The 51,799-nt window shown below is 47.3% G+C and overlaps 2 protein-coding genes across 2 annotated transcripts in view; both read left to right on the forward strand.

The window, feature by feature from the left end:
- Positions 1 to 1,298: 1,298 nt before the first annotated feature.
- On the forward strand, positions 1,299 to 17,648 carry GLOD5 (glyoxalase domain containing 5). The gene is given in 4 exon segments (XM_020976503.2): positions 1,299 to 11,130; positions 11,578 to 11,718; positions 13,716 to 13,871; positions 17,505 to 17,648. Coding segments are annotated over 4 exon segments (444 nt in total). The 5' UTR covers positions 1,299 to 11,127.
- A 26,893-nt stretch (positions 17,649 to 44,541) lies between these two features.
- The window catches only part of LOC144455000 (uncharacterized), a 16,261-nt gene continuing 9,003 nt past the window's right edge, over positions 44,542 to 51,799 (forward strand). Inside the window, exons 1-2 of the mRNA XM_078147851.1 lie at positions 44,542 to 44,695; positions 45,160 to 48,163. Of these exons, the coding sequence (XP_078003977.1) occupies positions 46,940 to 47,956 (1,017 nt within the window). The 5' untranslated portion in view covers positions 44,542 to 44,695; positions 45,160 to 46,939 and the 3' untranslated portion in view covers positions 47,957 to 48,163. The remainder of the gene's footprint in view (positions 44,696 to 45,159; positions 48,164 to 51,799) is intronic.

The following is a 51,799-nucleotide window of genomic DNA, read 5'->3' on the forward strand; positions in this document are numbered from 1 at the left end:
AATTTTATTTTTTTAAAAAGATAATTATCCCATCATATTCAATTCACACATGTGCCCCCTATGTATACTCCTTCTAATTGCCCTAATAATGTGAAAGTTTTTAGGACTTACAAGTATCATTTTCCCATGTAGGAATGTAAACAATTTCACCTTATTGAATCCCTTATGATTTCTCTTTCCTGTTTACCTTTTTATGCTTCTCTTGAGTCTTGTATTTGAAAGTCAAATTTTCTATTCAGCTCTGGTCTTCTCATCAGGAATGCTTGAAAGTCCTCTATCTCATTGAATATCTATTTTTCCCCCTGGAAGATTATACTCAGTTTTGCTGGGTAGATGATTCTTGGTTGTAATCCTAGCTCTTTTGCCCTCTAGAATATCATATTCCAAGCCCTGTGATCCTTTAATGTAGAAACTGCTAAATCCTGTGTTATCCTGACTGTTGCTTGATATCTGAATTTCTTCTTTTTGGCTGCTCACAATATTTTCTCCTTGACCTGGGAGCTCTGAAATTTGACTACAATATTCTTGGGAGTTTTCATTTTGGGATCTTTTTTCAGGAAGTGATTTAATAATTCTTTCAATTTCTATTTTACCCTCTGGTTCTAGAATATTAGGACAGTTTCCCTTGATAATTTCTTGAAAGATGATGTAGAGGCTCTTTTTTTGATCATGGTTTTCAAGTAGTCCAGTCATTCTTAAATTATCTCTCCTGGATCTGTTTTCCAGGTCAGTTGTTTTTCCGATGAGATATTTCACATTTTCTTCTATTTTTTCATTCTTTTGGTTTTGTTTTATTGTTTCTTGATGTCTCATAAAGCCATTAGCTTCCACTTGCTGAATTCTAATTTTTAAGGAATTATTTTCTTCGGTGAGCTTTTGTCCTCCTTTTCCATTTGGCCAATTCTACTTTTTTAAGGAGTTTTTCTCTTCAGTGAATTTTTGTATATCTTTTTCCATTTGGCCAATTCTGCTTTTCAAGGTATTCCTCTCTTCATTGGATTTTTGCATGTCTTTTACCATTTGGCCTATTCTGTTTTTTAAGGTGTTGTTTTCTTCATTTTTTTTTTAATGTTTCCTTTACCAAGCTGTTGACTCTTTTTTCATGATTTTCTTGTATCACTCTCATTTCTCTTTCCCATTTTTCTTCTACCTCTCTTACTTGATTTTAAAAATCCTTTTTTACCTCTTCCGTGGCCTGAGGCCAATTATTATTGTTCTTGGAGGCTTTGGATGTAGGAGTTTTGACTTTGTTGTCTTCTGAGTTTGTGCTCTGATCTTCCTTGTAACCATAGTGACTTTCTATAGTCAGTATCTTTTTCTGCTGTTTGATCATTTTCCAGCCTATTTCTTGACTTTTAACTCTGTGATAAAATGGGGCTCTGCTTCTGGAGTGCAGGGGGCACTGTCCCAAGATTCAGGTTTTTTGTGTAGCTGTAATTCTGGGAACCTGTAAATGTGGTATGATTGTGGACTGAGAGGTCTGGAAACCACCACTGCTGCCACTGATTCAGTCACCCCCGAGGCCTGCTTCTGATTTACTGGGGCTCTGGTCTGCACTGGTGTTGCCTGCACTGGACTGCACTTCACTCTTACCCTGGTGCAAGAGACCTTTCCTGCTGACCTTCTAAGTTGTTTTGGAATGCGAAATTGTTTTACCCCATCCTTTTGTGTGTTCTACTGCTCTAGGATTTGTTTTGGGGCATTATTTAAATGTGTTTAGAAGGGTTTGGGGGAGAACTGACCTCCTTTCCATCCTTATCTCATAGGGATCCTTTTGGCCATCTACTGGGTCTCAGAATTTTAGGGCATATTTACCCACTATTCCAAGGTTTGTAAAACTCTTCCCTTCTAATAGTTCTGTGGGGTGATTGAACAAAATCAAAGTGTGAGAGGCTAAGGGACTTGGCTGTGGTCACACAACACAGGATTCAAAGACAGGGCTGCCTTTCAAGATGGAGTGCAAGGGACTTTGCTGAGGTCATTCCACAGGCCAGGGGTAGGGATGGAGACTGGATCTGATCCATCAGCTACCTTGGCTGTGAGATGATTGATTCAGACTGCAGGGAACAGGATCCCTAAAGAGATGGCAAAGTTTTGCTTCACTATTGGTTCTGAGGTCTGGCGAATAGGGAGTGGATGGGGAGGCTCTACCTTGGGAATAGAGCTCTTGGCTAATCATCCTTGTGAGCCTTGACTAATGGGCTCTGCCTAACAAGTCCCTAGGTGGCATTAAGGACTCTCCTCTGGGATTCTTGGGTAATGAGGCCAAGCAGAAGAGGTGGGCTTTCCATAAGGAGGTGCTGGGAGAACTCATTAATGAAGGTGCTAGCTTCAGCTGGTAGGAGAAGAGCTCCCAGGGGCAAGCCCAGAGCCTGGGCCTCTGTTTCACTCCCATTTCTGAGCACTTTGCTTGAGTTATGGTGATCCACATGTACCTCAGGGTGTGTCCTTCAATGTGCAGGTCCCTGCCAGTCTCTCACTATGTTCTGAGAGATCCTAGTAGCAGGCATTTAGCCCCTATCTTCCTCTTCTCTCTGCTCTCCCTTCAGTTAGTCTTCCTTTCATTGACTGATTCACTTACTCATTCCTTCCTTTATTTATTCATTCACAGTCATTTATTCATTCCTTTATTCATGGTTTACATGGGCTAATATGGAATGGACACTCAAGATGTCATTTCTACAAACATATTAGCAAAATGGAAAAAGAGAACATTAATGGACTGAGTATGCATTAAAAAAATAAGAAAGCCAACAAATAAACTAACCGAAAATAAGCACAAAAGAAGACAGACTAAAAATTAGAAGAGAAATAGATAAACTGGAAATCACAAAACCTATAGAAAACTAAAAGCTTGTTCTTTGAAAATACTAATAAAATTGATAAGCCTTTAGTGGATCTGATTAAAAAGAAGAGGGCAGTTAAATCAACACAATCACAAAAGAATTAAATGAAATTCAATAAATATTTGTTAAGTACCTATCATAATAAAGCCAGGAGAAATTAAAAAGAATAATTAGAACCTATTACATACAGTTATATGTCACCAAAACTGAGAATACAAAAGACATAGAGAAATACCTTAAAAATACAAAATACCCAAACTAACCAGACCAAATAGAAACCTTAAATAACCAAATCTCAGAAAAGGAAATAGAAAAGATAACACCAAAGGCCATTATTTCTCTCTCTACAGGTGGAGAGCATTTTTCATCATGAATCTTTGAGCATTGTGGCTAATTTTGTGTGCCAAGTCTTTCATGGTAGGTCAGCATACAATATTGCTGTTACTGTGTACAGTGTTCTCCTGCTTTTGCTCACTTTTACTTCGTTTATAAAAGTCTTCTCAGGTTTTTTTGAAGCCATCCCCTTCATTATTTTTTTGTAATTTATAAATTAATAATTAATTCAATTATTATACATTAATTTCTATTTATTAAGCAGGACAGTAGCTACACAGATTTGAAAAGCAGATGTGTGAGACATTCATTTAGCCTACAGGCCAGCTTCCTTAATTACCAAGTGCAGTCTTTTACCCCTTCCAATAACGTGGCAGCACTTGGGGTGAGCTCAGTTTCCAGTCTTAGAACAGCTGCTCTAAGCCTTTTCACATTTTCTGGATACAAGTGCCCATCTTTTACTCCTTGTATATTTCTGGAGGATAGCTGTCACGCTATTTCCTATGTAAGACAAGGGTAATACTTTGCAAACAGGAAACACTTCACAGATTTTTATTGGGTTGGATTGGATTCATTGTCTTAAATATCTCAAGAACTACTCCCCCCTCCTCCTTCATTTGGTCTGTTTTAGTACTGTGGTAAAAGAATCCATTTCAAAAGACCAAAGCTTTCATTTCATTCCATTGGTTCTGTTCTTGCTCAGCAAATCTACAAACTGACAATCTTGCATTTGACTTTTTAAAAAATCACTAATAACTTAGCATGGAGCATTCCAGTGAGCGCCCTCAGTCGGTGCTGGAGGCCAGAAAGCCTACTTAATGGATGGCTGTGCAGAATGATTAATCACTTTCTCTGGAGGTAGGAACATTGTTCATATGAGTTCTTTGGATTTGTCCCATATCGTTGCATTTTCACAGTTGATCATCATTACAATATTGTTATTACTGTGTACGATGTTCTCCTGGTTTTGCTCACTTCACTTTGCATCTGTTCGTACAAGTCTTCCCAGATTTTTCTGAAACCATCCCCTTCATAATTTCTTATAGCACAATGATATTCCATCACAATTATATGCCTACAACTTGTTCAGCCATTTCCTAACTGATGGGCATCCCTTCATTTTACAATTCTTTGCCAGCACAAAAAGAGCTGCTATAAATATTTGTATGAATAGGTCCTTTTCTTTTGATCTCTTTGGGAAGCAGACCTAGTAGTAACAATCCTTGGATCAAATGGTATGCACAGTTTTTTTTTTGTTTGTTTTGTTTTTTTGCTAGGCAGTGGGGTTAGGTGATTTGCCCAGGGTCACACAGCTAGTAAGTGTCAAGTGTCTGAGGCTGGATTTGAACTCGGGTTCTGCTGACTCCAGGGCCAGTACTCTATCCACTTCACCACCTATCTGCCCCATGGTATGCACAGTTTTATAGCTTTTTGGGCATAGCTCCAAATTGTTCTCCACAATGGTTGGACCAATTCACAACCTTGCCAATAGTGCATTAGTGTATATGGAGAATGTACTGCCAAGGTAAGTGTATTCAAAATTTCTCCATTTGTTGTAACTTAACGATTCCATATAAGGATGGTGTGGTGCTGGCTGGTGGAGAACATCTGTTTTCTTGGTGCTAAATTGTCAGGCCAAAATGAACCCAAGTGGCAGAGAATTGATCCATACTCTCAGCCTCAGTGGCTGCACTGAGTGCACAATTATCTGTGAACAAAAAGTCATGTACCAACTCTTCCTTCATTTTGGCTTGTAGCCTTTTCAAGTTCAACAATTTACTAGCAGTGATTTTTTGATTGCAAAAACCTTTTAAAATTTAATGTAGTCAAAATGGTCATATATGCTTAAGCTGAAGCAAAAAAAGCAGGGCTAGCAATCATGATCTCTGTAAAGGCAACAAGATTGTATAATTTTCTATCATTTCTTTTTTTTTCTATCAATGGCTAATGGTTTATTGGTTTTGTTTGTCTTTTCCAAAAAAGCTCCTCATAGTCTTTTTATTTTGTTTACAATTTTATCTATTTCTCCTCTGATTTTCAAAATTTCTTGTTTGAGTGTTGTTGGTTTTCTAGGTTTTTAATTGTATTCTCAGTTCATTAATCTTCCTTATTTCTACCTTATTATTTCTATTTTTTCTGTGATCCACTCATAGCTAGGATGTTATTCCCTAGTTTTCGTTTATGCCTGTATCTTTTTGTTTATGCTTCCTTTATAGGTGACTATTTTGATTGCATTGTGGTCCATAAAGCAAGCCTCAATAATATTTCTTTTTTATATTTACCCAGAAATTTTTTATGTCTTTGTACATGAAGAATTTTTGTGTAATGTCTTAAATATTTATATACTTTAACCCCATTCTTGAGAAATTATTGAGAAATCACCATAATTTTTAAAAAAAGAGCTGGCCAGATGTACCATAGATCTGTGAAGTCTATTTTTTCCAATAATCTGTCAGCCGTATCTATGTTTCCCTTCTTGTTCATTATTCCGCTCAGTTTATCCAGCTCTGAAAGAGGAATATTCAAGTGTCCTTTCATTAGTGCTGTCAATCCTGTTTGGCAATTCAGACCATAATGCAATAAAAATAGAAATTGGTTCATGGACCACAAACAAAAGACAAAGACCCAAAGGGAGACTTAATAATGAAAAGCTAAATAAAGAGCAAGTAACAGAACAATCATAGAAACAATTAATAACGTGTAAAATACAATGATACTGATGAAACATTACCAAAATTACCAAAACTTCTGTGATGAGGCTAAAGCAGTCCTCAGGGGAAAAATCATATCCTTATACTCATACATTATCCAAACAGAAAAAGAAAGAATTAATGAACTGACTGTGGTTTTTAAAAAATTAGAAAAGGAGCAAAGAAACAAACTGAAATAAGCACAAAAGAGGAGATATTGAAGATTAGAGGGAAAATAGACAAATTGGAAACAAAAACCCCATAGAAATGACAAATAAAACTAAAGGATGATTTTTTGAAATGGCTGATAAAATTGATAAACCCTTAGCTAATCTGATGAAAGAGGGCAAAAAAGTCAAATCAACAAAATAGGAAACAAGCAAGTTGAAATTATAGTAAAACCAGAGGAAATAAAAAGAACAATAAGAACATATTATGTGCAGTTATATGCTAACAAAACTGAGAACATAAAAGAAATAGAGAAATACCTCCAAAAATATAAATGGTTGTATTGATCAGTTCTGTTGACTTTTTTTCCTCCCTAAAAAATATACTATTTGTCATATGGGATGGCTCTCTGGGAGATGGAAAGAATACATGGGATATATGGTGATGTAAAAACCCCCCTGAAAATATCAATTAAAACTATTTTTAAAAACCAAATGAAAGTAGTAGAGGAAAAAATGGAAAACAAATGAGATCTATAGAAGAAAAAATTGGGAAGAGAATGAACAGCTTGGAACAAGAGGTATGAAACCTTACCCAAGAGCAAAAAACTCCCCTAAAATTAGAATTGATTAAATAGAAGCTAATTACTCTATAGACAGCAAGAAATATTAAAACAAAGTCAAAAGATTGAAAAAAATAGAAGAAAATGTAAGGTGTCTTGTAGCAAAAGCAACTGACCTGGAAAACAGATTGAGGGCAGATAATTTAAGAATCACTGGACTACCTGAAAGCCAGGATGAAAAAAAAAAAGATCCTAAATACTGCATTTCTTTTTTTTTTTTAAAATAAATTGCATTTTTAAAAAATCAGCAAAAATCTTATCTCCCTCCCTTTCCCCCTTTCATCACTGTCCCTGCCATTGAAAAAGAAAGAAAAATAAAATTCTTGTTATAAACAGTCAAGCAGAACAAATTTTTGCATTGACTGTGTTCAAAATTTTTTTTGTCTCATTCTGTATTGCGACTCCTTTCCATCTCTAGCATGTTTCACCATTTACTAGGGCACAGAGATACTGCAAACAACATAAGAAGACAGAATTAATTTATGAACTAATGTCTGTATTCTCTGGAATTATGGTTGGTTGGTCATTATACTCATCAGAGGCCCCAAGTCTTTCAAAGTTGCTTGATTTTAAAATATTGTTGTTTTTGTATAAATTGTTCTCCTGGTTTTGCTTACTTCATCAGTTCATACAAATCTCCCCAGGCTTCTCTGAAACCATCCATGTCATCATTTCTTAGGGCACAATTGTATTCCATCATATTCGTAGCCCATAATTTGTTCAGTCATTCCCTAACCGATGGGCACCCTTTCAGTTTCCAAATCTTTGCCACTGCAAAAAGAGCTATGTCATTTTGTACATCCTTAGTTAGTTTTATTTTGGACTAATCCCTCCATTAATCTACTTTCCCTTTAATCCTCTCTTCTCCATTATCCCATTTCCCTAATATTTCCCCATTTAAATGAAATATATTTCTGTACCCAAGGAATGCAACCATTACATACTGAAAGAAATCTCAAAATGAAAACTCCCAGAAATATTATAGCCAAAATCCAGAACTTCCAGGTCAAAGAAAAAATGCTGCAGTCATTGAGAAAGAATTTAAGTATGGAGTATCCACAGTAGTGATCACATATGATTTAGCAGCCACTACTACAAAGGAGTAGAAAGCCTGGAATATGATATTCCAGAAAGCTAAAGATATAGGTTTACAACCATAAGTAATTTACCCAGCAAAAGTGAATATGATCCACAGGGAGGGAAATGGATCTTTAACGAAATAGAGCACTTCCAAACATTCTTGATAAAAGACCAGAGCTGAGTAGAAACTTGGAAGTACATAGAATCAAGAGAAACGAAAAGGCAAACTTAAGTGAGCAATCATAAGGGACTAAACAAAGAGAACATGTTTACATTCTAACACAGGGAGATGGCACATTTGTCCCCTCAGAAGTCTGTCATCACAGAGTTAGTTTATAATTTAGTCCTAGAGGTAGTTTAATTAGACAGAGTGCCTGGGAGTGTTTCTGTTATGTTTTGATTGTTTTAGAAGAAGAATGGAAAGGAAGAGGAAGAGGAATACATTGGTTGGGGGGAGAGGAAGGATAGGCAAACTTATCTCACATAACTAGGGTTCACTAGTAGGAGTCTATACAAACAAGAGGGAAGGGATGAGAGGAGTGGCTGACACTTGAACCTCACTTTCATCTGAACTTGCCAAAGAAGATAAGGTCAGAATAACATAGTTAAAGAAATCCATTTCACTCATTGGGGAAATAGGAGGAAAATAGGTTAAGGGAAAGGGAGGGAATAAGAGGGAGAGCAGATTGAAGGATGGATTAGTTTTAAGTAAAACACATTTTTTTTTTTTGCTAGGCAATTGGGGTTAAGTGACTTGCCTAGGGTCACACAGCTAGTAAGTGTTGTGTGTTTTGTGTCTGAGACCACATTTGAACTCAGGTCCTCCTGACTCCAAGGCTGGAGATCTATCTACTGTGCCACCTTGCTGCCCCAAAACAAATTCTTAAAGAGAGAACCAGAAACAAGGAGAAGAAAAAGTATAAGAGAATAAGATGGAAGAGAATTTAAAAAAAAAATTAGCAACCATAACTGTGAATATGAATGGGAAGAACTCACCCATAAAACAGAAGAAGACAGAGCAGAATGGACCAGAAAGATCGGAATCCAACAATATGTTGAAACATGCTTAAAAAAGAAAGACATATACAGAATTAAAATAAGGGTCTGGAGCAAAATATATTATGCTTTGATGAAGTGAAAAAGGCAGGGTTGCAATCATGATCTCAGACAAAGCAATAGCAAAAATAGACTTAATGAAAAGAAATAGGAAAACTACATTTTCCCCCCTGAAAGCAAATAAATGTAATGCTGAAATACAATGAACTAATATCAGTAACAAATATATATGCACCAAATAGCACGGAATCTAAATTCTTAAAGGAAAAGTTAAGTGAGTTATAAGAGGAAATAGATGGTAAAACTATAACAGAGAGAAACTCAACTTACCACTCTCAGACCATGACAAGTATTACCAAAAAATACACAAAAAGAAGTGAAGGACGAGAATAGAATTTTAGAAAAGTTAGATATGATAGATCTCTGAAGAATATTGAATGGGAATAAAAACAAGTATATTATTGCTTATGTATGGCACCTTCATAAAAATTGATCAAATGTTAGGGCAGGGCTTGGCAACTTATGGCTCACAGGTCAAATATGGCCCACCACCTGTTTTTGTATAGTCCATTAGTTACGAGTGGTTTTTTACATTTTAGAACAAAGTTTTATTGTATTTTAAAATGTAAAAAACCATTGTTAGCTTGTGGACTGTACAGAAATAGGCAGGCAGGCTGGACTTGGCCTTTAGGTAATAGTTTGTTGGCCCCTGTATTAGGGCATAAAACATAAAAAATATAGAAAACAACCTTTTATGGACCACAGTGCAATAAACATTTATAAAGGGACACTGATGAAATGATTAAGAATTAACTAATGACCAAATAATCCTTTAAAATGAGTGGGTCAAAGAACAAATCACAGAAACAGTCAATAATTTCATGAAAGATGATGACAACAATGAGACAACATGCCAAAATGTTCTGGGACATAACAAAAGCAATACTTAGTGGAAAAAATTTCTCTCTCAATACTTTCATCAATATAAAAGAGAAAGAGCAAACCAATGCATTGGACATCCAACTAAAAACAGCCTGGAGAACCAACAGATTAAAAACCTTCCAAAATAGAAATCCTAAAAATCAAAGAAGACATGAACAAAATGGAAATAAAAAACCATTGAATTAGTAAATAATTTTTTTTTCAAAATGGTAACATTTATCGATTTCCATTCCTGTGATACCTCATATCTCTTCTTTTCCTTGATTTTCAGAGATCACTGACAACAATCGAATGCATAAGTCCTTTTAGAGTCCAATTTATTAAGAGCAACTAGGTGTTCTCTTACTGTCTCCTCAACTACTTTTGCCTTCTGTTCTCTCGTTATGTAGTTGTTACCATTTATAACCCAAAGATTATTTTCTTTCCATCCATTAACATTGTGCCACCTTCTTCATGCTGATGTAGATTTTTTTTTTACTATTCCTTCCTCTGATGGAGTTTTGTAGGACTTAGTACCTGAAGCTTTTTCCAGAAGCCTTAACTCATGCTGGGCCCAGCCTTTCTTATAGTCTTCTTCCAGAACTGCATGACTTCTTGGTATTTGTCCTTGACTATGTGTGTTTCCTTCCATTTTCATGTGTAGCATTTTCAAGTTTGAGCTTCCTGGGCATCCACATTAGTCTGCCACCACTTTTTTTCCTCACTGGAATAGTTCTCTTCTGTGTGATCAGAGTCACATATCTACAAAAGTAGATTTTACATGCATTTTTGGCTACTCTACCTTTTAGAGTTTCTATGCATTTGGGGGAACATGCTCAGGTTTACAATCTCAGGGGATTCTTGGCTCTTCCTTTTTCTTCCCCTCTCAAATACAATCAGTGTTCAAGTGTTACAAGTTCCACATCCTTTCCTTATTAAGTTACCGCCCTCTCAGTCTTTGAATCAGAAGAAGGAGGTGGGAGCTGGTGGCCTGAGATTCCTCCTTACCTGGACTCTGACCTCTGGAACTGACTTGGCTGAGCTAGGCCTGAGTAGAGCCTCAGGGCTGTGCCTGCTGAAAGCCTGTACCCTGATGGAATTGCGGTGAAAAGCTAGTAGTACAAAAGGCTCCTCCTCCTACCTGTGGACTCTAGCCCCTGCAGGCAGGGGCTGGCTTGACCAGAGCCAGAGCTAGCATTGGACAGAGCTACTCCTCAGTAATCCTGGCTGGGAGAAAGGTCATTGCCTAGCTGGGGCAGAAAGAGGCCAAGCTGAGACTCCTCTCTCCAGGGAGCACAACAGCAGGGCAGAAGGGACAGATCCACTTCGCTTTTGCCTTCACCAGAAAGTCACAAGCAAGAGACAACAGAACCATCTGTTGGCAGGGCACGAGACAGCCTTTGGGAAGGAAATGGTCTGGAAAACATTGACATTTAAATAACCTTTTCCCTCCTGTGGCTTTCTGGCATTTTTGTAATCTATGCACTTAGCCCTTTGATCTTCCCTTGTTCTCTTTCTTTGAATTCCTCAGGGACCCTGGTGCTTTCCTGTTTCTATCTTGGCATTTTCCCTCACCTTCATTGCTCAGGAGATTGAAATGGAGGGAGAGAGTCAAGAGATGGGGGGGGCAGAGAAGAAGGGAAGAGAACAAAGAAGGAGGAGAGAAATGGAAGAACTGAGAGAAAGCCGGGCTAGTAAGAAAGAGAAAAGAAGCCCAGGAGTGACTATGTTGTTTACTTCCTGAGAATTAAAATGTTTAGAAAGACCATATATAGAACACGTGAACAGGGGTGGGGAAGGAGAGTGGGAGCAGGATAGAGAGTCAACAAAGATGGATGGAATCTCTTTCCTCTTTTTTCAGTCTCGAAGTGGTTGTAGTAAGGTGCTGTCCTCCTGTCTCATCCATGGAATAGACCACCTGGTAATGACCATGAAGAGTATTGAAGAAACTACATCCTTTTATGCAAAATCACCCTCATTCCACGTGTTCATTGGCTGTTCAGTACCGCAGGAGGCTGTGGTATTTCACTGGGGGCCTTAGTACTTCATCAGTTACTGAATGGAGGCCAGCTCTTTGTCGATGAGCCTCGAAACCTGGCACGGCCTATAATGTGAGCGCTATGCCTGGCATGTAGTAGGTGCTACATAAATATTTGCTGTTATGACTGTTATTAGTGAGAAAGCACGGAGTGTCCACGTGAGCTACCAGGCTTTCTGAATAGGCTACATCATCTCCATTGGTCACAAGAGGGCGCTCGGTTTACCACAGCTGACACTGTGGCTTTGGCACTGGCCAGGTTTGGAATTTAATCAAGGGGGTGAAATAGAAATAAAAGTACGATGGCTGGTCCATGCAGAGTTCTTGGGCTTTTGTGTCTGTACCGTCCTCTCTCAGGTCACAACACTTCTGACTACTTACCCGAACCCTAACCCTAAATGCGCGTGTTACACGGGAAAGGAAATGGGTCTCGTGCTCCTATACGGAGCCATCCACCTATAGTTATCTCATAAACCTCCTCCCATTTAACATACCAGATCTTTGGCCTGTGGCAAGAAAGAAGCGTGTGTGTGTGTGTGTGTGTGTGTGTGTGTGTGTGTGTGTGTGTGTGCGTGCGTATCCAGGACTCCTCTCAGGATCGTAGAGTGGGTGCCAGGCTAGCCCTCCTTAGTCTCAGCCCTCGAGATGCTCTCTGGATGCATTTCCCAACTTCAGGATCTCAGTCTCCTCTGTCACTGGGCAACAGTCTCAGCCATTCTAGTCTACTCCAGATTCAATGACAGCTGCTCTTTGCCCCACACATGGAGGCCAGCAGATCTAGTCCCTCCTACAGGGGACAATAATACTCATTATCTACTGTGTAGGTTTGGTGGGAGGAATGTGGCATGGCAAAACTACTTTGTTAATCAGGCAGTGTGTACGTGCAACTTGGCAAATGCTGAAGGACTGAGCCCCTACAACTTTTACAAACATGACCAACAGCTCAAGTGAGAGTGAAGCTGCTGCCTTTACTCATCAAATCCCAAATGCTCAAATAAATGTTCAAATAATAGATGATATTCAACAGGGATAGATGTAACATTTTACACTTGGGCTAAAAAGTCAACTTCCTAAGTATAAGACGGGGGGGGCAGGGTTAGATGGCAGTTTGTCTGAAAAAGCTCTGGGGGTCTGACTCAATGGGACTTCCCCGTCAGTTTTGTAACCTGGATAGTTTAGGCCTGAACAGTTCTGAGGTCCCTCTCTTAATGCCGTGCTGGAGGGCGTTTGCAGGTGGGTGAATTGGAGACCCTCTAACTTCCCATCATTGCCACGACATTCTTCTGTGCCCCACCTCAGCCCCTCACAAAGATGGGCAGACCCTTGGCCTCCCCATCACCCACTTCTCTCTCTGCCCTGTTCTTCACCCTCATTCTTAGTACTGTCTTGGGCAATCACGCCCACACTGACCCTTCTCTAGGAAGTTCTGTCTTTTGTCTTTAGCTGAAGGATTGGGACTCACAGCATTTGACACCTGGCTGGGGAATGAATGAGAGGTGATATAAGAGACCCTGTCACCCTCTGCTGAGGTGAGGCAAGGACTACTGGAAATTCTCTTGCTCCGCTTGGGCCTGGCTACTCTGGGAGGGCTGGCAGCATCTTTCAGGGTTTCACCCTGATCAGTGGAGGGTCAGGGGAGGAGGGAGCCTAAGCACTCTTGCCTGGGACACGGGGAGTCAGTGTCTCTATACCCTTCTGGCTGAGACTGCCCAGAGACCTCTGGGTCTGAAGAAGATGGACCCTGGTGAACTAGAGTCTACAGAAGGAGTGGGCCTGGAAAATGTCCCAAAAGGCAGGGAGATGGGAGTGGAGAGCTGGTGATAGGTACCATGGAGGGAAAGTGTGGCAGGCCTGTGTAGCACCTGGGCCTGGAGAGACCTTTGCTGTTTTGCCCCCGGGGATCTTTCCTCTTGCATTATCGCTTTTTCTTCCATCCTTATTCTTGACTCTGACACAGACAGGGAAACCGGAAAGCCTTGTGCTTTGGGAATCAGAAATTTAATCTTCACGAGGTTGGGAAGGAATTTGAACCCAAAGCCCACAACCCTGTGCCAGGATCCATAGATGTCTTCCTGATTACGGACCGCCCTCTCCAAGAGGTGGTGGAACATCTAAAGGTAGGTGAGATAGCAGAGATGGCCAGAGGAATGTCCATCTGGATTAAGACCTAGATTTAGGGCATTGTTACCTCATCTCTGACAAACTGGTTTGTATAAAAGAGAAGAAGGGACTCCAACCAGATACGGGGGTAAAGACAGAGAAGGGAGTAGGGAAAGGAGGAATCCAGGCTGGGAATGGTCCCAGAAGGGACCCAGGGCCCTTATCTCTCTATATAGATCACCTTTTAATCTAATCCCTGTGCTCCATCTTGCTTTGAAAAGATTCAGAAGAGCTGAAGAACAATTCTGGCTTTTTTTTTTTGGTGAGGCAATTGCGGTTAAGTGACTTCCCCAGGGTCACACAGCTAGTGAGTGTTATGTGTCTGAGGCCAGATTTGAACTCAGGTCCTCCCGACTCCAGGGCTGGTGCTCTATGCACTGCAACACCTAGTTGCCCCTAAAGAACAATTCTGAATGCTAACTTTACCTTGCTTTGTACTCTTAGCTTTTAGCATAGTGCCTGTCATATGCTAAATGCTTAATAAATGCTTGTTGCTTGATTAATTTCCAAAAGAAGCCCTGGTTATTCAACAACATTAAAATTACTCAAATACTTTATGCATTATTGAGGAGAGCCTTGAATGACAGGCTAAGTAAGTAGTGACTGACATATTGAAGATTCTAAAGGAAAGAATATGAAATAGCATACTTAGGATCAACATGATTCCTCCTAATTGATTTGGAATACAAAAGTGCAGTGGACTGTCTCCAGAGGTAATGGGTTCCTCATCACTGAAAAAGCCTTGAATAAAATATAACATTCCATTATGTGAAAAGCTCTACAAAGTGTAAGCATAGAGCGACCTCTTTGATATCATGAAAAGTAGCTATCTAAAACCAACAGCAAAGACCATACTAGAAGCGTTCTTAATAAATGCAGGCGCAAGCAAGGAGACCCGCCTTCCTCACTATTACTGGATACATTTCTAGAAACGCTATTAATAGAAATAAGACAAGAGAAATAGATTAAAGGCATAAAGAGGAAATTAACAAAAATCCCTGTTTGCTGATGACATAATGGTTTACTTAGAAAATCCCAAGGAATGAACAAAATACCAATTGAAACAATTAGTAGCTGCAACAAAGTCATCAGTTTCAAATCAGCCCTCAAAAATCAACTGCATTTCTATATGATACTAATAAAATGCAAGTGGCAATGGTAGAAAGGGAAATAACATTCCAAATAACTATAGAATGGATAAGATATTTGGACACAAATATACAAAATACTTATATAGATTTAATTATAAAATGCTCCCTGAAAAAATAAAGAATAATTTAAATAGTTGGTGGAATATTCAGTGCTCATAGCTGGGCTGTGCCAAAATAATAAAAATGACACCACCATCAGTTAATTTACAGTTTTAATGTTATGCCAATGAAATTATCAAAGGGATACTTTGTAGCACTTGGTAATGAAAAAGAAAAATAAGGTGAAGAACAAAAGATCTCGAATATCAAAGGAAATAATGAAAAGAGGTAGGAATAAAAGAGGAATACCACTTGTAGACATCAGACTGTGTTAAAAACAGAACATCAAAAACATTTGGTATTGGTTAAAAATAGAGACTAGATCAATGGAACAGACTAGACAATGGAGAATAAGAAACAATGGAACTCAATAACCTAGTGTTTGATAAATCGGAAAACATAAATTATCTAGGAAAGAACTCCTTATTTGATAAAAGAAAAAAAAAACTATTGGGAAAACTGGAAATCAGTCTGGCATAAATTAGGCTTAGACCAGCATCTTACACCACAGTCCACAATAAGTTATAAATGGATACATGAACTTAGTCTTAACCATCATACCACAAAAAAATTAGAAGAGAAACAGGTCATTTGCCTTATACAGCCATTGGTGGGAAATGTTTTCTTGGCCAAACTAGAAGTAATTACAAAAGATAAAATAGATAAATGATTATGTGAAACTGAAAAGCTTCTGCACAGACAACGTTAATGCATCCAGGACACGAAAGAAAGTAGTCAAACGGGAAAAAAATCTTTGTGTCAAATTTCTCTGATGAAGGTTTGGTATCCAACACACACACACATACACACACACACACACACACACACACACACACACACACACACACACCCCTCTTTGTTGTTGTTCAGTCGTTCAGTCATGTCTGACTTGTTGGGACCTCATGGACTATATACAGTACTGTCCATAGGGCTTTCTTGGTGAAGATGCTAGAGAGGTTTGGCATTTCTTTCTCTAGTGGAGAGTAACAGAAGTTAAGTGACTTGCCCAGGGTTACACAACTAGTAAGTGTCTGAGGTTGGATCTGAACTCAGGTATACACATGTATATAATCAAAATCCACTTGCCAGTAGATAAATTATCAAAGGATAGGAATCTTTTTTTAAAAGAAGAATTGCCATCTATTAACAACCATATAAAAGAATGCTCCAAAGTATAAACACAAAGAACAATACAAATCAAAACAGCCCTAAAACACTCTATTTGAGGCATTGTGGAATGAAGAGACACTAATACGCTGTCGGTGAAGCAATAAAGTGGCTAAAATGTCCACAATCTTTGATCCAGAGATTCCACTCCTGCCACTGCTACTAGCTAGCATTTATATAGATTTGTATAAAACTATCTATAGCTAGCATTTATATAAAATTTGCAAAGTGCTTTATAAATGTCATCTCATTTGATCCTCATAACAATCCTGGGAGGTAGGTGCTGTTATCCCCATTTTACAGATGAAGAAACTGAGGCTGAGAGGTTAAATGATTTGCCCAGGGCCACACAGCTAATGTCTAAGGCATGATTTGAACTCAGGTCTTCTTTACTCCAAGGCTAGCACTCTACCATGACACCACCCAGCTGCCCTAAGTTTATAACCCTAAAGAGGCCATTGATAAGAAGAAAGTCCCTAATTACACCAAAATATTGATAGCAACACTTTTTGTGAGAGTCTAGAACTAGAAACAAAGTTGATGCCCATCAACTGGGGAATGGCTAAACAAATGGGGGTGATGTCATGGAAGAAGACTATGCTATAAGAAATGATGTGGGTGAGGAACACAGAGAAGCATGAGGAGACTTACATGAACTGATGCAGAGGGAAAGAAGCAGAGCCCAGAAAATAACATACACAGTAAGTACAACAATGTGGATGAGAAGAACCGCACACACAAAATTACAAAGAACAATCTTGGCTTGAAAGGAGAGATCTGAGATGACACTTTTACCCACCCTTGTGCAGAGTTGGGAGGTCCTCAGGTGGGGTACAGACCTACGTATGATATGATCAGTTTTTTCTTTTTCTTTTTCTCTTTGTTCTATGGGATGGCTCTTTGGGAGGGGAAAGGAGGGCTATTTGGAGACATTCTGGGGGCATATTGCAGTGTAGGCAAGATTCTTGTTCCACTTAGAGCTAGATCCGATGGATGGTATTTGAGGTCCTTTTAGAAATTCTGTAACATGAAGGTGTGAAACTAATTGACTTTGAGGGACTTTTGAGAAACTGTCTGTGCTTCTAAATGTATTCCCTGAGATACAACTCTTTCTGATGTTATCTAGTTTGGAACTGATCCATGAGAATGACTCACCTCCTCTCCTTGTAATAGAACTGCAGCATCCCTATTGAAGAAGGCCCAGTGACCAGAACTGGAGCTCTGGGGCCAATCGAATCAGTGTACTTCTGAGACCCTGACAAGAATCTGATTGAAGTTTCCAGGTATATAACAGAACATGTTGGATACAAGGTGTGATTATCTAGCATTATTCTTTGCAAAGTGTCTCTTTTTCACTTCATCTTCCTCCTTCTTGTAGCATCCCCCCCCAATATTTCATAATTCAATATATCAGATATTCACATGACATGCTGGATATACCATACCATGCATTGTACACATTACATCTGTAGGGCACATTATACATACGTACGACACCTGAGAGCTACTTCCCTAAACCTCCAGAAAGACAGTGGGTATCCACGTGTATTAATCACTCCAAGAGGGAGTACAATGTCTGTACAAGGCCTTCTACTGGAGACACCATGAAATCCCTCTCTCTTAAAGGCTGAATCTGAAATTAGTCCAAGCGAGGGCCCGCAATATTCTCCAAATATCTGAACATGAAATCTGCTATCTGTCTGCCCAGCTAGTCCTCTCTGAACATCCCATGTATTGTGGTGGCAAGGAATTGGAAATTGAGGGGATGCTCATCTATTGGGGAATGACTGAACAAGCTGTGGTTTATCATTGTAATGGAATACTACTGTACTATAATAAATGATGAAGGGATGGTTTCAGAAAAGATATGGGGAGGCCTTTATGAACTGATGCTCCGTGACCTGGGAGATCATATGTGTACAGTAACAGCAATGTTGTAATCATGATCACCTGTGAAAGATGGCTACTCTGATCACCACAATGATCCAAGACAGTTCCAAAGGACTCATGATGAAAAAAGAGAGAACAAAAAAGAGTGCAAATCACAATATAATTTTTTTACTTTATTTTCCTTGCTTTTTAGAAAAAATATGGCTAATATGGAAAGATGTTTTGCATGATTTCACACGTATAATTGATGTATTGCTTGTCTTCTCAGTAGGTGGGAGGGGAGGGAGGGAATTTGGAACTGAAAATTTAAAAAGAAAGTGTTAAAAATAATTTAAAATGTTTAAACAATAACACATTGAAAAAACAATGCTTCTAAAGCATTTCTCAGGGGAACATCATATTCCTGAAAACATATATTAACAAAATAGAAAAAAAAAGGATTAATAAACTGAATATGGAATTAACAAATTGTAAAGCAAACAAATAAACCTAAAATGAGTGCAAAAGAGGAGATACTCTTAAACAGCAGTTTGTACCCATACCGAATGAATTGTTCTCAAAAACTGAGAAAGAAAGCAACACAGTGCTTTGGATGAGACAGAGTCTTTTAATACGTAAAACAGGAATGAGAAAACACAGAACTATAGACCAATATCATTAATGAACGTTGATTCAAAAATTTTAAACAAAATTATGTCAAACTATAGAGATTTATCCAAGAAATCATTCATTATTTATACTAGCCATGAAAGGATGGTTCATATTAGGGGAAAAAAATCAATATAATTCATCCTGTTACAAAGTAAAAAAAAAAAATCTCAGATCCCATGCTTGTCCCAACAGATGCAGGAAAAGTCTTTGACAAAGAACAACACTCATTTTTGCTAAAAACAAAACAAAACAAAACAAAAGAAAGAAGCTTCTAAAAACGAGGTGGGGAGGTGGGGGGAGGGGAGGATGAAGAAGGGCGGTGCCCCGTCCGGCGTGGGCCTTGTCGGCTCATTTTCCTTTCTCTCCTCCGGGGGGCGCTCAGAGCTCACGCTGGCCGCCGGGCCTGACACTCTGGCATCGTTTAGTCAGGTCTGAGGGCTTTTCACTTCAGCCACCATTGTGCGCGTGCGCGGGTACGGGCGCATGCGCGCTGCACGAGGAGCGGGGCCCGAAGCGCCGGGGGCGGGGGCGGGGGCGGGACCCGTTGGTCCTCAGGGTTTGCGATGTTTAACGCGCGGCTCCCCAGAGGACCCGTCTGCCTGACTTTGAGGTCCGATCCGCTGCCGATCTCCCCCCATACATCACAAAAAGTGCTGCTATAAATATTTTGGGGGTGTATGAGGACTTTCTTGTAAGCAGTGGCTTCCTCCATGTACCAGCCCTGTGATGGAGTCTGGGTCAAAGGGGACGGGCGTTTTAGTCACCTCATTTGCATAATTCCACGTGGCTTTCCGAAGTGGTTTACTGAATCACCGTTCCACCAACAATGCACCAATGTGTCTAGCCTTCCCCATCCCCTCCAGCATTTGTTCCCTTTGCTGAAAGCTCAGAGCCGCCATGATGTGCCCTTCCCTTGTTGTTAGTGTTTCCTGAGGTGGTGAAGACTTGACAATTCCTTCTTTTCTTCCTATCCTTTTTTTTTTTTTGAGGCAATCAAGGATGAAGTGACTTGGCCAGGGTCACACAACTAGTAAGTGTATGAGGCTGGATTGCTTCCTATCCTTTTTCAAATTACCTTCTTACCAACACTACAAAGTACTTTCCCCAATGATTAGACCAGTTTGCAGCCCCACCATGGGCATCCTGCAACCCTCTCAACATTGACCACTCCCATCGCTTGTCATCTTTATCTATTTCCTGGATGTGTAGCCAAAGCTCAGGGTTGTTTTGCTTTGTATTTCTCTTACTGCTTGTGAGCAGAGCTTATTCTGGGTTGGGTAGCTACTCTTGATTTTATAGATTTTTTAAGTCTACTAGCCACTCAAAGATTCCCGCCAATGGACAGCTCTCCTTTTTATCCTTGGAGTCATTTTCAGTCCTGACTCTTCATGACCCCATTGGGGGTTTTCTGGGCAGAGACATTTTGCCATTTCCTTCTCCAGCTCATTTTACAAATGAGGAAACTGAGGCAACCAGAGTGATGTGACTTGCCCAGGGTTATACAGCAAATATGTATGGGAGACTGGATTTGAACTTGGGTTATCCTGACTCCTGGCTGCAGTGCCCTGTAGCTGCTCCCTTTTTGTCCCAGTTGCACTGATTTTCTTCATGCCAAAGTTTTAACCCTTGGATCCTTCTTCTCCAGCCCCTCCCCTGCCATCATCCTCCAGGCTTCACTCTTCATGGGAATGACCTCTCTTTAGAAACCAGGCCATATAAGTCTTCAACCTTTTCTACTCCAGCAGCCTACTGTAGCTCGCCTGCTATGATTACACCTGAGATGTGGAAGCATCACCTCAGAGATCCCACCTGTGCTCTCGAACCCTTCCCTGTTCTGTGACATTGTTCTCTCAGCCTCACAAAAATCGTAAATTATACACTGGGAAGGGAGCAAATCTGATCTCCAAGGCCAGGGAAGCCATCAGCTCCCAGGCAGCCCAAGGCTGCTCATAAAAGGCTGGAGTTGTCAGGGAGGTCACGTGTCTAACCCCTCCTCTCAGTGACGCTCCTTCAAAGACATGGAGACCACCACGAGGGCGGCTAATGGGCCTCAAGTTCTTCTGTCTCCCTTCTAGTGCCATAGTCTCAAGGTTCTTCCACCTCCTGCTTGCTTTGCTCTAGAGGACCTCCCGCTTAGCAGTGTCCTCTCAAAGAGTCGGCTAGCCAGGCCTGAACGTGATGCTTCCAGTGTGCTGTGACCGAGGCAGAGGGCCAAGGGACCATCACCCCCTTAGGTCAGGAAGCTCTGCCACATCCTCATGCTGATTCCCATCAAGGCTGCCTCACTGGCTTCTTCCATCTTGTGTTTGTGGAGGTGATTTCCTGAACCCAAGTGTAAGACTTTACATTTATACTAATTGAATTGAGTCTTATTCTGTTCAACCTGTGCTCTGTCCTGTTGAGATGTTTCTAGATCTTGGCTTTGTCCTCTTGTGTGTCAGCTATTTCTTCTGGCTGGGTGCCCTTTGCACATTTGGTGAGCAGACCATCAGTGACTTTATCCAAGTCGTGGAGACAAATACAAAACAGCCCAGAGCCTGGTCCAGCTCCACAGGAGACCTCTGGGCCATTTACTGCCTCCTTCTAGTTCATATCATTCCATCTCATCCACAAGAATACTGAGAGACACAGCATCAAAAGCTTTGCTGAAATCTAGGTCAACTGTATCCATGGCATTCGTCTCATCTGCTGGGCTCACAACCCTGTCCAAAATGGAAGTGAGGATAGCTTGACCTGATCTGTTCTTTTTACAAATTCTTTTAAAATTTTCCCCACTTAATAGTATTTTATTTTTTCCAATTACATGTAAAAATGGTTTTCAGCATTCACTTTTATAAGATTTTGAGTTTCAATTTTTTCTTCCTCCCTTCCCTTTCCTCTCCCCAAGATGGCAAGCAGTCTGAGATAGGTACGATAATCTGACAATACTTACAATCATATTAAACGTATTTCCACATTAGTCATGTTGTGAAAGAAGAATGAGAACAAAAGGGAAGAAACATGAAAAAGGGAAAAAAAGAGAAAATACTGTGCTTCGATCTGTGTTCAGACTCCATAGTTCTTTCTCTGGATGTAGATAGCATTTTCCATCACGAGTCTTTTGGAGTTGTCTTAGATCCTTGCATTGCTAAGAAGAAATAAGTCTATCAAGGTCACTCATCACACAATGTGGCTGTTACTGTGTACAACGTTCTCCTGGTTCTGCTCACTTCACTCAGCATCAGTCCATACAAGTCTTTCCAGGTTTTTCTGAAGTCCGCCTGCTCATCATTTCTTATAGCACCATAGTATTCCATTACATTCATATACCACAACTTGTTTGGCCATTCCCCCAATGGATGGCATCCTCTCAATTTCCAATTCTTGGCCACCACAAAAAGAGCTGCTATAAATATTTTTGTATGTGTGGGTCCTTTTCTCTTTTTTATAATCTCGTCGGGATACAGACCTAGTAGTGGTATTCCCTGGATTAAAGGGTATGCGCAGTTTTATAGCCCTTTGGGCATAGCTCCAAATTGCTCTCCAGAATGGTTGGATCAGTTCGCAACTCCACCAACAATGCATTAGTGTTCCAATTTTCCCACATCTTCTCCAACATTTATCATTTTCCTGTTTTGTCATATTAGCCAATCTGATATGTGTGATGTGGTACCTCAGAGTTGTTTTAATTTGCATTTCTCTAATCAATAGTGATTTAGAGCACTTTTTCATATGACTATAGATAGCTTTAATTTCTTCATCTGAAAACTGCCTGTTCATATCCTTTGACCATTTATCAATTGGGAAATGACTTGTAGTCTTATAAATTTGACTCAGCTCTCTATATATTTGAGAAATGAGGCTTTTGTCAGAGACACTGACTTTAAAAATTGTTTCCCAGCTTTCTGCTTCCCTTCTAATCTTGGTTGCATTGGCTTTGTTTGTGCAAAACCTTTTTAATATAATCAAAATTATTCATTTTGCATTTTGTAATGCTCTCTATCTCTTGTTTGGTCATAAATTCTTCTGTTCTCCATAGATCTGACAGGTAAACTATTCCTTGCTCTGCCAGTTTGCTTACAATATCATCCTTTATATCTAAGTCATGAACCCATTTTGACTTTATTTTGATATACAGCATGAGATGTTGATCTATGCCTAGTTTCTGCCATACTTTTTTCCAGCAGTTTTTGGACCTGACTTGTTATTGAGGAATCCAGAGTGGCCCTTTGGGATCCCTGCTTCCTTTTCTAGAGGGTTCCCAATGTATTCTAGAACCATCTATTCTAGAATATTCTTAGGAATTCAAGTCAGGCTCCCTGGCCTCAAGTCCACAGACTCGATTTTCTTTCCTTTGATGACAAGTTGAATCATGCTGGTCCTCCTTCAGGCCTCTGGAGGCCCTTCTATCATCCGGTGACAAAGATGTGGTTCCTTTGGGCGTTGAGGGCAGCGAGAGGTTCTTGGAACTTTCTCCTCAATTACCTTGGCCATTAGTTCTTTAGTCGTGATTTTTGTTCAGTTCTTTCCTGTCCAAAGGTCATTCTCCTTGACTGAGAAAACAGAGGATGTGACAGTGTGCATAGAAAAAAGGGAGGAAGACTGTGCAGTTTTGGACAAGAGAGAATATGACAGGCGGGATAGTGGAAAGCCCAGAAGACCTGGCTCCGCATCCTGCTCTGGGACCTGAAGAAGTCACGGAACCTCTCTGTGACTCAGTTTCCTCATTGATAAAAAGAGGGAGGACTTGAGAGTCCCTATGGTCCCTTCTAGCTGTGAATCTGTGGTCCCATGACTATTCCTTTTCTGTTCCATTAGATTTTATATGTTTTTCTGGTTGATTATTAGGAAATTTATTATAGATTAGCTAAGTTCCTTCCCCATAGAGAGGTCTATCTTTTCGATGTGGATGATGTTTTCTGTTCCCTTCTCTCTCCCCCAACAGGTCATTGCCAGCAGCCCAGCAGTCGTTGGGGGCTGCTGGGTGGGGCTCTTCTCTTGGCACTAATCTGGTTTTGTTCTGTCCTTTCCAAGCAAAGCTCACAGTGTGGTTTGGTCAGAGTGCTGTGAAATCTCCATCAACTTTCCCTTCCCTTCATCCCTGCCTTTCCTTGGTCTTCCTGAGCAAACTGACCCTTTTTTGTTGTCCATAATTCCTCAACACATTTCAGCCTGTTCTGAACATCAGCCCCCTGACACTGTCCTAGCCACAGGGGAGACCTCGAATGTGGGATAGCAGAAAGAAGACCGGCTTTGGAGTCGGAGGACTTGGATTTGAATTCTGGTTCTGCTCCTTACTATCTGTGTGGCCTTGGCCCCTCCAGCTGTAATCCTGTGACCACTGGGCAAGCCTCAGTTTCCTCATCTGTCACAGGGTGTTAAGAGGAAAGGACTTTGTAAAATCTGACCAGTTTCTGCTCTTCTCTGTGAGGCCCTTAGTGACACATGGGACCTGCCCTCTCAGAAAGGCCTCAGTATTCCCACCAGTAAGATGAGGAGGTTCAAACTTTCATTGCTCATTGGGGAGGTGAGTGATTAACACTTTTGAAATCTCTTGAGATTGAAAGGCTCAATACCTATGGCAGCTGTGCCTGGACAATGGCAGTCAGATATGATTTCCCGAAGGCTCATGGGACCAGCTGGCATTCCCTTGCCAGCTTTGCCCCTGTGTAAGGGTTTGGAGCCCTGCTCTGGCCCCTTCACTTCTGGCGGGACCCTGTCAGCCAGAATTTGATATGAAACCCCACCCATTAGGGAGAAGCAGGGCTCAGCCGGACCAGTTGGCCTCCACCAAGTTATTCCTGGCAGGGAAGCTGGAGTGGGGGTCTAAGTGAAGTTTTTCAGTGGGAAGAACAGTCCTGGTATGCAAATGCTATTGGCCTTCAAAGATGCCTTCACACTGGACAGTGAGAATATATTTCAGTTGCAAGTGACCCTGCAAATAGCTGTGAGCATCTGGTGGAGCCCTGCAATGCTGTAAGATCCCACTTTTTTCATCCTCCCCCCTCCCCTTCCCTTCCTTCTCCTCCTCTCCTCTTTCCTCTCTTCCCCTCCACTCCCCACATCCCTCCCTTCTCCTCCCTTCTCCTCCCCTCCCCATCCCTCCCCTCCCCTTCCCTCCCCATCCCTCCCCTCCCTAGATACATGAAGGAGGATAAAGGTTAGGGATCCAATTTCATAAGAGCTTTATAAGGAGGCTATTGGGAGATATTTTTATCTCCAACACTAAGGGGAACAGAAGGCAAAATGTCAGAGGGCTCTAACCAAGCCCACATGGAAAGAGCTGTACCTTGGGCTTCCTCAGTTAGGTTTGCTATGCATGTGAGGAGCGGCTTCAGGTACGGGAAGGGCAGAACCAGGAGCCAGGACAGGCGGATTGAGTCTGGAGGTTAGGACAGATATGCCAGCCAGGCATAAGGCAGGGCGCCTAGGAAGGTGGGAGACACCGGACAGCCACTTGTCCGGGATGTCCTGATGGGGATCCCTTTGGTGTCTGCTGAGGTCCTGGCTAGCTCTTACATTCAGAGAGTCTTATGAGAGGATGATGTTATAATGACCCTCTACTCTGAGGATCCTCTGGGCCTTAGATGAGGGGGCACAAAGAAGGAAGCGTTTCCTTAGGAGCTGGCGCCAATCTGGGGGACTCCTGACACATGGCACGTAGGGTGTGGTCCAGGAAGACAGCCCCTTAGCAGATAGCAGTGACCAGAATGAAGGCAGAGGCTGCCTGAGGTCAGAGCTTTCAGAGGCCTCAGAGGCCTGCTCCCCCAGCTACCCAGGCCCCATGTGAGAATCCCCATGTTGACACAGTGGATCTCAAGCCTTCTCTCCTCCACCCCCTCCCCACCCCCACCCCCAGCACACGTGACCTGGCCCCTTCCACTCTGGCATGGGGGTCCCTGAGAGCAGCTTGCCCCAACATACCCCCTAAGTCTGCCCTCTGGTCGCTTCACCTCCTTGGCTGCCCCTGATTCTGCCCTCTGGTGCCTAAGCCCTCAACCACAGGACTGCCCTTTGGGGTACTTGGAGCTAGCCATCAGGGCCCCCAGCTGAGCCTGCTCTTCTCCAGGCTAAAGGCCCCCAGGTCCTCTGAACAATCCTAATTTTCAACATTTAACAAACATTTATCTGGCTCCACATGTGAGGCAGTGTGATGCGGCAGAGACACTGTTGGATTGAGAGTGGCAGGGCCTGGGTTCAGGTCTTCAGTTGCGGACACTGGGTGTAGAAATCTGGTCAAGCCCCTTTTTCTCTAGGCTGCCTCAGTTTCTTCCCCTGTCAAATGTGTGTATGTGTGTGTGTGTGTGTGTGTATGTGTGTGTGTATGGGGATTTGATGGCCTTCGAGGTCCCTTCCAGTTCTATAGCCTCCTGTGACATGGATTCCAGGGCCTTCACCCTCCTGGCTGCCTCCTCTAGATACTCTCCTGCCACCAGTGTCCCTCTTAAGGTCCAGAAGTGAACCCAAGCCTCGGGCTGGGGGATGAGCAGTCTCGAGGACATGGAGTGATTCTTCAGGATCCTTTCACATCAGCCTTGTCTTAGAAGTTCAGTGTATGATGTGACGGTGGGCTTTGCTGTGGGCAGGACTGACTTCAGACAAGTGCAAGTTGGCCAGGCCTCACAGGGCTTATGTGGCCAGCCTGGGGCTCAGTGTGTTAGCAGGGACATGATGCAGAAACTGGAAGGGCCTGTGAAGCCATCTGGATGAGGGCCGGCAGCATCCGGAAGGTTGTACAAGCAGGACAACATTCAAGGACACAGAACCCCCCCCAACCCCGGCCGCCTTAGTGTGTCATAGCAGATACAGGGCTGGGTTTCAAGTCACAAAGACCTGTGTTCAAATCCCACTTCCGACCCTTCCTAGCTGTGTCGCCAGAGTGAGGCACTCACCATTTTCCAGTCTCTGCAAAATGGGGATAATAATAATACCCGTGGAAGCTACTTCCCAGGTTTATTGTGAAGCTCTCAGTAGCCAGGCCTGGAAAGTATCTCCTGGAGCAACGTCAGTTCTGATGCTAGTTCATCCCGTTGGCTTTGAGGAGACATTCTTTGCTTTTGTCCTAACCAAATGCTATGAGGTTGAAACATTTTCCTTAAGGACAATTTTAATTAGCATTCTTTTTTATTACTTGATTAACAAATGGAGGCCATGGTGGCCCTTTGAGACTTATGCCAATCTGCTCATGTTTATAATGTCCTCACTCATCTGTGATGTTTAAAACATCTTTTTAGCATTAAGGGGGATTTTGGCTGGGACCTTAAGCTGGGAAGAACACATTTGCCAGGTACCTTGCAAATCTAATCAAAATAGATTTAAACTGAAAAAGGATGACACCATACAGTGTAGGAGAAGGCCCAGCAGATGCTGTGAGCAGGACAAGTGGGACAATAACATTAATATTCTAAAAAAAGAGCTTATAGCTATAGGGGGCCAAATGAGGCATCTGTGTGCACACATGTGCATGTGTACATGCATGCCTGCATGCGCATGTGTGTACTGTGTGCATTCATGTATGTCTCCCGCACATGCATGTGCCACAGTGCACACACGTGTCATGTATGCACATGTGTGTCATGTATCACATGTATGTATGTGCACATGTGTATGCTGTGTGTGTGTGGTGTGTGTGTGAATCTATATAGCCACTGAGGGAATTTGGTTTGCTAGACTCTCCATATTTCTTATGACATTTCTTTTTCCTTTTTCCTTTTTTTTTTTCCCCAAGAGGGTGGGGGGTGGGTGGGAGGGAAAGAAAACTGATTTCTGATCATTTAGCAAACCGAGAGGTGGGAAATTCTGCAGATGTGGGACGTTGCCTGAGCTTGCACATGAGGTCGCTATTAGTAGTTTCACTTGTTTTCTTAGTTATCAGAGAGCTCACACATAGTGGGAGTGATCTGGAAATGTTCACAATCCCAAAGCAAAGCACAGCCACAAAACTTTCCAAAAAGGGAGAAGAATAGTGAAAACACTAGAAATCTATAGGACACAAATAAAGAAAGGAGCCAGTGATAAAAACCATGACCTCAAATGTTCAGACACAAACACCCAAACAAAGTTGGGCAAAAAGCAAGATGGACAGTTGACATCCTAAATATCTATCACTTGAGACTTGGTGGGATCCAACCTAGGCTAGAGTTTGCCTCTGGATGGATATAGCTTATTCAAAAGAAATAGAATAAAGGGGATGGGATGGAGTAGCATTATATATTAATCAGGTATTCTCATGTGAGGAACTCTAGGAATCCAAGTGGTGGAGAGCATTTGAATAAATACCCATGGAAGGAGAAACAGGTTTGATTTTGTCATTGGAGTGCTGGCCAGAAGGAGGAAGTAGAAGAGGAATTGGTGAAATGGATCCCTGTTAGAAGTTCTTGGATTTCCTCATCCTTCAGGGGAAGTTCTATTCTGGTTCTGATTCTTATCAACAGTGTGGAAATCCTGGAGACGTTGTGGGAGGGGGAAGGGGAGCACTCCTTCTGAGAGTTTTTGTTAGAAAAGCAGAGGGAAGGCGTGCACAATTCTGAGGATACAAAGGGAAATGATTCAGCACCAAACAACCTGAAGATACAAAAGGAAGACAGGAAGGAAATAAGCATGTACCAAGCACCTACTGTGTATCTGGCACCAAGTGCTTTACAAATATCTCATTTAATCTACACAATCATCATGAGGCAGGTGTTATTATTTTACAGTTGAGGAAACTGAGGCAGATAGTGGTTAAATTATTTGCCAGAGGTCACACAGCCAATAATAGGCTGGATTTGAATTCAGGTCTTCCTGACTTCTGCGCCAGCACTCTATAGGTTACATTACCAGCTGCCAGCTCAAGGAAAGCTCAGGCAAAGAATGGGTTAAAAGTTGTGATGGGGAAAAGAAAAGGCTCCACAAAGTTGTCCCCTGCCAAGCTCTTGAAATCTCTGCCAGTGGAGCATTCCCTGGGCTATTCTGACCTTGTCACCTCCTACTCGGTAAAATCCAGTCAACCCTTAATCCCAGTTGGATCCAATCAAAGCGTTTCTGTTTTTGTATTTGAAGGCACCCGAGTTGGCATTTCCCACCTTATCTATTCAGAGCTTCCCTTCACTCACTCCGAAGTCTAGACCAACTGAACATGTGGAGAGAAGCTGAAGTTTGGGAGAAGTGAGGAGCCCATCTTCTGGTGAAGCCCAGTTCCTGCGCTCCTCCTCTGCCAAAGGGCATTTCATTCACATCCTACAGTTCTGAATAACTCCTATGTACATGTCGGATTTTCGAGACCAGGATCTTTGAGAGCAGGCGGAGTTTTGTTTTTGTCTCTGTGTCCCCAGGGTCACGGAGAGTCAGACGTGCCTGAACAACAGTCAGTTCATGATCCCACTCACCACAGTATCTTTTACAAACCTTTTCATCCCTCCCCCTCACCCTGTCCTCTCAGCTGAGATTCTTGCTGTGGACCTTACTGACAAAATTGAGGCCATTCACCAAAAGCCCCCTCTTCTCATCTCTCCTCAGTCACCGTCTCCTCCTTCAGCCCTGTCTCCCACGAAGAGCCAACCTCTCTCCATGCACAAGTGATCCCCTTCTACTGTGTCCTCTCAAGCAGACTGGCCCCTCTGTCATCCCCTCACTCTCACTAATCTTGAGTCGCTCCCTCTTTGTTGGCTCTTTCTCTACTGCCTACAAACGTGCCCGTTCATGTCTCCCCCATCCTCCACCTGAGCCTTTCATCCCCACTAGCTATCGTCCCATATGTCTCCTCCTTTTTGTGGCCAAACTTCTCAGGAAGTTCTTTGATAACTGGTGCCTTCGAGTCCCGCCTCCCCTCTTCTTTTTTTCCGGCAGTCTGGCTTCCCATCTCATTCCACTAAACTCGCTCTCTCCCTAGTCACGCCCAGTGCAATGGCCTCTCCTCACCCCTCATCTTTCTTGACCTTTTGCAGGCTTTGACACTGTTGATCACTCTCTTTTCCCTGATGGCCTCTTCTCTCTAGGTTTTCATGACCCAAACCTCCCCCACTTGTCTGACCTGCTCCTTAGTTTCTTTTGCTGGATCTTTAGCCTGGTCATGTCTGCTAACCATGGCTATCCCCCAAGGCTCTTTCCTAGGTCTTCTCTTCTAATCTCCCTGATCTCATCAGCTCCCATGAGTTTGATGATTCTCAAATCTACTCTCACAGACCTAACCTCTCTGCTGATGATGACCAGTTCTGAATTTCCAACTATCTATTGGATATCTTAAACTCGATGTCCTGTAGACATATTAAACTCATCGTGTCTAAAAGTGATTGGTGTGTGGAGTAAAGGAGGAGGAGGCTTGGAGGATAATGTTATGACCTGGGAGACTGAAATTGGGAAAGTTGGAAGAGGGGAGCATTTAGGGAGAAAGAGAATGAGTTCCTTCTGCTCATGCTACCCTTACTGATGATGTGGCCTGGGCTAGGCCCAGTGGTGAATCACCTCCTACATTCCTGCAATGCGCCTTCATATCTGGGATCATTGGAAGCTCCGGGGGTCTTGGGGAAAGATGAGAGAGGATAACTTGGTGATGAATTGATGGCCTTGCCAAAGAAACCCCAGAACATGCCATAGTTCTTTTATGTGCCTTGGAGGCTTCTTCCAGGGGTCTAGCCTCATTCACCTTTTGACAGCTACTCACATGCCCCTAAGGACTCCATTGCCTTCTGGCCAAGGTTGCAACAATGTGTGGCATCTGAGGTCCTGGTAAAGATGTCATTGGGTCTCTTCCCTCATCCTCACTCCTCCATATTCACCCAACTGCCACTAGTACTGGAGAAAACTAGAAAAGGAAATGAGCCATGCTCCTGTACCTGGCACATGAGTGAGTCTTTGGTAGAGTTGGAACCCAAATCAAGAGCTCCTGAATCTAACTACATTACCAGGGCCATCCAGTCCATCCATCCATGCACCCATTCAATTCATCAAATGTTGCTTGAGTGCCTGTACTGTGTAAGGCACTATGCTGGGCAGTAATGGGGGTTGGAAGCGACACAAGAATGAGGAATAAGGACAGAGAAGTAGGAGGAGAACTGGAAAAGTTCCAAGATGAACATTACATTGGTCAGTTTGGAGGTCATTGGTGATCTTGGGACAGGAGATAGATTGCAAGGGGTTGCCTTAGAGTCAGAAGATTCTATCTGTGTGACCTTCGACAAGTCACTTCATTCTCATTGAGCAAAGGCTCAGGCCTTTGCTTCCTCATCTGTTGTTTTCCCTACCTGATTGTCCTGTGGCCTGAATTCAGAAAGCATTTTGCATTTGTAGAGCACCCTATCGATGACAATTATTATTGTTATTAGTGTCATCCTCAAGAAAGATGGGGACTGAGGAGAGGCAGTGAGATTTGCTAATTAGTAGGTTAACTATCCTTCTCCAAATTGGGTGAAAGGAGGAAGGAAGGAGAGAAATGGAACAACAGAGTAAGAGAGTAAGAGTTGAGAGGAAGCTTTTTGGTCCCTCTTTTGTCTAGAGCAGACATGGGTATGTCCCTCCTTCAGTGGAGGGGAAGAAGTCAGTGGACAGAGAGAGGCTGCATCTTTTCTCTGGCTGGATAGTGAATTAACTTAGTGAAGAGGGGATTCAGTCAAGGAAAATGAGGAAAATGTTCTGGGAGGAGAAGTTGCCCTCAAAGAGTTCAAGTCAATAAGTCCAGAGACAAGGAGGTGCTGCAAGAACCAGAGGTCACCATAGATCCACTCTTGGTCGATCTTGGCAAATGAGAGAGGTGCCCCAGGGGCCAACATTGTCTTGATTTTCGGGTGAGGAAGAAGAGGGGGTCTTACAGCCTCCCTACACCACTTGGAGGTGGAACAGAACAAGTGATTCCCTCGGAGCCCCAAAGTAGGAGCATCCAGGGTTCCCAGGTCAGAGGCAGAAGTCTTCAGAGGCCCAGTGGGCTGTGCAGAAGGGGGAGAGTGGAGTCCCAAAGCCAGGCCCAAAGTTGGGGGGGAGGGAAAGCAAAGAGGAAAAGGCCAGGGGCAGTGACTGCTGTGGGTTGGGAGATTGCTTTGGACCTCTCTCTCTCTCTGTCTCTCTCCCTGTCTCTGTCTCTTTCTGTCTCTCTCTCTCTCTGTCTCTTCTCTCTGTCTCTGTCTCTCCCTCCTCCCTCCTCCCTTCCCCTCTGTTTCTGTCTTTCCGTCTCTCTGTCTCTCTCCCTGTCTCTGTCTCTTTCTGTCTCTCTCTGTCTCTCTCTCTGTCTCTGTCTCTGTCTCTGTCTCTCCCTCCTCTCTCCCCCCTCTGTTTCTGTCTTTCTGTCTCTCTGTCTCTCTCTCCCTCTGTCTCTTTCTGTCTCTCTCTCTCTCTGTCTCTCTCTGTTTCTCTCTGTTTCTTCTCTGTCTCGCTGTCTCTGTCTCTCCCTCCTCCCTCCTCCCTCCCCCCATCTCTCTGTCTTTCCGTCTCTCTGTCTCTCTCTGTCTCTCTCTGTCTCTTCTCTGTCTCTCCCTCCTCCCTCCTCCCTCCCCCCTCTGTTTCTGTCTTTCTGTCTCTCTGTCTCTCTCCCTGTCTCTGTCTCTCTCTCTCTCTCCTGGGATTTTGCCTTGTTGACTTTGCATTTGGGTAACCTGATTCGCCTCGCTCTTGATCATGTTCGTTTGTTTCTATCATTTGTCTGTTGCCCCCCATTTTCTTGGTTGCTCTAATTTTCAAGTGCTTTCTGGTGCTTATTTGACATTGGTATATTGGTCCATTTTTCTAGTTTTAAAAACAAATTATAAATGCTGTCCATCAATTCTCTCTGTTCCATTCATGTAGTTTTTCAGAGACAGAAGTTTGCTTTCCTCTAGAGACATTCATATGCCTCCATCACTGTTTTTCCCCTCAGTCTCGCTCTTCTGTCAGAGAGGCGTTTGTGGAGGGAAGTCCCTGGTGTGGGGGTGCTTCTGGGTAATGTCTGTATAGTGAATGGGTAGGAAGGTCGTTGGAGCTGGGACAGCTCCTGTTCTCGGGGCATCTAGCTGAGTGGCTGATGGGGCATCCTCATCTGACTTTTTTTTTTTTAACCAGGGAGCCTGCTTAGACCAAAGAAAATCAAAAGCATCTTTGAGAAATGGAAGGTTAAGTGAGAGCTGGTAAATGTTGTCAGTGGAAAATGAGGGTAGTGGGTGAGTGTGTGGACTTCCTCTAGAAGTCCAGCTGCACCAGAACTTCTCTCTCTCCCTCCCTCTTTCCTTCTTTGTCTCAAGATTCCTCTTCCCAGGAAAGGAAGGTCCTGCCTTGGAGGATTTTAGCTACTTCTGATGTCATTACCTCACTATTTGGGGGGAGGGGAGAAGCTCTTCCGGTGGGGAGGGGTCTCTAAGAGAAATCATACAGCCATAGGCTCCTAGAGTTTGGGGGCTGAAAGAGACTTTGGAGTAGGCAGCTGTGGAAAGGGAGGGAGAGGAAAGGGAGAGATTTGACGAGAAATCCGGGTGTGGGTTCCAGTTGTCTGTCTTTCTGTCTCTCTGTCTCTCTCTGTCTAGTTGTCAGCCTCTGGTTGAGGTTGTTCCCTGCCCAGACAGCTGGGGGCTTTGGGAGCTCAGAGATGGAAACTTCTCCCTGCAGCCCCTCTGAGAGCGCCCTCTCTAGTCCCTCCCACTGCTCCACGATCTGCCCCAGATGAAAGCAGGGCCTGGTGGACATCCCCCAACTTCCCCTACAGAAGACAGCAGCGAAGGGAGACAAAGCCAAAATGTCGCAGAGGCTAGCCTTGCAGGGTGGACGGGGGTGGAAGGACGGGATCTGGAGTGAGCCACGGTAGTGCAGCTGGGGAAGAGCAGTCTGGGACTCATCTGCTGCCGATCTTGAAGACTCTGCTTGGGCCCTCTGTGCTTGAGCTGCCCAGTCCTGTGTGGGACGGCAGTGAGCAATCTGTTCTTAGTGGAAGCAGAAGTGAGCAGAAGATCGACAGACCAGGAGAGGTGTTAGTAAAGATTAGGGCAGCTCAGCCAGTTGGTGATGGTGGAAGAGGCAGACAGACCTCAGGCACTACCTGAAGACAAGAAATGTACTCCTGCTGGGTTAGATGCCCTCAAGCCCTGTTGCTAGCCCTCTTGGGGCCTCTTCTGTAACAGGAGCTGGTTGAGAGCTACAAAGGACCCTCGGGGTTATCCAGGTCCTTATTTTACAGAGGGGGAAACTGAGGAAGAGGTCCAGAGAGGTTGGTTGAGTGATTTGCCCAAGGCCACCCAGTTTGTAAGTGGCAGATGTGACTCCAAAGCGAGTATGCCAGGAGCACAGCCTGGATGCTCCCTCCCATAAGCCTCTAGCTTCTCCTGGGATTCTTTTTTCAGAGTAGGTACTTAATAAATGCCTGTCCTCACACAGTCTCTGGGACAAAATGCTTTCCTCTCCTTTTTAAATTGTATTTGGAACCTGGCCAGCTTGGGGCGAGAGTTTTCTGTCATTGTAAGAGGAAATGTTATGCACACTAAAATCACTTTGCACAAAGTCTCCGTAAGTCACTCAAAAGAAAAACTGGGTATTGCTGGGAATTGGGACCGCTGGGGAGTGAATGAATGAATGAATGAATGAAGCATTTGCTGTGCCAATCACCAGGGTTAAGCCAGCCCATCCTTGCTCCTATTCTAATGAGGGTGATAACACACACATAGGGAAGGTTTCAGCTGCTGCAGCCATTGTGTTTCTTGAGCTCCTGGACCTTCATATAAGACCCTGCATCAGTTCCCACAAATCTTCCCACAGTTCTCTGAATTCTGCAGATGATTTTTTGTTTCAGGATTTGGTCCAACCCTTCACCATGGGCAATAGCTTAGGAAAGCAGGTGGTTAGGGCCAAGGATGCCCTCTCTCAGGAGAGCAGATGGGTCAAGGGAAGATTCAGTGACTGAAGGCTCTGGGATCAGTTTTGAAGAGGGGAGAGCATCTGATCTGACTCTCCTGACAGATCTATAACCTAGATGAGCAAAGGAGGTCTCATTCATTCATTCATTCATTCATTCATTCATAAACATGTGAATGAATATGCCATGTGCCAAGCCACTGTGCTCAGCACTAGGGGTACACAGAATCAATGAAAACCAGCCTGCCATCTTCAAGGGGCTTTACTGCGGGGAAGAGGACTTGGCTTGCAACACTGACATAGGTGGATGCACATGTTCCCTTTACGTACAATGAGGAGTGAGAGGAATCTTGGGAGAGGCTTCTTGGAGGGGCTGGTAACAATGGGCATTAAGTAGAGCTCACCTTCCTCCAGCGCTGGGAGGTGAGGCAGACCTATCTCTTTATGCTTCTGGGTCTCCCTTGGGCCTCACGAACACCCTGGGGAGCAGGGCGGGAATGGGGCAGGCATTTATTAAGTACCTGTTCTGTGCCAGGCACCAGGCTAAGTGCTTTACAAATATGATCTTAGTTGATTCTTGAAGCAACCCTGGAAGATAGGTGCTGTTATTATTACCTCTATTTTCCAGATGAAGAAACTGAGGAAAACAGAGGTTAAGTGACTTGTTCAGGGTCACCCAGCTCCTCTAAGTGAGACTGGATTTTAATTCAGGTGTTTCTGATTCCAGGCCCAGCCCTCCGTGGACTGCAGCAGCCTCAAAGGCCAAGAGGAAAAGAGGACCTTGTTCCCATCAGCCTTTGAGTGCCTGGGAACATTCTAGATCTATGGACCCTCCCTTCGGGGCCTTCAGAGCCCAGGAGAGGCCTGCCTGTAGCCTTCCATAAATGCCTCTGCCATGACCCACCATCAGCCCTGCCGAGGGGCTTCCTGGTTTCCCTGTGGCAGACTGTCTTTGTGGCAGACCGTGGCTGCCTTCCCTGCAGCATCACTGACCCACCTCCTTGTCCAGTGAAAGATACTTTGGGCAACTCTAAAATCAACTTCCTGGAATACCCTGCTGGCCTTTGAGCTCTGCCAGGAGAGTCAGGCCCGCACTCGGGACAGTTACAGAGCATCTTTCTTGCCTCACATAGCCCTCACTTCACTCATACCCCCGCTGCTTGGCACATGGTACAAACAGTATTATACTCATTTTCCAGATGAAGAAACTGAGGCGCACGTGCCCAGAATCACATGGCTAGTAAGTGTTAGCCCAGATTTAAGCCCAAGCCTTTGTTCTCCCCTCTCTGCTAACTTGGTTTTTTCTTTCACTCACTTTTGAAGGGGCTGACCCTTGGGAGGGCTGCCAGGATGGATGGCACTTAGTCACCCAAGGCAGAGGTTGTGGTTTAGATTTGTGTGACAGAAAGAGCCTGAAACTGGAGTCAGAAGGTCTGAGTTCAAATCTAGACTCTGCCACTTACTACCTGCATGACTTTGGGTAAGTCATAGAATTCCCCTGGGCCTCAGTTTCCTCATCTGGAAAATTATGTAGTTGACCTCAGTGACTTCAAAGGTCCCTTCCAGATCTAACCCCATGACCTTCTCAGTGAGTCCAGCCATGACAGACAACCAGAAATGATGGTGTCTGCCTGCCTCCAGGCCTCCAGTGAGTGGGAGGGAACGCGCTATTTCCTGAGACAGCTCCAATGGTTAGGCAGTTTTTCTAATGGATCTTCTGCCCATTGGCCCTAGTCCTCCCTTTGTATAATGGCATCCCCCCTGCAACTGGCCCCTTGGAAAAGCTAAATGGAAAGAGAGAGAGAGAGAGAGAGAGAGAGAGAGAGAGAGAGAGAGAGAGAGAGAGAGAGAGAGAGAGAGATGTGTATTAATAGATCTGTTTCTGTCTCTCACCTTTCTATTCATCTATCAGCCTATCTATCCATCTATCTGTCTATATCCATCTCTCTGTCTGTCTCTGTCTTTATCTATCCATCCATCTGTCTCTCCATCTATATCTATCCATCTGTCTGTCTCTATCATCCATCTAACTGTCTGTCTATATCCATTTATCCATTCATCCCTATCATCCATTTATCTATCTATCCCTCTATATGTCTATATCAGTCTACCTACCATCTATCTATCTCTAACCATCTATCCATCCATATCTATCTGTCTATCTATCTATCTATCTATCTCTCCATCTATCCTACCTATTTCATCCTTCATGGTCTCTCTGTAGTATTTGACATTACTGACCACTCTTCTTCCTGGACACTTTCTCTTCTTTGTCCCCCTACCTATCTGATCACTCCTTCTCAAGTCTTCATTAATGACCCATCATTCCTATCTCCTAGTCTCTGTCTTGGGCCCTCTTTTCTTTCTCTACTCTAGCTTGATGACCTCATCAGTTCCCATGGGTTTAACTATCACTCCTATGCAGATGATGTCCACATATATCCAGATATATCTCTTCAGGCCTCATGTTTCTCCTGACCTCTGGCCCCACATTACCAAGTGACCATTGGACATTCTAAACGAGATGTCCTGGGGCAGCTAGGTGGCGCGGTGGATAGAGCACAGGTCTTGGATTCAGGAGGCCCTGAGTTCAAATCCGGCCTCAGACACATAACACTCACTATCTGTGTGACCCTGGGCAAGTCACTTAACCCCATTGCCTAGCCAGAAAAAAAAAAGGAAACTGGATGTGCCAAAAACATCTTAAACTCATTGTGTGAATCACACCTCATTCTTCCCCATGTCCCTCCCTGCCAACTTCTCTGCTTGCTGTTATTCTTGGTTTTTTTACTTTCCTAACACCTGTCCCATCTGTCCCCTCCTCTGTACTCCCAGCCCTATTGCCTCGCCCCCCTCTTGCCTAAGCTCCAGCAGTGGCCTCCTCATTGGTTTCCTTGCCTCCAGTCTTTCCCTATTCCCTTCTCCAACCCGTCCTCTGGATGACTAGCAAATCAATTCACTGTAAACTCTCCTGTTGTGTGTTCTCTGGCCTCCCTTCACAGCCTCATTCCCTTCTCCCTCCGCCGCCCGCCTGCTGTGCCCCATGTCCCACCTCCACACCTTTGCACTCGGGCTCCCCCTCACCCTTGGAATGCACATTATTTCCTCAGGTATTACCAGCTTTTGCGTGAAACCTTTCCTGAGCCCCTCCACTACTAGCATTGTCCTTCCCAACTGCCTTATGTTTATTTTGTATTTAATCTGTACGTACAGAGGCAGTGTGGAATGGTGGGAAGCCAGCTGACTGTAGAGCCAGAAAGCCCTGGGTTTGAGTCTTGCCTCTGAAACACACTGGCTGTGGGACCCTGGGCAAGTCATTTCACTCTCTTTGCTCTACAGGACCATTCACTAACATGTGGGAGCTGCCCGTGGATGGCCTCATTGAGGAGGTCTCCCAGCCTTAGATGCAGGCCTGTTCTCTCTGGATGGAATGGAAGCTCCCTGGGTACTGAACCTGTGCCTTTGGATTCCTGGGGCTTGATCACAATGCTTGGCCCAGAGGACGTGTTTGTTGTTCAGCTGTGTTTGACTCTCCATGACCCCAGATACTAGAGTAGTTGGCCATTTCCTCCTCCAGCTTATATTACAGATGAGGAAACTGTGACAGACACGGTGAAGTGACTTGCCCAGGGTCACACAGCGAGGCAGCATCTGAGGACAAATTTGAACTCAGGTCTTCCTGACTCCAGACCCAGTGCTCTATCCCGTGCAGCATCACCTCGCTGCCCCTCCAGGCCCAGTAGTAGATGCTTAATAAATGCACGCTGATTATTTGATCCAAAGGTGCAAATGTCTTGGGGTTTGTGGACTGGAGTCCAGAAGGCTGAGGCTCAAATCTGGCCTCCATACAAGCTGGGTTAGCCTGGGCAAGTCCCTTAACCTCTCAAAATAAGCTCTTCCTTACAGGCTCATGTCTGGAAAGGGCTCAGAAAATGTCACATGTTATAATTGGGATCTAGGCAGGGAGACAGAAGGAGCCCTGCCCACCCGCCTGCCTGCTGCGCTACACTGACTAGTTGTCCAGACATGAGAATAATCATCTCTGGCATCCTTGTCCCTCCCAGTGGGGGGGGTGGGGGAGTATCCAGACAGGAATCATCACTTTAGAGATGAGGACCCAAGGCCTCGAGAGGAAAAGCGACTCTGTGGGAAGGGCCAGGGGCTCGGACCACAGGTGCTCTGTCCATTCTCCCCACCCCTTAGCCTGTCTCAGACATCGAGAAGTTTCCATCCCAAACAAGGCAAGAGGAGTTCCAATGGCTGGCTCCCAGAGTTCCAATCACAGGCGTCTGAGAGATAGCAGGGAAGGTGGTTAGCGCTCCCTGTCCTGGAGAAGGGGCCGCCCAGCTCTCGCCTCCATATCCGAAAGGCCTCAGCCCCGACAAGGGGCTCCCACCAACCAGTCCCTCCTTCCCTGTGCCAAAGGGGTAAAGGGGAGGGGGCTAATTGAATGTTAGCACTCCACACCAGGGCCCTCTCATTCAAGCAGAGATGCTCCAGTGCCCTAAGGCACACCTCCACAGGGTGTGTGTGTGTGTAGGGGATGGGAGGGACGTGCCACCTATGGGGTCCCTGCAGACAGCCCCTCTCCTTCACTCCCCCACTGCTTCCAGGGGGTGCTAGGGGGGAGGCTGGCTCTGGGTCCTGACAAACCATCCCCATTGAGGGGCCCCTCAATGCCCAGCCTGGCCCCTCCCCTCCAAGCCCATCCCAGCCTGGCTGGGGGCGCCGGGCCCCTGCCAATACAATGTCTGTGTGATGTCCTTCTCCTGCTCACCTAAATACCTAAGATCATTCTGGTCTCAAAGCAGGGCTGTCTTTTGTGCCTCCCACGCCTTGAGAGCATATGCTGTGTTATAAAGAAGCCATTGTACAGGAAATGACCATGGAATGCTTTCTCTAGCAGTGACGACATTGTCACGATAGGACCCGATAGCTTGCCGCCGCCGCCTCCTCCTCCTCCTCCTCCTCCTCCTCCTCCTCCTCCTCCTCCTCCGTTTCTGTCTGGCCCCTCTGGGTGTGATGGGCCTGGTCTTCTCCCTTTTCCCACTGGGCAATGGGGTGGGGAGGGGTTCGAAGCTCACAGCTGTGAAGTGTATCTGACTCCAGTTTCAGGCCTCTAGCTGTGTCCTTGAAGGCAGAGTCAGAGATGGTAATTCACCCATGGGAGGCTGGGGCAGAAGGCTAGACTTTGTCCCTGTGCCTTACATGTTTTTTTTTGGTTGTTAGTCTGGGGAAGTTTGTCTCAAGGCCTCAGTGGGCCAGTCTAGACGATGGTATGGGAACCAGTGCTTCAGCTCCTTCCTAAAGGGAGGGAAAGGGAGCCCGAGGCCTGGATGGAGGCAGTGCTAGGTTCCTTTCCCTCAGGCTTCTGCGGAAGTAGGCCAAGGGCCCATGGAAAGTCAGGCCGCTTCCATCCAAAAGCTAGGTGGGGACCTCACTGCTTCCAGTAAGTCCAACATTGCACTGCTCCTCCGTTTGCTAGCTCTTACCTACTTCAGTCCCTTCCCCAAGCAGTGCTCTCCTCCCTCCACAGATAGGCCTTTGGAAGACTAGTTTTGCTGTTGTTTGGTCATTGTTTCAGTCGTGACCCCATTTGGGGCTTTCTTGGAAGAGATACTGGAGTGGTTGGCCATTTCCTTCCCCAGCTCATTTGACAGATGAGGAAACTGAGGGGCCAGACCTGTGTTTTATGGCAGTAGAGTTGGGCAGAAGGGAGGAAGCCTCAGGCGCGTGAGGGGTTTTAGGAGAGATGAGAGTGACTCCCTCCCTTCACCACTGTATGACCATAGGCAAGTCACTTGTGTTATCTGAGCCTCCCTTGCCCTTCACCACTAGTCAGTCCCACCAAAGTTCATTCAGTCCCGACTATGTGTCAGCTCCACACTCAGTGCTGGGCCCTTGGCTAAATGACCTCTCAGAATCCCTTCCCTTCTCTGTTCATGAGTATTAGCCTCTCTGGGCCTCCGTCTCCTCTTCTGTAAAATGGGCATGTTGGACCAGACAACTATTGGTCCCCTGAAGCACATGCCACCATTCCTATAGGTTGGGAGTCGCTCATTGATGATCTTTTCTTGCTTCCCTGGACAGTCTGGTCTAGTTGGAGCAATTGTGACACACTCAGGAACGTGGTGGGAGAGATGAGGCAGTGCTAGCTCTGGAAACAGGAAGATGTGGCTGGGATTCCTCCTCTATCCCTTTCCAGCTGTGTGACCTTGGGCAAGTCAATTCCCCTCTCTGAGCCTCAGTTTACCCATTTTTAAGATGAGGATGATAATACCTATAGTCCCTCCCTCCCAGGGTTCATGTGTATCATCTACATTCCAGCTGCTACTGAACGCCTGATTGAACATTCTTCCAGACCCCACCAAGAAGCTGAGCCATTGCCTAGAGTAGAATGCTCAGTGCCTATAGCTCAGTGTCCTTGTGATCCTCCTGGTGGAAGCTGGGCCTTCTTAGGATGGGGGAGAAGTGAGCCCCAGGCATTCCATCAGAAATGTGACAGGCTCCCCATTCCCACCCACACTGGGTGGCCAGCCTAGTCCGGCATGGGCTTTCTGACTGTCAGTGACAGCACAAAAGGCCTGGACATGGGGTCACCCTGAGGGAGGAGCATTGTTTCCAGCGAGGTGATTTGCACCAGAATGGCAAGTGCACACCCCATTTAGGTCTCCAGCCCTGTGGGTCCCTTTACCAACTCTGGCCTGCCTTAGCTTCTTCATCTCTCCCTCGAGGGGCTTGGCTCTCAGGTCCCTTCTGGCTCTGAGACTCTTTTAGGGGAGGGAGGCTGGGACTCAGGTAGCAAGCATGTTGGAGGGCAGGAGCAATGGGGGTGAACGACACCCTGGGAGTTCTTCTAGGTGCAAGGCTGGGTGACCACTTGGGGACCATGACTGAAGCAGCAACAGCATGTGAGGAGGGAGGAAAAGACAGAGGGAAGGAGGGAAGGAAGGAAGAGATGGAAGGAGGGTGGGCAGCTAGGAGGGAGAAAAGGAGGGAAGGAAGAGATGGAGGGAGGGACAGAAAAGAGGGAGAGAGGCTGGGAGGGAAGGAAGGAAGGAAGGAAGGAAGGAAGGAAGGGTCAGTGGGTGTGGAGGAGAGGAAGGAGCTAAGTGTGTATATGAGTTGTGTGTGGTAAGCATGTGGGGGTGGTCTGTGTGCTTGGTATTTAAGTATGTTGTGTGTGTTATTTCTGAGATGTGTATATACATGTGGTGGGTAGATATGTGGGATGTATATGTATGTGGTATGTACGTGTTGAGAATATACATGTAGTATGCAGTATGTGTGATATATGCATGGTGTGGATGTGTTCATAGTGCAGATGTGTATATGGTATGTATGTATGTGTGTGGGGTGGTTGTGGAATTGTATGTGTGTGTATGTGTGAGGTATATGTATGGCGTGTGGTATGTGGAGGATTGTGGTATGTACATGTAGGTGCGAGCAATGCATATGTGTGGATTATTCATGCGCGGTGCATACACATAGGAAGTATATATGTATATAGCATGGCATATGTATTTATATGTGAAGTATATGTTTGTGTGGTATGCTTTGTATGTATATGTGGTATATTTGTGGTGGGATGTATGTGTGTGTGTGCGCGTGGTATGTATGTGTATGTATTTTGTTGTGTTGGTGGTATGTGGGTTATATTTCTGTGAGTGGTGTGGTGTGTGCATGCTGGCATATATGTATGTGTGGCGTGTTTGTGGTTGTCAGGGTGTATGTGTGTGGTATTTGTGAGTGTAATATGGTGGGTGTGGATGTATGTGTGTGGAATTTGAAGTGAGTATATGCATGTGGTCTGTGAGTGGTATGATGTACAAATACGTGTGTGGTATGTGTGGGATGATACTATGTAAATGTGTGTGATATTTGTGACTAGGATTGTGTGTGGGTGGTATATATATGGCTGTATGGGTTGTGTATCTGTGAATGGTGTGTGTGTGTGTGTGTGTGTGGTGTTTCTGAGTGCAGTATGGTTTGGATATGTGTGTGTGTATGTATGTGTTGGGTGAGGTAGGAGCACTTTACAATGATTTGATCTTCCTTGATTAATTTCAATTTTACCGGGGAGGAAACTGAGGCACATAACTAGCAAGTGTCTGAGGCAGAATTTGAACACAGGGCCAAGCTGGAAGTCAAGAACTGTCCCCCTGGAATAGGCCCCTCTGATGGAAGCTTGCTGACCACCAGAGCAGCGCCTGGCTCCTTCCTCCTTCTCCCATCCCAGTGACCAGAGCCTTGGATCTGCTGGCTAGGCAACTCACTGGCCCAGTGGGCAGAGGGCTGGGTCTGGAGGTGGGCCGGAAGACCTGAGTTCCAATCCAACCCGTCCAGGAGAGATCACAGGATCTACCTCCCAGGGCATTGTGAGGAGCCAGTGAAATCCTGTTGGTAAAAAGTGCTTGGCCCAGCACAGGGCCCCTGGCAGGTGCTCCAGACATGCCCATTCTCCTGCCTTCCCTGTGGCAGTCCCTCCCCCCTCTTCCCAGAGCCTGAGTTTTCTCCTCCGTTAAATGTTGGAGGGGACCTCTGAGTGGCCTGCCAGCGACTCATTCATCCTGTGGCTTTAGGAATTCAGTAAAGGGGCATCTTGGCTCTGGCCTCTCCTGGGAAGCTGGGGGTGTGAGTGGTCATGCTAGAGGAAGGCCCCCCACCCCCGCCCCAGGGCAGGAGAGGGGGGAAGAGTGAAGGGCACATTCTGCTGCCCGAGGAGCTGGCAACGCCCCTCCCTCGGGGAAAGGAGGCAGGCTGGGTCTGGGTTCTGCCGCGTGATAAGCCCAGTCCCCCCCCCCCCCCCCCCCGCCACACCCTGCCCCTCCCTCCTGCTGCCCTCCTTCGAGCTGCCAGTCAGGGAGTTCCTGTCTCGTTTGGAAATGCCCTGCAAAGTTATCTTTACCAACCCCCAAAGCAAGGCTTTTGCGGGCTCAGCTGCCAGTGCCTCTGGGAGCCGGGGCTTCGGCTCCTTTCCCACCCCTTCCTCCAAGCCTGTCTCAGCCTAGCCTGAAGCAGCTCATCCCCCCTGGTGGGAGTGGGCCAGGCTGGCAGGCTGGAGCTTGCTTGGGATGGCTCCTGGCCAGAAGGAACAGGGCCCCTGACCCGCCCTCCTCCCCACCTGGCAGCCAGGTCTCAGCTCTCGGGGCACGGAGAAAGGGCCACGCAACAAACTCTTCAAGTCTGCGGCTAATAAGAGCCCTCGTCCCTCCTCTAAGGCCCCGGCTTCCATCTTGCGCCTCCCTGCCTAGGGGCCCTTCTTTCTCGTGCAGTGGGAAGCTGAACACTGCCCACTGGCTGGCATGGTGCCCTAACACCCGGCCAGCTTCAGGCTCAGGGGCAAAAGGTGCCTCTCGGGGGCTATGCCCTACCTGGGCCGGCCCCCAAGGGAAATCTGTGCAGGTCGGAGGCCTGGGGGCCGCTTCCAGTCATATTTTTGGTGCTCCCACAAATAGCAGTGACTTCAGGGTGCGAGCTTGCTTCTGGCCATGCTCACAACCCCCCATCCCCGTCCCCACCCCCAGGACCCTGCCTCAGCCCATCATCCCACCAGCCCCTCCCCACCTCAGTACCCTGCCCCAGCCCATCATCCCACCAGCCCCCAGAGCCTTCCTCCTCTGGGCTGGAGTTTCACAGATTTTGTTTGTTCAGCTTGGAAGGAGGGAGGGTGGAGTCCTCCAGAGGAGGCTTCGCCTTCTCCCCTCCCTGCAGCCCTTAGCCAGGGCCCCACCCGGGCAGCTCGTCAGCTGGGCTACCGGAGAAGGGGGGAGGGGAGCGGCGAGGGGAGGGGGAGCGGTCCTGACACATGGGGTGCCTGCATACCTCTCAGCTGTTGTTCATTAGAGCCGGCTTAATTTAACCCTCGTGCTGGCCCCCTTTGGCTCCTGTGGTAGGATAGAGAGCCCAGCCCCTTATTGGGCCAAGACCCTCCCTGTTCGCAGCCCGGCCCAGCCCAGGGCAGGGCAGACCGACGGCGGAAGGATGGACAGTCGGAAGGAGGGCCGAAGCTTGCCCAGGGTGCTTTTGGGGGGACTTGCTGGCCAGATTCTCCCTCCACACGGGTGAGAGCGGAAGGAAAGGGGCCAGGGAGGGCGCGGAGTCGAGCATCCCAGGGGGTGGGACGGCCCAGAGGCGCCTGGATAAGAGCAGGGGAGCAGATCCCGCCATGGCTAGGACAGTGAGAGCCCTGCGGCCTTTCCTGCTCGCTTGATAGGGTGTTTTTTTTTTTTTTTGGCTCATTACATCGCTGCCACTTTCCAGTAACTACCCCCGCCTGCTCCTCCATTGTAAAAAAGTCCACTTCATCCCACCAAAGCCAGCCATTGGCCGCATCTGACAACACACGTCACATTCAGCTCCGATAGTCCCCCACCTCTCCGCCACGAGGCAGGAGGCCCTGCTTCTAGTCTCTGCTAGGTCCCAGGGTCCAGATTTCCCAGGTTACAGGAGAGGGAGAGGGAGAGAGAGAGAGAGAGTGAGTGTAATGCTACTGGCCTCGGCAGTGTCCCAAATTTTGTTTCACCAGGAAGGAGGAAAAGCAGACCATCCCCCGGGGCTTCGGGGGGAGAACAAGACCTTCCCAAATCTCTTTCCTGGGATCTCCCTTCATCCTGGGCAGATGGGGTTGTCTCAGGCCCAAGCCCGAGATCCTTCCACCTTTCCAAGCATCGCTCCCCTCTGGAGCTCACGTATGTGTAAGCCTGGCATGGAAGGGGTGGGCGGAGGCCTGGGATTTCCCTTCTAATGATGGGGCCAATCTTGGTCCTCCCACCTCACTCAGGACACAGACTTTGAGGATTCAGCTGTGGCCTTCCGGTGTAAGCTTGACTGAGAGGACCGCTGTTGGGGAGCGGCACCCCAGGGCACGCATGGCCAGTTTATCCGACTGGCAGTGCTCTTCAGGCAGGGAGGGAGGGTGAGATGGGAGTCAGAATCATCTTGGATTTGAAGACAGATAAGGCTTGAGTTCAAATCTAGACTTTGACACTAGCTGGGTGGCCCTGGGTAAGCCTCTCCCTCTCTCAGGTCTCAGTTTCCTCTTCTGTAAAGTGGGGCAAATAATGATTGTGTGAGCAGCCTCGCTGGCTTGTCCCCAAAGCCCCCGGAGTTAATGAATAGGAGGGCCCATGATGCTCTGTGCTCTAGTAATAGGCGACATTCCCGGGGATCGGAGCAGAGTGACGTTGCAGCCTGAGCCCTCCCCCCTCTCCCCACACCTAGCAGAACGAACCCTGATTCAGAGACTCAGACCTAGAGCCACTAGTGAAATCCCTTCCTTTTCCAGGTAAGAGGAGTGAAGCTCAGCCAGGTGAAGTCCCTCCCGCCCAGGGCTCCGTCTCCTAGGTGTGCAGTAGCAAAGGCAGGGGCTGAATGAGCCCAGTCCAGCCCGCCGGCCTCCTCCAGCACCGGGCAGCCTCCCTGGGAGGCTAGCTCCCATTTCCTCATAACACGCCCGAGAGGGGCGGGGGCGGTACAGGTAGCGTCCTCCGGACTGGGCGGAGGAGGGAACTGAGGTTTAGGGAGGGGCCGCCTCGGCAGGAATCGCCAAGCTAGGAAGTGTCCAAGGTAGGAGCGGCAGTTTCCAGGTGTAGCAGTCGGCCCAGCAGGCCCGATCTAGGCTCACGGGCTGCCTTGGGTCCGAGCGATGCCCCCTTTCCTCCGCAGCCTAGCTCAGGCCTGCGCCCGGGCTCCCTCCATGGGACCCGCGACTTCCCGCCTCCTCGGAGCCCTAGACCAGGAGAAGGAGGGGAAGGAGGAGTAGGAGGAGGACTAGGACAAGGAGGAGGACGAGGAGGAGGAGGAGGGACCCTCAGGGTTGCGCGGCCGCCCCCACCGGGTCGGACCCTTGTGGCTTGAGCCCCGCCACCGCCGCCGGTGGGCTATCCGTGTGGATAGCCATTTCGGGAAAATGGCTTGGGTGGGGGGCGCTCCGAGCTGCACCCACCCCCCGAGGCCAGGGTGGCTTTCCCAAGGCTTTGTCGGCTCCTTCTCTCCTCCGTCTCTGTCGTGGTCTCCACTCGGGGAACAAGTCGTGATCTCGCTCCCTCTCCTCCTCTCTCTCCCCCCATCCTCTCTGTCTCTCTCGCTCCCTTCTTCTCTGTCTCGTTCCCTTCCCTCTCTCTCCCTCCTTCTCTCCCCGTCCTGGCTGGGCTCGCTCGCGGTTGCCATGGCGAGCTAGGCGCGCCGAACCCTCGCACCCAGCTGTCAGGTCGCTCGCTCGACGCCCCCCTCCCACCGAGCCCCGCCCCGCCCCCACCCAGGCATCCCCGGCTCTGGCCTCCGCCCAATTGGGGCGGTGGCAGACGATGACACCTCCTCCCCTGCACCACCACCTCCTCCTTCTCCTCCTCCTCCTCCTCCTCCTCCTTCTCCACGGCCGGGAAGCCGGGAGGGCCGTACCTGGCTGGGGATGGGAGGGACTGCCCTGCCTTGGTGTTCGCCCTCCCCCGCCCCTACTGGAGGGGCCCGAGTGCCCTAGGTTCGGGCCGGTCCCGCCTCCTTTCCCGCCCCACCCTCTCCCTCCCAGGCGGGCCTTCCTATCCCCTCCTGCCGGGCCCCACCCTCTTCACCACCTCTCCGGCCCCGCCCCACCCCTCCGAGGCTCCGCGCGCTCGCCCCACCCTCTCTCGGTCCCCCTCCCCCTCTCTCGGCCGCCGCGGCTGCTGCCGCTGCGGGTCCCTTTTAAGGAGCTCCACCCAGGGGCAGCCCAGGGTGGGGCTGTCAGCCCGTTCACACCTCATCGCTCAGTTGGAGAGAGACGAGTCCGAGACCCAGGGAGAGGAGAGACCAGAGATCCGAGAAAGACACCGAGCCCGACGCGGGGCCAGAGAGAGGGGGGAGGGTCCTCGAGGGCCGCCTGCCGGTCCCCTCCCCTCCGAGCCCCTCTGCGCCCCGCCCCGCCGAGCCCCGTACCTCCCCTGGTCTGCCTAGGCCGGGGCCGGCGGGCCGGCGGAGCCCAGCAGGGCAGGACCGGGCCGGGCAGGGCAGATCGCGGCCGCCGCCGCCTCCACGCCATCCAGCCCCGGGAGCAGTGGTCGCTGCTACGGCTGCTGAAGCCCCTGGTCCCGGCTCCGTCTGGGCGAGCGAGCCCCGAGGGCGCCTTCTGGGGCTGGGGGCCCGGGGCCAAGCAGCCGGAGGGCGGATGGGCAGAGGCCGAGGGGGGCTCGCCTCCGCCTCCTCCTGGGAACCCCGGGCGCCCTTGGAGGCCCGCTGGGGAGCCGCCGCTAGGGGAGGGGGCCGCTAGGCACGGGGTCCCCCTCCTCTTCCCCCCCCCGCCCCTCGGCCGGATGCCTCGTGCACGCCTCCGGGGTCCTGGGCGCTAGGGGTGCCGCGCGCTGCCGCGGGCCTCGCACCCCGTTCCTGCCGCCACTGCTGGAGGGGCGTCGGGGCCGCAGTTTGGGGCCTGCCCCCCGAGCATGATCCTCCCCGCGGACGGCATGAGCAGAGCGGCGCGGCCCCGCAGCGGGAGTCCCGAGCGGCGGACAGCGGCAGCCGCAGCGGCCCCAGCGGCCGGGCCGGGGAGCAAGAGAGTGAGTGGTCACTCGGGCGGGGCGGGGCGGGGCCGCCCCTCCCCCATCTTCCCTTTCCCCTTCCCTTCTCTCTTTCTCTGTCTCTCTCCCCCTGTCTTTCCTTCTCTCTCTCTCTCTCTCTCTCTCTCTCTCTCTCTCTCTCTCTCTCTCTCTCTCTCTCTCTCTCCTCTCCCTCCCCCCTCTCCCCTCCAGTGTTTCCTTCTTTCTCTTTCTCTCTCCCTCTCTTCCTCCTTCCCTCCTCTCACTCCCCCCTCCCCTCTCTGCCTTGCTCTTGTCCTCTTCCCCTCCTTCCCTCTTCCTCCTCCCTCCTGTTATTTTCCCCTTCTATCTTCTCTTTCTTCCATTTCTCCTTCCTCTGTCCTCTCCTTTTTCCTCTTTCTCCTCTTCCCCTTCCTCTTTCTCCTTCCTTCCTTCCTCCTCATTCACCTTCTCTTCTCCTTTCTCTTCCCTTTTTCTTCTCCCTTTCTTTTCTCTTTCCTCTTTCCCTTCCGCTCTCTCCCTTCTTCCCCTTCCTCTATCCTCTTCCCCTTCTTTCTTTCCTCTTCTAACCCTTTTCTTTCCCCTCCCTCCATCTTCCTCCTCTTCTCTTTCCCCTTCTCTTCCGCTTTCCCTCTTCTCTGTCTTCTCTCTCTCCTCCCGGGGGCTGGGGGCGGGGGGAGTGGTCCAGGAGGGGACAGCGGGGGGGGGGGAGGAGAGGGGGTTGGGAAGCTGGTTGGTGGCCCCGCCCCACAAAGGCCAGCTGCGGGGTGGGGCGAGGCGGGTACTCCCGGGTCTGGGCTGCTGCTCAGCCAGGAGGCACGGGCTCCTCCCCAGCGAGGTGAGGAGTGGGCCTCTGGCTCTTTAAAAACGGCGCGCGGGAGGGGGTGGTGGCTGGGGGAGAGGCCCCTCCTCCTGCAGCCGGGCCAGCGAGGTGCCCCGGCTGCTTCTGATGCGGAGAGGCTGGGCTTGAGAGCTGAGGGGGCTGGGCGGGGTGGAGCCCTTGGGGGGCGATCCTGGGACGTGTTACACTGCCCCACCCCCACCCCCTCTCGCCAGTTCGCAGCATCCTTCCCTGGTTGGGGGAGCGGTGAGTAGTTTGGCCGGCTGGTGTACGCGCTGGTGAGTTCCTTCTGAGAAGGCCAACTGAGGCAGTGCTAGGCCCAGGTGGCCCAGTGATGGAGTCGGGCTGGTGCTCAGGTTTGGTGCCCCCTCCCTTCCCCAGGCTCAGCAGTGGACCAGCTCTGTCTTGCCAAGGGGCTACCTGGCATTTTGGACATGAATACGGTTGGCACCACTTCACTGGCCTGGCATGGCTGGCAGGAGCTGCTGGCTGACTGGGCCTTATTGCCAGTCTTTGCCCAAAGTGTGCTTGGAGCTTCTTCGCCATCAAATTACAGAGTCCAGGACCTTCCAGGGTTAGACTATAGCTCGAGTTGGAGAGAGCACAGGTGCTGTGGTGCACAGAGAACTGGGTCACCTTAGTTCACATCTATCTTCAGACACTTCCTCTAGAGTCACCTCTGTCTGCCTCAGTTTCCATAACTGTAAAATGGAGATAATAACACCACCGGTCTCCCAGACTTATTGTGAAGATCATATTTGTAAGAAGCGCTTGCTGCATGGTGGGTAATATTGGGAAATGCTTATTCCCTGCTCCTCGTCTTGGGAGTCTGGGGAGCTGGGAGCTCAGTTTAGAGCTCGCCCTCCAAAATGGCCACTGATCCTGTCAGGGCACTGGACCTGCTCTATACTGGAAGGTGCCAGTTTGGGTATCTGCAGTGGCCTCCTCTGGGCCTCCTCCACACTGGACCACTCCTCGGGTCCAGTTCTGATGAGAGGCTGGGGCTCTGTTCAGTGAGCTAGGCTAAGGCCAGCTTGTGATGTCGTCCCCCCCCCCCCCCCCCCGCAGAAGCTGTTTTCAGAGGGAAGCATGCTGGGACTGTCTCATCTTACTGGCTTAGGCTGGAAGGAACGGGCAAGTGGGGGGTGGGGGGTGGGGGACCAACAACAGAAACGCAGCAGGATCCCGGGCTCTGAGTGGTGAAGGGATTTCTGTTGGGGATCTCCAGACGTTTTCGGTCTCTAGCAGGTAGAAGCCTAGCTTGGGGCTTTTTTCCATCCAGGGCTTTCCTGGGGATTATGAATCTTTCTAAGCCCCTGACATCTCATCATCTCCCCCCTCCGAAGTAGAGCCACTTTAGAAACAGGCTTGTGCCCCCATCTGTCCAGGGGCAGGAGGGTCTGTTGGCGTTCAGGCAGATGTGTTAGCTTGCAAGCGCTTGGGCTAGGGAAGCCTGGGGATTTGGAAAACCAAGCGCTTCATGGGCCTGTATTGGAAGATGAATGACTTGTCACATGGCCCCTTAGTCTTCTCAAGACTAAGACCCCACGTGGCGTGCACACAAGGCCCCTGTCACCCCACCCTGAACAGGTACCTAGGACTGAACGCCCCTCTGCCTGCGGGGTGTGAGCAGGTCCGAGGGGGCGTGAGGCCTGAGGGCAGAGAGGCTGTGCCCTCCCTCCTCCCATTAAGGTGCCTGGAGCCAGCAGTCCTCAGGGGAGCTCTGGGGGTCTCCCAGGTACCCCTGCAGGTCCTGCTCACATCTGAGAGCTTGAATGCCTGTTCTGGAATCCTCACCAAAGTGGCCTAGGCAGGCTTTCTTGACCCCGGGGCCAGCACTTCCCCTCCCCCCAGACGTGGCCTCTCTTGCATTGGGTTTTAGGACAGCAGCCGACTGCAGTGTTCCAGTAGATGCAGTCTAGCTTGGATCCCAGATTGGAGCATTCAGCAGCTTCGAGAGCCCTGCCAGCTTTGGTCCATCTGGCACTTTGCTCTAAGTCACTGACTGGTAAATGGGGGCTGGGGCCCATGCTCTGTACAGAGTGAAAAGGGGCCACCTTTTGTCCTGCGGGGAAAGCAAGTGGGCCTATCCCGCTGGTTCAGGTGCCAGGCCCGATCAGATATGTTCAGTTCAGTTCAACAAGCATTTCTTAAACTCCTATGATTGGCTGGTAGCTCAGAGGACAAAGGTCAACCAAAGAAAAAGCATCTCCGGCCTCCAGGAGCATCCACTCCCTGTGCTCTCAGATCAGTGCCCACAAAGGCCTTTTAGGACTGGAGAGGTGTCACTGAGGACAGAAGGGCCAGACAGACTTTGGGGGAGTGCGTTGTATGTGGGAAACAGGGAGCAGGCCAGTTTAGGTGGAACATACAGTTTGTGAAAGGAAGTCACATGCAGTCAGTCTGGAAAGAAATTGGAAGTCTACTGTGAAGGACTTTGAACACCAAGCTGAGGCATTTCTGGATTTGATCCTTTGGGCACTGGGGAGCTATGAAAGTTGTTGAGTAGAGTAGGAGTCCAGTTAGACCTGGGCATTACTAATTGCAGGGGAGCGTATACAAGCTAGGCTAGTATACAGGAACGCTGTGTGAGAGACCAGGGATGCCCAGAGGCTGGGCCATGGGGCAAGGGTGGGACTGTGGACTTGGTCCGCTTTATATGCTGTTGTTCAGTTACGTCTGACTGTTGGTGACCCCCTGGACCCCACGATGCCAGGGCCTTTGGTCCTCCACTGGCTCCTGAGGTCTGTCCATGCTCGTGCTCATTGCTTCCGTGACACTCTCTGTCCATCTCCGCCGTCCCCTTCTCCTTTTGC

This window comes from Phascolarctos cinereus, unplaced genomic scaffold (genome assembly GCF_003287225.1).
Source record: "Phascolarctos cinereus isolate Bilbo 61053 unplaced genomic scaffold, phaCin_HiC Scaffold_8;HRSCAF=390, whole genome shotgun sequence".
NCBI lineage: Eukaryota > Metazoa > Chordata > Mammalia > Diprotodontia > Phascolarctidae > Phascolarctos > Phascolarctos cinereus.